The sequence below is a fragment of the Haliotis asinina genome, chromosome 1, assembly GCF_037392515.1.
Source record: "Haliotis asinina isolate JCU_RB_2024 chromosome 1, JCU_Hal_asi_v2, whole genome shotgun sequence".
Taxonomy (NCBI): domain Eukaryota; kingdom Metazoa; phylum Mollusca; class Gastropoda; order Lepetellida; family Haliotidae; genus Haliotis; species Haliotis asinina.
This window is the reverse complement of record NC_090280.1, coordinates 23,416,675-23,488,763: the sequence shown is the minus strand read 5'-3', so window position 1 is coordinate 23,488,763 and position 72,089 is coordinate 23,416,675. Positions and strand designations below refer to the sequence as shown.

Below are 72,089 nucleotides of genomic sequence, written 5' to 3'. Positions count from 1 at the left end.
GATGTTGCGATTGGCATCTTTTTCGTCTATTCCCCAATTTCATGAAGTTAACAAATGTATAACAGACGCTGACTTTCGTTATCATTGATATTTGTAGCAGCACATGGTTGCCACAAGTCGAACCGCTTCTAATTTTAATGGCAGTTTTCTGAAGTACCGTAAACATGCCACGAACGTTTAAAACGTATTCGCTTGGATTTACGAACGTCTGACTATCGCATTTTGGTGTAAAACATTCCATTCGTACAGTATAAACAGTTTCTTTAATATAAAATACGATCTCATTATCTTCCATTCTAGACGAATATACATCATAAAACCAACCATTATCATGTCCTCTAGGACGCTTTAAAGATTTTGTGATCTGATATGTCTTTATCTAGTTACATGTCCTCACAAGACTTCTTTATCATACAGAAATGGCGGTGGGACAGCCTAGTGACTAAAACTTTCACTGGCTCCACCGAACACCCGGGTTCGATTTTCTACATGGGTTCATTGTGTGAAGTTCATTTCCGGTCTCCCTTGCTGTGATATTGAAGGAATATTGCCAATTCTAGTGGCGTAAAACCAAACTCACTCAACACTCATGCTGATATAAAAGTATGGTTCTCAGTTGGGAGCTTGGTGTCCCGGTTTCAGATTTCGACCATGTGTGAATGAATTACTAGAAAATTGTTATGATAGCCATGGTAGAAATGATCTGGCATATGCTTGACACCGATACTTTTGACGGTGTACCGCCACTGGTTATGGGCCGGGAAAGCTACTTTCTTAATTATGAGGAAAGTAGGGGTAGCTTTACCGGTCATAGAGGATGGGGTGCGTCACGGTATGTGATTACGGAGATGTAGCTTTACCGGGAATGAAGGCAATAAAAAACTAAGTTACCGTATTCACCATATTTAATTTGTTTGGTTTTGCTTGCCATATATTACAAACAATGTAAATGAAATAAATGTATATACATGTAAAATGTAAGTTTACACAAAAAATATTCCTGTAAGCAGTTACTGCCATTTCATCATTGTAATCCTCACATCACTCCAGTTTTAACAGTTCAGATACACAGTCAACATATTCCATATCATCTATGTCCTGGTTCGGTAGATCTTGACTCAGGGATCTAAGACGACTGTCTATCTGCCGGTAGCGGCGTTTCCTCTGTGGAGCACTAGGCCAGGCTGTTAGTCGGGCACAGGACACTTCGCTCACTGACTGGTCCCTTTGGAAAAGTCCAACGACTTCAAAAATATTGGGGTGACTCTTTCTGGCTTGCTGATTAAGTTTGTTATGGAACCCTTCTAGGTGGTTATTTGTCCTTGGTCCTTCGTTTCCGAAATGGTTCCACACCAATTGGGAAAACTGGTTACCCTCCACCCACGAAGCAGTCACATAATCCATGAATGATCGCACTTTTGAGGTCATCGGGGCTGTCAGCAATACATTCTAACCAAATATTATCTACTTTGTCAAGGGGGCACTGGGGAAGAGCAGCAGCTCGACGTACTATCCTCCGCACATCATCGTCCTCCTTGTAGTCGTTGACGAGGTTCTCTTTCTGGACTCTCCTCCAAAGGCATTGACAATAATGAAAATAGCATCCCCGAAGGCTGTTGGGGGGGAAGACGATCTTACTGCATTATGGGCTGCCAACTCAAAATCCAGCTGAACAACAGGAGGACTGAAATGCATGTTCAGGGTCTCAGCCAACTGATGAAGGTACTCGAACACAGCAGTGTAAGTTGTCTCCTTCCTGCCTGGTAGTAGTCCATACACTAGGGGAAACGTGTCCTTGAAACACGGCTTGAATTGTATATATGTGGTCGTAGAGACGAGGTGCAGCAAAGAATGTTCTGTCACAATATATTGTATCTGCGTCACACAGGATCTTCATGTTCTTGTCTGTGGTGAAGAGGAGGATGTCGTTCCTGATTCGATGAAGGAATCTCTCGCCAGCTTCTGTCTCAGCCCACTTGTACTCATGATGAATCTCAGGTCTGGAAGCAGGCAGTCTGGGAACAGTCCTGTGTCTCTGTCTATACATGATTGTCTTCACAGAGTTGAAAGATGGAATCTCTGGCAGCAATCCGTCTGGACATCTGTCATAGTTGCGCCGGAGAAGTGAAACCTCATCGTCGTAGATGGGGGTATGTGGGTACACTCTTCCTTGGATCTATCAATGAGTCTCGATTTGAACTGGGCAACCTCCATTTCGAATGGTACAGCAGGATGTGTGTGTTCTTCTTCCACGGCATGAAGTCTGCTGTCTCTGTATGCAAAAGGAATATTCATGAGTTCATATCCAAAAGTACATCCTCGCTTACGCTCGGGAGTACATTTAACATATTAACCTCTCTCCATATATACACTTAGTTCTATCTATCTAACATTGTTAAACATTTTTAGTTTACCCCGTAATTTGCTTAGCAATAACGTATCAATGTAAAACAAAATAGACGCATATTGTAGTCCTGTAACTACATATACAGCACTTTACTGGTGAACATGGAACTGTCGATACATTATTCACTATAACGTTTTTTTATCATTGGTGCTTATATACTGTGATAGATTATTCACTTCAAGCACTACTATACGTTCTGTAGTGTCTTGTGTCTAGTAGGCCATATGGCCGGATGTTATATTTTGTCAGTGAACTGGTGTTTCCAGATAGATTGATATGTTGTTATGACACTGCCACGGCGCATTTAAAAAGGTGGTCACAGTAGGAGTAAACCCTATTGACATACTATTAGATCGCCAAATCACCTCCAGGAGTTTGCTTATATTTCCCGAATGGTAGGTGGTGTCCAGGTATTGCTGCATCAACACTGTGGATGTGGACTTCGTTATGGACTTCATAAATCGGACTGCAAAATGTTGAACCCACTGCCGTCTTTATGTTCCACATTGGGCATGTATTTAAAGTGTACATCATGTTACAGGTGAAGAAAAGATGTTACAGGTGAAGATCAATACATTTGTGTATCAGTTATGTTATGTGTATAATATGACTGAGTTAGTTGGGTTTTACACCACCCTTAGCAATATTCCAGCATCACGACGGGGAGCACCAGAAATGGGCTTCACACCCTGTGAATGTGTGGAAAACGGCGCGACGAGCGAACACATTGTCCACCAGGCTACATCACCTTCACCCGAGGAATATAAATCTAGGTCAGTACTTAACTCCTTCAAGGTCCCTTAACTCACTCATTCACCCATTCATCCCCAACGTTGACCTTTAAACTTTGTAAAACATGCCCGGGTGAGCTACAGCGACATGGAAATGTTTTTAGTGATCGTGCATGTATTCAGACTTGGCTTCTTAAACTAAAAGTTCAGTGTAGTTGAAAGTTTGACAAGATTATTTAGATGTTAGATTTATTCCTGCAAAGTTGCTTTGATTTTTAGGAGAGAAATGTTGTTTTTCAAACAAAATCTGAAACAGTTCTTACAAAACTCTCGCACAGTGGCACATATTACATACAGGAGGTTCCTACATGGCTGCATCAACACCAGTGTAGCGTAAAATGCAGCTCAACTCAACTCAACTACATCGAAACAAGTCTTATGACTTTGTCCAATCTGAAGCCATGCATGGATAAAATTGTTTACGGCGCTACAGTACAGAAATACTCTGCCGTATTATTTTCAAGAGGGATATTTCACACTCCATCCGTATGACAGCTTTACACGAGAAAGAATGGTTCACTGATATCTGCAGGAAACGGGTTGTTAACAGTTGTTCAAATGTCAGCTCGTATTAAGCTACAGATCACAATACGTCACTATTAAGACAAATATTTCCCGAGGAATACATTCCATTCAGGGTGATACCAATACAGAAGTAGGATAGCAGTAATGTCAATTCTGCGCATTCCTGTACAATAATGGACACCCGTGTCACGCCATTTGTATGAAATAAACAGTTTGATCAAGCTTACAGCATGTAAAACTACAGTAAATCCTTTAAAGCTGTCAACGCGTGTCATATATGGTTGGTGCGTCGACTGGGGATCGGCTCATGGATAGGATGACTGGAGACAAATGAATACGTTGATGAAGACGAAGGCATAGTTTAGTTGTTCAAACTTCTTTAGTTGGTTTCACAAGACATCACAAACAAGTATACATGAATGAGGTGAGCGGACTTCCAGCTCAACCCCAGGGCCTTTCATGCGAGCGGCATAATCCTGCTCGCGGTCGTCCCTACAAATACAGTCGGAATGCCGGCCTCCACACTCACATCTCACCTCTCACGTCTCACGTCCAGTATAGATGTGAGCATACATGCATATATAGTTTTTAACAACAATAGACAGGCAAAGATTCAACAAAGGGCAGATAGAGACACTAATAGCACTTCCTTCTACAGTTGATTTGATGACAGACACAGCCAAGGAGGATGACCAATAAAGGCCATAAATGTCATTTACAGTAATTCATGGAAGTGACAAAGAGGAACAAGGTAACTGACAAAACAATGCACTCTGCGGTAGTGATAAAGATCAAGATTGCAGATTGAATAATATTAACTAAATATCGTATAGCCTGGCCACATAGTTTTTGGTCTGTAGAAACATTTGGACATGGTTGTCCTGAAGTAGACACTATAACAAAGCATTTGTGGGAGAGATGTAAAAACAATTCTTTAGCTATGTATTTGAATCGTGTGTGAGTGTGTGTGCGCGTGTGTGCATGCGTGTGTTTATTTTGAAATGGGTGTTCTCTTCATATGGAGTTTTATTTGAGGTGCTGACAATCAGAATATCACAATCGGAAACCGTCCTGTACGTGCTGGGTCATGGAAACAAAACTTGTGGAACCGTAGTCGATATTCCTATCTACCCCGTGTGAAATCTTATGTGTGTAGTGTTTGATATAAGAGAATTTTGTTCAAAAACATTTATACTGATCAGTGTGTGGAGACAACATAACAGTTATATCTTTTTGATAAAACAGGTTAAATCTCTATTGATTTAAAATATGTTTTAAAGGTTAAAGTTTTATTGACTGAAAAAATGTTGCCAAATCAGTCTTGTTGATAGACAATGACAATGACAATGACAATGACAGTTTATTTCAGTATGAAGGCCACATGGCCTAAAGTACATTAAATATTCAAAAGAAACAGTGCACATCGGTGTAGGGAGGGAGAGTGGAGGGTTGTGTGCTGCCAGTATACTCAAATTGGTAAGTTTCGTTTCAGATAGATACTTTTCATAGTGAGTTGATGCCAGTAACTGACAATATTTAGCACGTGATGGATTAGTATTATAATATGATGGAATAATTTTCTTGCGGCTTCCAGAATAATGACAAATAAGCAAAAAATGGTATCCATCCTCGATTTTCTGCATTTGGCACTTAGTGCATAATAACATTCTTTTCTCAACAGTTTTATCAAACCTATACTGTTGAATATTTAACTTATGTGAAAGACAACGAAACTTACATAGGATTCTTCTCAAATCGTGTCTGTCAGCAAGTGTGGATATGTATTTCTCAGGAGTTAATAGTGATTTCAGTTCAGAATATGCCCCCAAAAAGTGAGAATTGCTAATCTTAGAATGCCAATCTTGAAACTGGATATCCTCACAACGTTTTTGAAACTGCTTAATAAATATGTCAGCGTGACCACAATCCTGGGCGACCCATACATATGAGAAACCAGTGTACCAAAGTAATAATCTAACTTGTGACACCCAATTTATTATCCCATTTTTGTCGTATATCTTGAGCATCTCATAACAGGCTTTTCGATATCCTGTATGTTCCATGTATAATAGTCGACATCGGTACTTGATACAGCGAGTATAATATTTAACACAAAGCGGGTGTCTGCCTGTCTCACCAAGAATGGCATTTGTGGAAACAGCTTTACTGATACCTAGATTTATAATTTCAGTTTTAATATTTGCCAAGACATTTCTCATGGGCCACTGTGGTGAAAAACATCATCTGTTGCCAAATCGGTGTTGTTGATATATCATATGTACTGTGAGTAAAGCTCAAAGCTTTTCCTTACAAGCGTCCGCTTGCTGAAAGGACATACTGTTAGGTAACTGCATACATGTGCAAACATCAGCGTTCGCCGGGTATGTAGAGGACACATTACAAGGAACATATCTCATAACTATCGATATCAGTACAGTCCTCTGTAAAAGAGGAAAACATTTTCTGTTCACTCTTATTGGAGTACTCTTATTGTTCAAGCTGAAATTGGAAGAATGTGTAGATGTTGAACTATATAGGCTTCGCCTGATACTTTGATCCTCTGTTGAAGAAGTGAAGGGTGGAGAGACGTGCAGATGTGGAACTGTATCGTCAGTTTAGGTTTCACCTGGTAGTGTGGTCCTCTGTTGAGGAAGATGAAGGGTGGAGAGACGTGCAGATGTGGAACTGTACCGTCAGTTTAGACTTCACATGGTGCTGTGGTCCACTGTTGAGGGCTAGGAAGGGCGGAGACACTTGCAGATGTAGACCTGTACCGTCAGTTTGGGTGTCGCCAAGTACTGTGGTCCTCTGTTGACGAAGACGAAGGGTGGAGAGACGTGTAGATGTGGAACTGTTCCCTTAGGAGTCGCTCGTAATCGTATAGAGATAAGATATCGTTGTTGGAAGCACAAGGTACATCACTGAAGTCATGGGATAATCTCTCTGCCATCACAGTAAGGTAGTCACCACATCTGTAATTACAACATTACACCTATATTTATATAGATGATCCTGATGGTTGCTGTTCGGTTGTTCGTTATTTAACGTCACACTCAGCAGTATTTCAGCTATATGGCAGCTGTCTGTAAATAATCGAGTCTGGACCAGACAATCCAATGATCAACAGCATAAGCATCGGTTTACGCAATTGGGTTGTTTGTTTAAATATGATTTTATGCTTCTGATATAAGCAAATAGTCTTTACATAGACATGAGACAGCAATTTGGCAAGAAAAAAACATTCTACTCCATACTACTCCAGCATTTAAGATACAAAAGTAAATATATGTACCTTCTTCCCTGGTCCTCTGAAAATGAAACAAAAGGAAGACTTACAATGAATTAATCGTCTACATTACCACTTACTGAACACGGGTAAGTGAGTGAGCATTGCTTTTCTCTGCTTATGACAATATTCACAAAATATCACCCATTGGAACGCCAGGGTGAGAGACTGGGTGTAGTTTTATGTCACCATTACCAATACTCCAGCAATATCATGTCGCGAACACCTTCATTCGGCTTCACACATTATGAGGGGTCTTCAGCGTGGCGAATGATCGCTTTAACCATTAGGCTACTGCACTGACCTTTAATGAATCCAAACAACAACGAATAAAAGAGACATTTGCATTTGTGACAAGCATAGGTTGCACAGGATCAATTCTTACCCTGATCTTCGAGGTGTATTGTAAGACAGAATATGGTTTACAGTCATTATCATCTCATCCTACCGGGTACCCCTTCACTGATTGGTAAATTATACTGAAATTGGTAAATTATACTGAAATCGCTGAAAGAAATCAGATAGCGTTATTCGCCTGTTATGACGAGCATACCTGTGGGTTGCTGAAGACCATTTCACTTTGGGGCAAAGGATAAGGGCGTGCTGCTTGAGGTTTGTTGGATTGTGGAGGGGGAGTGAACTGATGACTCAATGCATTTGATTCATTTCATGAAAAATATTCATGCATTCTTTGTACCTTTTACGTCCTTGCAGACAAGAACAATGACTGCCGCCACCACAACTGCCACAACAGTCAGCATAACGGAGTAGACAACTACGGTAGGGACGATGTCGTCTACGTTTGCATCACCTCCTGATATAACACATGTATTTAGTATTGGAAACATATGAGATCCGTCTTTAATATTCTTTATTACTTTCAAATTATGGATACTGATTGCAGTACATTTGGAAGAAATGCTTTTTGTATTTTTTCGAAGATACTGAAATTCATAACAAACTAACAGATCCCTGTCATCATCACAAAACTTCAAATAAAGCGAGAGAAGGACAATGGAAAAAGAATCATTCGTGAGGTATGAAATATTACCTTGTTCCTACTAAACACTGAATATATTTTGGACATGAATAATCGCCAACTAAGAGTTTTTAAAACTAAGCAAAATTGTATTTGTTGTAGGATTAACTTGTCAAAGAAACTACTATTCTTTGCAAGCTATGAGAGTCCTGTCTACATCGCATAACGGGAAAAAGAAGCAAGCAATTACTGAAGAAGGAAGTATTATCCGTGAGGCATGACGGGAAGTATAACTGTTACATCTGTCCAGGCTAATGGATCTGTTATCACTGAACCCTGGTTAGGTTTCGTGGAAATTAAGAAGTGGAAGTGTCATATAAATGTGTCATGACATTAGAACACATAAAAATGCGACTAAGGAATTTCATGTTTTTATCTGACTTAATTTATAACAGGAATTATAAATAATAAAATAATAATTAATAAGACTCATATGGCAACATTTCTTGGCTACGAATTGACACAGTTCACACAGTCCTTGAGCATACTCGTAGTTAACCTTGAGACACCAACCTTCTATTTCCTGGTAGCTGCCGTCATTTTCATCTTCCCTGTGATACAATACCAGACTGATGAAAGTGATTATTGAACACGAGGAAAATGTGAGGAAATGAATATTAAACGTGATGAGGACATTATAAAGATAATTAGGTCCACACAAAGTCACTGACACAAAATATTACATTATGCTGTGGATTTTGTATAGTTTCACTCTGAAGTCGTTCAAGGTCACACTGTTTTGTGGAGAATAAATGAGTGAGTATTGCTTCATGCTGCATTAATTTGGCAGCTATTCGAGGCAATGAACTGTTTATTCATTTCATTTGAAACTCACCGATAATGAGCGTATCCTGTCTCTGAAAGTTACAATATTCTGTGGTTAATGATGAACTCAAAGAGATGGTCTTTTTTTCTGAACCCTTAATGATTTTATTACTGCACGCCGATATGCGACTTTGGTACTCTTTAACGTTTCAGACATTACAAGCATAAAAGAAAGTGCGCTGAAATAAGTAACAGCTATTTGTTGTGAATTTTCAAATGTTCAGAATGTTAAGACAGTTTTCTTAAATGAATAAAGAAAAACAGGAACTGTTACTCATGAGTGATACATTAAGTATTTAATGATTCATGGGTACCCTTTTAACCTTCAAAGAAACGTCTTCTGATGTATTACATATTTCATTTAATATGTTAGAAACGACTTATGACACAAACCTTCTATCTGCTGGTAGCCCCCGTCTTCTCCTGAGTCCCGGGTGTATGTGACAATGCTGAGGACAGAATTTTACAAAGGTTAAAATTTGTCCAAACAGACAGTCAAACACACTGGAACGTAATTGCTTCACACAATCTATTACATACATGTACACGTGTTGGGAATTTCATAATTGTAGTTTCAAACGAAAGTGATATAACTGGAAATGTTTTTACACCGGCAAGACAGACTTTTAGAAAATCCACGATGGCAGGTTATTGGCAAACATGAAATGTCCTGTTGTTGACTCGATGCTAACTTGTACATTCACCAAACCTGTTTTAGTCGACTAGTGAGGAAGCAAGTGACCACTTGGAAAGTAAAGACCAAGAAAGACCAATGGCCTTGATGATCGAGTCCTGATTCGTCTGGAAACATGTAATACCATGACACAGACAGAAGAACTCTGTCAGTAATTAAGACTGGCGAGTCCGACTCTCCACTAGTTTTGTTTGTTTACTTGTTTTTTTAATGTTGCACACAGCAATATTTCATCCATATGGTGGCGGGATGTATATTATCGAATCTGGACCAGACAATGAAGCGATGAACAGTATGAGCATCGATCTTTGCAACTGAGATACAATGGCATGTGTTAACTAAATAAGCGAGTCTGTCCACCCGATCCCGTTAGTCGCCTCCAACAAACATGGGTTGACTCACCCGGATTTCACGGGTTCCTATCCAGAACCATCAGAATGAGATTGTAGCTGCGGTTCTGAGGAACAGTCACCGATCGACGTTATAAACAGGAAGTATACCGTTGTCGTGCCACATTTTGTAAGCCATCATTTGACGATATGAACCAAATCGAAAGTCTTTCGATTATTTGTCATGACAAATTTGAACTGGAGATCCTTCTGCAGGAATTGACGTAGTTCTACTAAATGAATGGCAGAGGATTCGGGGCTTGATTGCAATTATAAGGCGACTGAGGGATGCGAGCCATGAGACAGGCATCTAGGTACTAATGTGGTCTCTAGCACAGGTACTCGTGTCATTGCAAGGATTAAAGATGTTTTTAATATGAAAATTTTGAGATGACCCCCAACTTGAAACTCTTCACAGTACATTGTATCTAGACATAATGTACTGTGAAGCGTTTCAAGTCACCTGTGGTCGCTAGTGGTGATTCGTCTAGTAACCACAACCATGATTTCAGAAATGCGTCATAACCCAGTCGGTGATGCACTGATGGGAACCATACTTACAGTCCATGTTGATGTTCACGTTTGTGTGTGTAGACCGGATTGGTCGTGTTTCGTACTTACCATACAAAAAGTGGTGGTACTGGATTAATACACTTGTGCATACATAAACGTCAATACAGACGAAAGCTCTGTCTGTACTGTCCTCAGAAAGGTATCATATAGTATAAGGGACAAAATAGCTCTTACGAATGGACACAAACTGGTGATGAGTCTCAAGATTTTACCTGACACGGGTACGTATTTATTCCCAGCCACCAGAAGCCTGATCTGTGGTATACTATCAATTAAGACTGTGTCAGAAAATACAAAGCCATTATACTCACCGATTAAGAATGTATCCCCTCCCTGAAAGGCAGTAAACAATTACACGTGCAAAATGTTAGATGAGAAATATACGATCAACGCATTATTGGTTTAACTGCACAAAGGTGAATCATAAATACTTAATTTAAATTTGCAGAACAATACTAGACTGTTTCCACCATTTTTAGGTCAAGAAAAGGAACAAAATGTCAAGTAGATACAACACACGTGGCTGCTGCACTTTTCAGCTGAGTCGATGTCAATCGATAACAATTACAACAATTACACGTGCAAAATGTTAGATGACAAATATGCGATCAACGAATTATTGGTGTAGTTGCACACATGTGAATCATAAATACCAAATTTAATTTTGCAGAACAGTACAAGACTCTTTACACAATTGTTAGGTCAAGAAAGGAAACAAAATGTCAAGTACAACGCATGTGGCTGTTATTTCACATGACTTCTCGGATGAGTTTATGTCACTCAATAATAGTGTCTCTTAAAGGGTATAAACACTGCATTAAAGGCTGGGCACAGGTTCCTTTTTCTCCACAAAGAGGCGACTTTCTTCCTTTCTTGTTACCACCAATGGCGTTTTTACACTCAGTCAAAATCGAAAATAAGAAAATAAACTAATCTGCTGTGACATAAATCCACTGATCTAAGTCAGACAAGAAGATGATAGTATCTCAGTAAGATGTAAAATACTGGTCTTCTACTGGTCTAGTCTGGTCTATGTCGCTATGTCGGAAATCGAACCCGGGTGTTTGGCGTGATGAGCGAACGCTGTAACGACTGGGCTACCCCACCACCCCTACTTGCAATTGGAAGTGCGAAAGAAGTGCGAAAGAACGTGCGCATTCCATGGTTATAAGGTCAAGCTGAATCATGGCATAGCATAAATTTAATAATACCACGTACAGACAAACATGAAGGCAGGATTCAAATAAAAATACCGCGGTGGAACACTTTTTCATTCACTCTCACGTCACACCGTATTACCCCCGAGTCTGTGTTTTCTACAAACAAGCACTATGACGACAACGGCGATGACCACGAATAGGACCAAACAGACAGCAGCCACGGGGACCATGGAAACGACACCAGATTCATTAAGCTCACGTGCTGAAACATTTAACATGTACCATGCAGTTTAATATGTGTCTAATCCTGTTCTAAATGCAAATATGCAATACCTGATCTACTATATCGGCAGTACCGTATCCACTTTCTGTACGTGTGCATGGCACTTTCTTTCTTTGTATGTCTCTCAGTATTCCACAATACGTAATATTACAAAGGGTATACGGTGGCACTTCCAAACGACATCTATAATAATATTTCCTTTTGTCACTTTGCATATCACGTTTTCTTTCATAGTATATTTTGAATTTATAGGGCAAGCAGCAACATTTGAGATGGTAGGACTGACTGACTGACTTCTTTTTGTTTTCGCTTTCAGCAATGTTCTGGCAACATCACAGAGGGGTCCACCGGAAATGGGCTACCCATGTGCAGATTCGAACCAAGGTTTTTGGCGTGACGAGTTAACGCTTAAACCACTAGGCTACCCCACCGTCCCTGTGATTGTAACTGATAACTGAGAACCTTGGTGTAATGTTTCTATTGCATTATGGTCTAAATTGAATTCTTAATGAATACTACGGGTTGAAATGATTACTGATTTTGAATAGTGTCGTTACAGGTTTTACTTTAAATGTTGCATATTATGTTACGAAAGAATGTGTGTATGCCTTACTGATGACCTCCAGTGTCAGGTTCCGTGATGCACTCCTATGGGTGTTGTTGACGTGACACGTGTACTCTCCAGACACAGACATATCTACAGCTGGTATGGACAACACAGCCTCCCTATGTCCTGTAATCATCATCTGTCTGGATGGGTCCCACCAGGTTACAGTACAGGCAGGGTTACAGTCAGCAGAACATCTCATTGTTACGGGTTTCCCTTCTTCTACCTGCAGCTTGTCCCTTGTGCCGTCAAACTGTATCTGGTCAGGTCCATCTGGAGTGCATGTGAGATGGTCAGAAATAATAATTTGAAATTGTCTTCTATCATACCCATGCCACCATATATCTAGTGTGGCCGTCTTCCAAAGGGATTCAAGATTGAAGAATTGTTTTGATTATAGCTAGAATCTCATGTCTACTGATATCACACTTGTTGATCAAGATAAAAGAAATCAGCGACAAACCTTCGTGACTCTATCAACTCGTGTTTATATAATTGATGTCATTAGACACGAGGGTGATAGTCTATATTTATGCGTATACTGAGTAATGGCAACAGAGGACATGGCGTGATGATGAATCGGATCGGAATTCTATGGGCCTATTTCGAGACACCATAGCTCGGATCTTTTCTTTAAAAAAGTCCTTGTCAAGAACTTTTGTAGTTTCTGAGTTATTATCGAATGGACAAGCTTCATGTTCGCTTGACGTTTATGCATCAAACGTTGATAATGAGAACATATAGAAGGAGATTTTCTGCAGATTGTATATGAAGAAACATCTAGTTTCTGTTATTGTTTCAACATTACTCAAACTGAACTCACATAAAACATTGAGTGTGTATCCCTGACTCCAGTCTGACAGTAGTCCTTCTTCTCCAGATTGACAGGAGTACGCTCCCTTGTCCTCCTTGGTGACGTAGTCTATGGTCAGGAATTGTCCGTGCACGTGCACTCTGTTGTCTACCCTGCTGTCTACACTCCTGTTGTTTCTCCTCCAGGTGTAGGACGTGTTCAGAGTATACGGGTACAGAGACTGGTCTGTAGGAAGACTCCGGAAGGTTGTGGAGCAGGTCAGGTTCACAGGATCACCGGATACAGGGTCAGCGACTGTCGTGATGATGTTCGGTTCTGATGGTTTCTCTGTGAAAAGATGAATGGAAATGGTTGTAATCTTGCCCTTATTCTTATTTTTATTAATAACATATATGAATATGTACTATAGATTCAGTGACATTAAGTCACCGTCAAAATGTCGATTGAACAGAAAGTTTATTGAAATGATGTTAGTGAACGTCATTCCCGACATATGTTCTATCCATTCCCAAGGAAGCAATAACAGATGGATAATGAATGTAGTGAGGCAGAATCCCTGACCACGTCCGTGATACTGTCCATAAAACGTCTACACGGAGAAAGGATGGTCAGTTGATATAAAACGTCTGTAGGGAGAGAGAAAGGTCAGGTGTTATACAACGTCTGCTAGGAGAGAGGAAGGTCAGGTGTTATAAAACGTCTGTAGGGAGAGAGAGAAAGGCCAGTTGTTATAAAATGTCTGTAGGGAGAGAGGTAGGTCAAGTGTTATAAAACACAGGCAAAAACCTTCATGGAAGTGCCATGGAAGAAGATGGGTCACTGTCATAGTTTACCCTTCAACAGTAATAATATCTATTTCATCTGGATTCTTTTACAGGATGAAGCTGTATAGCTTCATCGCAAACGTAATTAGTTCTTGCAATGACATCTGTGTAAACGACATTAAACCTTAATGCTATAATGATAAAACTTCCTTTGTAAGTATGGATGATTATTTCGCAGATTATTTGCCTGTGACCGTCATATTTCTATCAATGTGTCTCAAAAACTAGCTTTTGATGCGAAATGTATATTTATATTTGGTACTCAGATTGTAATCACACTTACGCAGTACAATAAGAAGTTGAGTCTCAGGAGACACGTCACTGTTAGGAGCGCTGAAGTTGTAGACTCCGGCGTCCTGTACGTCAACACTGTGGAATGTGAGAATGACTTGCTTCCTCCCCTCCATAGATGTACTGACAGTCAGCTGAATCCTCGTCCCGTTGTCTGTGTGTGTGTTGACAGTAGCAGGCAGAAGCCTATTTCCACTCACAATGAACAGGACAGTGGAACCAGTTCTGTTGGATTTCTGTTGTTTGTATGCGATAGATCTTATCTTAAAATCCGTAACTGACTGACTGACACTCCAGGCCATGTTGACACTTTGTCCGACACGGGCCACAGTGTTGGTATAAGAATCTGAAACATATCAGCATAATTAGTACACGATACAGAAAAGAAAGATAAAGGTCAACTTTGAAAAATAAATACACGCAATTGCATATTTGATCCAATTTGATTGATACAAAGATGACATGGTGATAATCACATAATGGCAATGCTAATTGCCCTGTCGTAAGATGCCCGCTCAGTGAGCTGTCGATCATAACTTCTGTGTACTATGTTATGTGGATTTCTCTGCCATTCTTCCCACCATGCATTGTAAACGTGTTTCAGTCTTATGTTTACCTCGATGCAAACACTAAGATGGTGTATCGGATTAAGATCCTACGATCTCTTTCGTTTGAAAAATATAGTCCCTGCACCAGTTCCCTGAACCGCCACCCTGTAGATCTTCCCAAGCAGGATATGATTCCCCACACTATCACACTTTCGACACCAAACCTGTCGACCTGTCTTAATGTGCTCAATACTTTCATTTGACGTCAGACGACAGGCTACCAACAATTTCAGCATTGAGGGAGAATTCACGAATCATCATTGCTCGAGACTCACCGCCAATTTCTCCACACAGGTGTTGCTCCATGCTGCACGTCGGCGTCGTCGGTGCAGACTTCTCAACAAAGGCGGAATCAAGTGGTCACCCTCGCTGACTTGGTTGACACATGTCATCGGTTCCTAGTCGCGCAGATCGATGCTCTTGGTGTTGGTCACTGGATTGTCTGGTCCAGGCTCCATTATTTACAGAGCGCCACCATATAGCTGGAATATTGCTGAGTGCGGCGTAAAACTCAACTCACTCACTTACTCAGTCCCCACTTAACAAAGGAACAAATACTTTGGTGTCTAATTTCATGTTGTTTGGTCGATCAACAGCACATAGAATACACATGTCCATCTGTATCGGTGGTGGTATATAGCAGTGAGGTTGATAAAAGACATGATTGTTGCGATGTTTTGCAAGTTATATCGCAGCAATATCGTGACGAGAACTATTTCATTTATATCAATATTAAAATCAATATAATTTCAACGTAAAGCTGTCATCACTGGACAGTAAAAATATTAGATTATCACGTCTCTCAATTTGAAACTAGTACGCTATCAGAAAGACTATCACTAGAGACGGAAGAATGGGCTATAGATGGGCTATACAGCGACAGCTGAAGGTTGATCACAATACTACAGACTATCACTAGAGACGGAAGAATGGGCTATAGATGGGCTATACACCGACAGCTGAAGGTTGATCACAATACTACAGACTATCACTAGAGACGGAAGAATGGGCTATAGATGGGCTATACACCGACAGCTGAAGGTTGATCACAATACTACAGACTATCACTAGAGACGGAAGAATGGGCTATAGATGGGCTATACACCGACAGCTGAAGGTTGATCACAATACTAGAGACAAATGAGTGAGTGAGTGAGTGGTTTAGTTTTGCGGCTCTTTTAGTAATATTCCAGCAATAGCTGAGAACATTTGAAATTGGCTTCGCACATTGTACCCATGTTGGGAATCGAACCCACATGGAAGGCTTTACCCACAAGGCTACCCCACAGCCATTGTTGCCTTCAGGTGGTTAATTACACGAGATATAGTGTTTTTGTGTACGTTGACGTGATTTGCAAATCCGGTTTGGTACGTTCCAGCTTCGAGACTTCGTGATGGGGTTTTTGCGATTGGCATCAATTTCGTCTTTTCACCAATTTCATTAAGTCAACAAATGTATAACAGAAGCTGACTTTCGTTATCATTGATATTTGTAGCAGCACATGACTGCCACAAGTCGAACCGCTTCTAATTTTAATGGCAGTTTTCTGAAGTACCGTAAACATGCCACGAACGTTTAAAATGTATTCGTTTGGATTTACGAACGTCTGACTATCGTATTTTGATTAAAATATTCCATTCGGAAAGTATAAACCGTTTCTTTAATATAAAATATGATCTTATTATCTTCCATTTTAGACGAATATACATCACGAAACCAACCGCTACCATGTCCTTTATTACGCTTTAAAGATTTTGTGATCTGACATGTCTTTATCTAGTTGCATGTCCTCACAAAACTTCTTTATCATACAGAAGTCACTTTAGCCTAGTGACTAAAACTTTCATTGGCTCCACCGAACACCCGGGCTCGATTTTCTACATGGGCTCATTGTGTGAAGTTCATTTCCGGTCTCCCTTGCTGTGATATTGCTGTGATATTGCCAATTCTAGTGGCGTAAAACCAAACTCACTCAACACTGATCATGATATAAAAGTATGGTTCCCAGTTGGGAGCTTGGTGTCCCGGGTTCAGGTTTCAACCAAGAACATGTGTGAATGAATTACTAGAAAATAGGTATGATAACAGTTATGTTCGCGAAAGGACCGCATTCTGACCTAGCTGCCGCTCCCGTCATGCTTCCCTGGGCCTTTTTTTTCACCTCGTGTAAAACATAACACATTTTACCTCATATTGTGGCCTTGGAAGGAGGCGAGTAATTGGGTCAAGTGGACAGACAATGCCTTAGAACACACCTTATACCTAACTGGAATGATAAAAAGTAAAGATAAATGCTTACCAGCAAATTCCAGTATGCCTGCAGAGAAGATCACTGTTTTCAGACAAAAAATATGAAAAAACATGTGTGTTTGCTTCCAGTGTGTTGACTACCACAAAACACTTCAGATGATTCATATAACGATTTGTTAGTCAGGACTGTGATGAAGTATTTCCGTGTTATAAAGGGTCATCGTGGCGCTGTTAAAACGTTTTAATATGTGGAGGAAATGGGGAGCGAAAACTGCATATAGACACCGTGTTGTAACCAGTGAGAAACACAGGATGATCTGTTGTATTACTCCTACGTTCTTGTTGTTGCACGCCCGTGTGCGTCCTTGTATATACTGGCAATCAAGGCAACAAACGGGATCGGGTGGGCAGGCTCACTGATTTGGCTGACAAGTCATCGGATCCTAAATGTGTAGATCGATGGTCATGCTGTTGCTCACTGGTATTTCTGGTCCAGACTCGATTATTCACACACCACCGCCATATAGGTGCACTACTGCTAAATGCGGTGTTAAACATCCAGACAACCACGTTTATTATCATCAGGATCAGTGTCATGTGAATGGTGTGTCTTCTTTGTTTTTCAAGCCAGTTTCAGTGTTTACGTTTGTTCATCCGAGCTGCCCGCCCACCACGGAGTATTACAAAGAAGATGCTAGAAACTAAAAGGTACCAATTTCAAGGGTACTCAGATGATATACTCCAGCAGAAAAAATGAAAGATTATTTTTTCACCACGGTGGCCCGTGAGCCATGCCGTCTTGGCAAATAATAAAACTGAAATTATGCTTTTGACATTCCTAGATACAAATCATTAGGCCAAGGCTGAAATATCCCTGTTGTCATTCGTTATCACTTTTGTGTAACATATCGTAGTAGCACAGAACCTTGTATGACCAACCGGTTGATGGATCCCCGCCCATTGTACCACTCACCTAGGTGATGTCTGGTCGACTTCGAACAAATGAACTCTGGGACCGGTGCCCTCAACCAACTGCATAGGCTTCGTTGAAACCAAAGGTACAATCTAGCTTGATTCGTTATTGATTCCTCAGCGTTTAGAATGCCGGTCAAATAAATGGTGTGGTTAAAGTTAGCACCAATGTTGAATCGCCATCGTGTATTTTCTAAAAGTCTACGCCTTGCTATGTCAAGAGACGTTCATTTATTACCGTCGACTAAATCAGTTCAGAAAACAATGAACTTCTTCACCAACCAGAAACCAGTGTTTCCATGGCCTTTTTAATCCACACATTCAAAACGAATCGATCAGTTATGGGATTATCTCGGGCTCAGATGGGAACACTTCTTCTGTCTATGCCCAGGAGATGCCAAGCAACTCTCAAAGTGAACGGACGTCACAACCGGTACTGACGTTAAAACCGGCGTCAAGTGTAGCGTTAACGTTGCGATGACATAAACAGTAAGTTGAGTTCAGGCCTAACTGAACAAGAATTGTTTCTTATGAATACAATAACTGAATAAGTCGGACTCTTTGATATGTCTAACAAAGACAGACAGACAGTAATTCAGGCGAAACGACCCATAGTGGTTATATGTTTTTGTTTCAAAACTAGTACTTTTTTCAGAAAACATGCGACGGAGAGAATACCATCTCCATTCTTAGAATTTAAAAGATTTATCATGCAATGTTGATCTTTATACCCTGTACATAAGTTTGAAAGACATTTATTGTTGCAGGTCTCGGTAGTTCTTGCACACAGATAGCACATGATGTTTATCCTCGACCTCATTGCTATTACATTTTACACATAAAAATTCACTTGGATTTAAATTTTCACATTTACGATCAGAGTGTTCACTGAAATCATGCAAGGAGATTCTGAATTGAGAAAAACATACAACAATATAATATCTTAATGAATTGGTAAGTATTTGGATTCTCTTGGTTCATATACATGGCATACACATGTACATGAACTTCTTTTGAAGTGAGTGAGTGAGTTTAGTTTTTCGCCACTTTTAGCAATATTCCAGCAATATCACGGCGTGGGACACGGCGGGGGAATCGATTCTTTTGAATTTGTGGAGACCATTGCTTGTGAGGGATGCACATCCCTTAGTGCCGGACTGAAACTAAACGTCTTTAATGAAAAATACGATTTTTTTCTTAATTCCGTGTATTTATTGTATGTGAAGAAATAATGCACAACAATTTTAACTGGATGACCACGCGGGCACGAGGGGCTGTCGATGATGTGTCTCTCAAACCTGTCATCATTTAAATCACTACAACGGAACCTGAGACTTCTTAGTATATAGGCTAGGTCAAACATAAAAGTTTTGTTACATGTATTTGGTTTTAATATCGAGGTTTTTTTTAATCTGGATAAAGTATGAATGCTAGTAATTGAATTTCAGAACTTAGAGGATTCCAGTTTTATTGCATCAAGTAGAAATGATCTGGCAGATGCCTGATGCCGATACTTTTGACGGTGTATCCCCACTATGCCCAATATCTTAAAACATCAAAATGCAGTCACCCGTAGAACAAAAGGGGTATTAGTTATATAGTTTGTTTCAAGGTATGTCTGGTGACACCGTGACCACAAGTCTCACTAAATTAGTGAGCACATTTCAGAACAAATGTCCGTTATATTCGGACTTACGATATGACTTATGGGAAAATGTAGAAAGTAGTAATCCTTTTTCCCTCTCCTGTCACCTACCGACCACGCTGCATTCATACTTAGTAATGCTAAGGTAATTAAACCTCTAGCTGGAATGGTTACTAAATGTTTAATAAACGTAAACGCATATTGTAGTCCTGTAACTACACATATAACACTTTATTGGTGAATATGGAACTGTCGATACATTATTCACTATAACTATTTTTTTCATCGTTGGTGCTTATATACTGTGATAGATTATTCACTTCAAGCACTACTATACGTTCTGTAGTGTCTTGTGTCTCGTAGGCCATATGGCCGGATGTTATATTTTATCAGTCTTTCAAATTATGTATGCATAGTATGTGACACATAAATACAAATTTTCTCTCTTTTCTATCTGTCAACACTAACACATGTCATAGCCATGAATGTGAATGATAAAACGATCCCCCACTTCATCATTCATCATCATGGCTAATGCTCAAGTAGGCGTCCAGTACGTTATATATTCTCAAGGTGGACAGACGTGTTGCAAACCATTTCCTTTTGGTGTTAGCCTGATAGATTACAAAACTTCATTTTTAGATGGTATTGAAGGCTTGTCCAGCCTTTTTAGCAATTCATGTGTAAGCCCACGCCATTTTTGCTATGGGCAGATAATTATTTATTAGAGTCTCACCTCATTTGGTACATTTCAAAAACATACAACATATCAGTGAGCGTATATATTTTTGTAGCTAAGCCCGTTGTGGACAAAATGTGATATACGGCAGCTATAAGTTTAGGATTAAGAACCGAAAGAATAATAGACTACTGGAGTCCTTGTCAAAGACTGCTGAGCGACACTGAATATAAATGAAGGACCTATCAAATAGAACGGCAACCATCCTTCAACTGCAGAACTACAGCAAGCTGTGTCCATCAAGGAAGAAGTATTGAGACGTAACCCTTAAGGAAGAAAATCTGTTCTGCAATACCTTGATTGTATCTCTCATTAACTGTTGTTTCCAGATATGTTGATACACTGTCACTGCGCATTTAAAAAAGGAGGTAACAGTAGGAGTAAACTCTACTGACATACTATTAGATCGCCAAATCACCACCACAAGTATTTCCCGAATGGTAGGTGGTGTCCAGGTATTGCTACATCAACGCTGCGGATGTCTGCGTGCTGCCAGGATTCTGTAAGACATTTAAAGTCAAAAGGTCGAAATTCTGTGTAAGGGAAATACATTTTGTCTTTCAAGCTGCGTACGTCCAATGTGTATTATTTCAGAGGATCTGAAATAATTCTGCCCAGGATTAGGATGAATATCGCCGCAGCACAGAGGGATGGGAGAGGCTATTTCAGATACATGACAGTAGAGATACAAGAACCTAAAACTGAGTTTGGATCTCATTAATCGGACTGCAAAATGTTGAACCCACTGCCGTCTTTATGTTCCACATTGGGCATGTATTTAAAGCGGACATCATGTTACAGGTGAAGAAAATATGTTACAGGTGAAGATCAAATGGGACAGGCTGGAATCCCATATTTGTGTAATGGTTATGTCATGTCCGAAGCACCCGTCTACTAAACGCGATGGTAAAAGTAAACGTTGTGATGACAGAAGTGACGGTTATCTCAGGTCAGAAGTACCTGTAGTCAGAATGTGCTGGAAGTCAGAAGAAAGTGTAACGATGATAGAGTGAGTTTAAAGCCACTTTGGCAATATTTCAACCATCTCGTGACTAAAACAGTTAATGCTAAATTTATTTCATTAAAACCTGTCACCAAACGGCAAGAACACAACTAGTATATCATAGTAAGGCATTAAAAACTATCATGTAGCTTAAAATTGTATACCAAGTAGGACATTAGAACATAGGAAAGGGCTATAGATCTCCAGCAACTGGAGGTAGATGACTGGTCACAATATGAGCAATTATTCTACAGTGGTCTTGGATCTCCCAAGACAGCGAAAATTCACCTTTCAAAGTCGTTTATTAATACAAGCCACGTTGACAGCACCTGTGTAAGGTTAGAATCGATCGACAGCAGCATTCCACGGGTCTAAAAAAACCTTTTGCAACATCATATATATCATTTCCAAAATCGTACCAACTTGTCGGCCATAGATGGCCTTGACTGAAATTAATTAACGCATTTACGTTTTCGCTGTCTTTGGTGACCCATGATTTGGGCGTGAAATTGTGCAAGTAGCTGTTTTTGATAAGTCGTGGTGTATAAGGTTTGATATAATGATCCGAATGTGAATACCGAGGTGTATGTACAGACTGTTTTGTGATGTATATGTGTGAATACCGCGGTGTATTTACAGATCATATCTGTGACATATATGTGAGTATATGAAGATGTATGTACAGATTGTTTTGTGATGTATATGTGTGAATACCGCGGTGTATTTACAGATCATATCTGTGACATATATGTGAGTATATGAAGATGTATGTACAGATTGTTTTGTGATGTATATGTGTGAATACCGAGGTGTATTTACAGATCATATCTGTGACGTATATGTATGAGTACCGAGATATATACGTGCTGTTTGTTTCTGTGACGTATATGCACGAATACCCAGATGTACAAAATGGTAATTCTGCTCACTGGTAATCTCCAAAATATCCAGTCTGTCTGAGGAATGTGAGTGAGTTAGTTTGGTTTTACGCCACCCTTAGCAATATTCCAGCAATATCACGACGGGGAGCACCAGAAATGGGCTTCACACGTTGTGAATGTTGGGAAAACGGAATCCTGATTTTTGGCGCGACGAACGAACAAATTGTCCACCAGGGTACAGCACCGTCACCCGAGGAATATAAATCAAGGTCAGTAGTTAACTCCTTCAAGGTCCCTTAACTCACTCACTCACCCATTCATCCCCAGCGTTGACCTTTAAACTTTGTAAAACATGTCCGAGTGAGCTACAGCGACACGGAAATGTTTTTAGTGATCATGCATGTATTCAGACTTGGCTTCTTAAACTAAAAGTTCCATGTAGTTGAAAGTTTGACAAGATTATTTCGATGTTAGATTTATTCCAGCAAAATTGCTTTGATTTTTTGGAGAGAAATGTTGTTTTTCAAACAAAACCTCTCGCACAGTTGCACATATTACATACAGGAGGTTCCTATATGGCTGCATCAACACCAGTGTAGCATAAAATGCAGCTCAACTCAACTCAACTCAACTATATCGAAACAAGTCTCATGACTTTGTCCGATCTGAAGACATGCATAGTTAAGATTGTTTGCGGCGCTACAGTACAGAAATACTCTACTGTATTATTTTCAAGAGGAATATTTCACATTCCATCCGTATGACACCTTCAGCATTTCTTTACACGAGAAAGTATGGTTCAGTGATGTCTGCAGGAAACGGGTTGTTTACAGTTGTTCAAATGTCAGCTGGTGTTCAGCTACAGATCACGATACGTCAGTTCTAAGACAAATACTACCTGAGGAATACATTCTAGGCAGGGTGATGCCAATACAGAAGTAGGATAGCAGTAATGTCAATTCTGAGCATTCCTGTACAATAAGAGACATGTGTGTCATGCCTTCTGTATGAAATAAACTGTTTCATCAAGTTTACAGTATGTAAAACTAAAGTAAAGCTATTAAAGCATTTGTGGGAGATATGTAAAACAATTCTTTAACTATGTATTTGAATCGTGTTTGAGCATGTGTGTGTACATGTGTGTTAGCGCCCATGTGTTTATTTTGAAATGGGTGTTCTATTCATCTGGAGTTTTATTTGAGGTGCTGACAATCAGAATATCACAATCGGAAACCGACCCGTACCTGCTGGGTCATGGAAACAAAACTTGTGGAACATTAGTCCATAATCCTATCTACCCCATGAGCAATCTTATGTGTATAGCGTTTGATATAAGTGAAATTTGTTACAAAAACATTTATACTGATGAGTGTGTGGAGACAACATAACAGTTAAATGTTTTTGATAAAACAGGAAAGCTATATTGATTTAAAACATGTTTTAAAGGTTAAAGCTTTATTGACTGAAATAAATATTGTTGATATACTATATATACGGTGAGTAAAGGGTTGTTGATATACCATATATACTTTGGGTAAAGCTCAAAGCTTTTCCTTTCATGCGTCCGCTTCCTGAAAGAACATACCGTTCGGTAACTGCATACATCATGGCGTTGTACAAACATCAACGTTCACCGGGTATGTAGAGGACAAGCAGGAACATATCTCATAACTGTCGATATATCACTACAGTTCTCTGTAAAATAGGGCATCGTGGAAAACACTTTCTGTTCACTTTCACTGGAGTACTCTTATTTTTCCAGCTGAAATTAGAAGAATTTGTAGATGTTGAACTATATAGGCTTTGATCCTCTGTTGAAGAAGTGAAGGGTAGAGAGACGTGTACATGTGGAACTCTTCCCTCAGTTTAGGCTTCATTTGGTACTGTGGTCCTCTGTTGAGGAAGATGAGGGGTGGAGAGACGTGTAGATGTGGAACTCTACCGTCAGTTTAGCCTTCATTTGGTACTGTGGTCCTCTGTTGAGGAAGATGAGGGGTGGAGAGACGTGTAGATGTGGAACTTTCCCCCCAGGACTCTCTCGTAATCGTGTAGAGTTAAGACATCGTTGTTGGAAGCACGAGGTACATCACTGAAGTCATGGGATAATCTCTCTGCCATCACAGTAAGGTAGTCACCACATCTGTAATTACAACATTACACTTATATTTCTATAGATGATCCTGATGGTTGCTGTTCGGTTGTTCGTTATTTAACACCACATTCAGCAATATTTCAGCTATATGGCAGCTGTCTGTAATTAATCGAGTGTGGACCAGACAATCCAATGATCAGCAGCATAAGCATCGGTCTACGCAATTGATTTGTTTGTTTGAATCTGACCTTAGGCTTCTGATATAAGTCGAATAAATAGTCTTTACATAGACATGAGACAGCAACTGGGCAAATATATAAAGATTCTACTCCATACTACTCCAGCATTAAAGATACAAAAGTAAATATATGTACCTTCTGCCCTGGTCCTCTGAAAACGAAGGGAAGACTGAAAATGAATTAATCGTCTACATTACCACTTACTGAACACGAGTGAGTGAGTGAGTATTGTTTTTCTCTGTTTATGACAATATTCATAAAATATCACGGATTGGAACGCCAGGGTGAGAGGCTGAAATGGGCTTCACGAACGATTGTTAAACCATTAGGCTACTGTACTGACCTTTACTGAATCCAAACAACAACGAATAAAAGAGACATTTGCATTTGTGACAAGCATAGGTTGCACAGGATCAATTCTGACCCGAATCTCCAAGGTGTATTGTAAGACAGTATATGGTTTACAGTCATTATTATCTCATCCCACCGGGTACCGGGTACCCCTTCACTGATTGGTAAATTATACTGAAATCGCTGAAGAAATCAGCTAGCGTTACTGACCTGTTATGACGAGAATACCAGTGGGTTGTTGAAGACCAATTCACTTTGGGGTAAGGGCGTGCTGCTTGAGGTGTGTTGGTTTGTGGAGGGGAGTGAACTGATGACTCAATGCATTTGATTCATTTGATGGAAAGGATTCATACATTCACTGTACCTTTCACGTCCTTGCAGACAAGAACAGTGACTGCTGCCACCACAACTGCCACAGCAGTCAGCATAACGGAGTAGACAGCTACGATGGGGACGATGTCGTCTACGTTGACATCACCTCCTGATATAACACATGTACTTAGTATTGGACACATATGAGATCCGTCGTTAATATTCATTATTACTTTAAAATCATAGATACTGATTGCAGTACATTTGGAAGAAATGCTTTTTGTAACTATTTGTTCAAAGATACTACAATTCATAACAAACTAACAGATCCCTGTCTTAATCACAACACATCTATTGAAGCGAGAGATGCACAATGGAAACAGAATCATCCGTGAGGTGTGAAATATTACCTTGTTCGTACTAAACACTGAATATATTTCGGACATCAATAATGGCCAGCTAACAGTTTTTATAACTAAGAAAATGGCATTTGTTCTATGACCAACTTGTCAAAGAAACCACGATTCTTTATAAGCTAAGAGAGTCCTGTCTACATCTCATAACAGGAAAAGGAAGCAAGCAATTAATGAAGTAGGAAGAATTATCCGTGAGGCATGACCGGAAACATGACCGTTACATCTGTCCAGGCTAGTGGATCTGTCATCAATGAACCCTGGTTATGTTTCGTGGAAATTAAGAAGTGTCATTAAAAAGTGTCATGACATTAGAACACATAAGAATATGACCGAGGGATTTCATGTTTTTATCTGACTTAATTTATAACAGGAATCATGAATAATAAAATTGTTATAAATAATAAGAGTCATATGGCAACATTTCTTGGCTCCGAATTGACACAGTTCACACAGTCCTTAAGCATGCTCGTAGTTAACCTTGAGACACCAACCTTCTATTTCCTGGTAGCTGCCGTCATTTTCATCTTCCCTGTGATACGATACCAGACTGATGAACGTGATTATTGAACACGAGGAAAATGTGAGGAAATGAATATTAAACGTGATGATAATTAGGTCCACACAAAGTCACTGACACAAAATATTACATTATGATGTGGATTTTGTGTAGTTTCACTCTGAAGTCGTTCAAGGTCACATTGTTTTGTGGAGAATAAATGAGTGAGTATTGCTCCATGCGGCATTAATTTGGCAGCTATTCGAGGCGATGAACTGTTTATTCATTTCATTTGAAACTCACCGATAATCAGCGTATCCTGTCTCTGAAAGTTACAATATTCTGTGGTTAATGATGAACTCAAAGAGATGGTTCTTTGTCCACCCTTAATGATTTTATTACTGCACGTCGATATGCGACTTTGGTACTCTTTAAACACGTTTCAGAAATTAAAAGTGTACAAGAAACTGCGCTGAAATAAGTAACCACCATTTGTCGTGAATGTTCAGATGTTCAGAATGAATAAAGAAAAACAGGAACTGTTACTCATAAGTGATACATTAAGTATTTAATGATTCATGGGTACCCTTTTAACCTTTGAAGAAAGGTCTTCTGATGTATTACATATTTCATTTAATATGTTAGAAATGACTTATGACACCAACCCTCTATCTCCTGGTAGTCCCCGTCTGCTCCTGAGTCCCGGGTGTATGTGACAATGCTGAGGACAGAATTTTACAAAGGCTAAAATTTGTCCAAACAGACAGTCAAACACACTGGAATGTAATTGCTTCACAAAATCTATTACATACATGTAAACGTGCTGGGAATTTCATAATTGTAGTTTCCTAACGAAAGTGATATAACTGGAAATGTTTTTACACCGGCAAGACAGACTTTTAGAAAATCCACGATGACAAATTATTTACAAGGATGAAATGACCTGCTGTTGACTCGGTGCTAACTTGTACATTCACCAAAATTGTTTTAGTCGCCTAGTGAGGAAGTAAGTGACCACTGGGGAAGTAAAAACCAGGAAAGACCAATGGCCTTGATGATCGAGTCCTGATTCGTCTGGAAACATGTAATACCATGACACAGACAGAAGAACTTTGTCAGCAATGAAGATTGGCGAGTCCGACTCTCCACTAGTTTTGTTTGCTTACTTATTTTTCTTACTGTTGCACTCAGCAATATTTCATCCATATGGTGGCGGGATGTATATTATCGAGTCTGGACCAGAGAATGAAGTGGTGAACAGTATGAGCATCGATCTATGCAACTGAGATACAATGGCATGTATCGATAAATAAGCAAGCCTGTCCACCCGATCCCGTTAGTCGTCTCTAACAAACATTGGTTGACTCACCCGGATTTCACTGGTTCCTATCCAGAACCATTAGAATGAGACTGTACCTGTGGTTTTGAGGAACAGTCACCGATCGACGTTATCAACAGAAAGTATACCGTTGTCGTGCCACATTTTGGAAGCCATCATTTGACGATATGAACCAAATCGAAAGTCTTTCGATTATTTGTTATTTCAAATTTGAACTGGAGATCCTTCTGGAGGAATTGACGTAGTTCTACTAAATGAATGGCAGAGGATTCGAGGCTTGATTCCCATTATAAGGCGACTGAGGGATGTTAGCCATGAGACAGGCATCTAGATACTAATGTGGTCTCTAGCACAGGCACTCGTGTCATTGCGAGGATTAAAGATTGTTTTAAATATGAAAATTTTGAGATGACCCCCAACTTGAAACTCTTCACAGTACATTATATCTAGACATAATGTAGTGTGAAGCGTTTGAAGTCACCTGTGGTCGCTAGTTGTGGTTCGTCTAGTAACCACAACAATTATTTGAGAAATGCGTCACAACCCAGTCGGTGACGCACTGATGGGAACCATACTTCCAGTCCATGTTGATGTTCACGTTTGTGTGTGTAGACAAGATTGGTGGTACTGGATTAATAGACTTGTGCATCCACAAACGTCAATAGAGATGAAAACTCAGTCTGTACTGTCCCCACAAAGGTATCATATAGTATAAGGGACAAATAGCTCTCACAAATGGACACACATTGGTGATAAGTCTCAAGATTTTACCTGACAAGTTTACGTATTTATTCCCAGCCACCAGCAGCCTGATCTGTGGTATACTATCAATGAAGGCTGTGTCAGAAAGTTCAAAGCCATTATACTCACCGATTAAGAATGTATCCCCTCCCTGAAACGGAGTAGACAATTACACTTGCAAAATGTTAGATGACAAATATACGATCAACGAATTATTGGTGTAGTTGCACACAGGTGAATCACAAATACCAAATTTAATTTTTCAGAACAGTACAAGGCTCTTTAATTGTTAGGTCAAGAAAGGGAACAAAATGTCAAGTACAACACAGGTGGCTGTTATTTCACATGACTTCTCGGATGAGTTTATGTCACTCAATAATAGTGTCTCTTAAAGGATATAAACACTGCGTTAAAGGCTGGACACAGGTTCCTTTTCTCCACAAAGAGGCGACTTTCTTCCTTTCTTGTTAACACCAACGGCGTGTTTAAACTCAATCAAAATCGAACATAAAAAAATAGACTAATCTGCTGTGACATAAATCCATTGATTTAAATCAAAGAAGAAGATGATAGTATGTGAGTATGATGTGAAGCTTGTAAATGTAGACATTTATGTAGTGCTGAGTTTATTATGCTATAGTCAAAGTAAAAAAATAAACTTTCGTATGGGTGAATATATCAGTTATGAGGATAAAACTATATTCACCACCTGACCAAAAGCGGTATAAATTATGTACTATATAAAAGAACACTACTTTTCAGTTGTACTTTCTTCTTCCTTCATTTTTGTAGCTATTCCGGTTGGATTTGTTACTAAAATGTTTTATCCAACTATTTCCCGGTTATGCCTGAACACCGTGCTTTTGAGATTCCAGGAAACAACATATGCAGGAAATAATCGCAACACACCTTAAAGTATTTGCAGCTGAGTGAGTGAGTTTAGTTTTAGCAAGATTTCAGCAATAGGACATTACAACAGTAATGGGCTTCACATATTTTTCCTATGTCGTTATGTCGGAAATCGAACCCAGGTGTTTGGCGTGATGGGCAAATGCTGTAACCACTAGGCTACCCCTACGCCCCTACTTGCACTTGGAAGTGCGAAAGAAGTGCTTTTGAACGTATACATTCCATGGTTATAAGGTCAAGCTGGATCATGGCATAGCATAAATTTAATAATACCACGTACAGACAAACATGAACGCAGGATTCTAAAATACCGCCGTGGAATACTTTTTCATTCACTCTCACATCACACCGTATTACCCCCGCGTCTGTGTTTTCTACAAACAACTATGACGACAACGGCGATGACCACGATCAGGACCAAACAGACAGCAGCCACGGGGACCATGGAAACGACACCAAATTCATTAAGCTCACGTGCTGAAACATTTAACATGTACCATGCAGTTTAGTATGTGTCTAATCCTGTTTTGAATGCAAATATGCAATACCTTATCTACTATATCGGCAATACCGTATCCACTTTCTGTACGTGTGTATGGCACGTTCTTTCTTTGGATGTCTCTCAGTATTCCACAATACGTAATATTACAAAGGGTATACGGTGGCACTTCCAAACGACATCTATAATAATATTTCCTTTTGTCACTTTGCATATCATGTTGTCCTTCATGGCATATTTTCAGTTTATAGGGCAAGCAGAAACATTTGAGATTGTTGGACTGACTGTCTGACTTCTTTTTGTTTTACACCGCTTTAAACAATATTCTGGCAACATCACAGAGGGATCCACCAGAAATGGGCTTCCTATATTGTACCCACGTGGAGATTCGAACCAAGGTTTTCGGCGTGACGAGTCAACGCTTTAACCACTAGGCTACCCCACCACCCCTATGATTGTAGCTGATAACTGAACCTTGGCTTATTATTTCTATTGCATTATGGTCAAAATTGAATTCTTAATGAATACTACGGGTTGAAATGATTACTGATTTTGAATAGTGCCTTTACAGGTTTTGTCCAAATACAACTTTAAATGTGACATATTCTGTTACTAAAGAATGTGTGCAAGTCTTACTGAGGACCTCCAGTGTAAGGCTCCGTGATGCACTCCCATGGCTGTTGTTGACGTGACACGTGTACTCTCCAGACACAGACGCATCTACAGCTGGTATGGACAACACAGCCTCCCTATGTCATGTAATCACCATCATTCTTGGTGTGTTCCACCAGGTTACAGTGCAGACAGGGTTACAGTCAGCAGAACATCTCATTGTTACAGGTTTCCCTTCTTCTACCTGCAGCTTGTCCCTTGTGCCGTCAAACTGTATCTGGTCAGGTCCATCTGGAGTGCATGTGAGATGGTCAGAAATAATAATTTGAAATTGTCTTCTATCATACCCATGCCACCATATATCTAGTGTGGCCGTCTTCCAAAGGGATTCAAGATTGAAGAATGATATTTGATTATAACTAGAATCCCAGCCTCGTTTCTACTGATATCACACACGTTGCTAAAAAGATATCCTCGGAAAGCCTTTGTAATTCTATCAACTCGTGCTTATATAATTGATATCAGTAGAGGCGAGGGTGATAATCTCTATTTATGCGTATATGTGCAGAATGGCTGAGCAATTGCAACATAGGATAAGGTGTGATGATGAATCGGATCGGAATTCTGTGGCGATATCTCGAGACATCATAGCTCGGGTCTTACCATAAGTCATCCGTTTCAGGAAGTTTGTAGTTTCTTAATTATTGTTGAATGGGCAAGCTGCAGGTTCACTTGAAGTTAGGCATTAAACGTTGATAGTGACAACGCATGGAGCAGAATCAGATTTTCTGAGGATTGTATATGAAGAAACATCTGGCTTCTATTATTGTTTCAATATTAATCAACCTGAACCTACATAAAACATTGAGAGTGTATCCCCGACTCCAGTCTGACAGTAGTCTTTCTTCTCCAGATTGACAAGAGTACACTCCCTTGTCCTCCTTGGTGACGTAGTCTATGGTCAGGCATTGTCCGTCCACCTGCACTCTGTTGTCTACCCTGCTGTCTACACTCCTGTTGTTTCTCCTCCAGGTGTAGGAAGTAGTCAGAGTATACTGGTACCGACACTGGTTTGGAGGAAGACTCCGGGAGGTTGTGGAGCAGGTCAGGTTGACAGGATCACCGGATACAGGGTCAGCGACAGCCGTGGTGATGTTCGGTTTTGATGGTTTCCCTGTGAAAAGTTGAATGGAAATGGTTGTAATCTTGTCCTTATTCTTTTTAATTATTAATAACATATATGAATATGTACTATAGATTCAGTGACATTAAGTCACCGTCATACGCCAAAATGTCGTTTGAACAGAAAGTTTATTTGAATTGATCTTAGTGAACGTCAAATGTTCTATCCATTCCCAAGGAAGCAATAACAGATGGATAGTGAATGCAGTGAGGCAGAATCCCTGACCACGTCCGTGATACTGTTCATAAAACGTCTGTAGGGAGAGAGGAAGGTCAGGTGTTATAAAACGTCTGTAGGGAGAAAGGAAGGTCAGGTGTTACAAAACGTCTGTAGGGAGAGAGGAAGGTCAGGTGTTATGAAACGTCTTTTGGGAAAAAGGAGGGTCAGGTGTTATAAAACGTCTGTAGGGGGAAAGGAAGGTCAGATGTTTTGAAACGTCTGTAGGGGGAAAGGAAGGTCAGATGTTATAAAACGTCTGTAGGGAGAGAGGAAAGTCAGGTGTTATATAAGGTCTGTAGGGAGAGAGGAAGGTCAGGTGTAGTAAAACGCATGTAGGGAGAAAGGAAAGTGAGGTGTTATAAAACGTCTTTTGGGAGAAAGGAGGGTCAGATGTTATAAAACGTCTGTTGGGAGAAAGAAAGGTCAGGTGTTATAAAACGTCTGTAGTGAGAGAGGAAGGTCAGGTGTTATAAAACGTCTGTAGTGAGAGAGGAAAGTCAGGTGTTACAAAACATCTGTAAGGAGAGAGGAAGGTCAGGTGTTATAAAACATTATGAAAGTGCCATCGAAGATGATTGGTCAGTGTCATAGTTTACCCTTCAACGATAACAAAATATAAGAATATAATATATACAATATATTTCATCTGGATTCTGTTACAGGATGAAGCTTTATGGTGATGTTCATCGCTATCGTAATTAGTTCTTGCAATGACATTTGTGTAAACGACATTAAACTATAATGCTATAATGATAAAACTATGATAAGTATGGATAACTATTTCGCAGATTATCTGCCTGTGACCGCCATATTTCTATCAATGTGTCTCAAAAACTAGCTTTTGATGCTGATTTTATATTTATATTTATATTTACACTGTATATTTATCTTTGGTACTCAGAGTGTCTTCACACTTACGTAATACAATAAGAAGTTGAGACATGCCACTGTTATGGGTGGTTAAGTTGTAGACTCCGGCGTCCTGTACGTCAACACTGTGGAATGTGAGATTGACTAGCTTCCTCCCCTCCAGAGATGTATTGAAAGTCAGCTGAATCCTCGTCCCGTTGTCTGTGTGTGTGTTGACACTTGCAGGCAGAGGCTTATTGTCATCCATAATGAACAGGACAGTGGAATTAGTTCTGTTGGGTTTCTGTTGTTTGTATGTGATAGATCTTATCTTAAAATCCGTAACTGACTGACTGACACTCCAGGTCATGTTGACACTTTGCCCGACACGGGCCACAGTGTTGGTATAAGAAGCTGAAACATATCAGCATAATTAGTACACGATACAGAAAAGAAACATAAAGACCAACTTTGAAAAATAAATACACGTAATTGCATATTTGATCCAATTTAACTGATACAAAGATGATATCGTGGTGACATTGTCATAAGACGCCCGTTCAGTGAGCTGTCGATCATCACTTCTCTGTACTATGTTATGTGGATTTCTCTGCCATTCTTCCTACAATGCATTGTAAACGTGCCGTATTTTGACTACGATGCAAACATTAAGATGTTGTATCTGATTCAGATCCTAAGATCTGGAGGGTCAGGGCAAGGCACTGACGTTTGAAGCGAGACAACAATGACACGGGCTGTGTATGCGGCACCGCCATGTCATGTTGAACTTTCTCTTTCAGTTGAAGAAGCTGACGTTGAAGAATTTGGTCCCTGCACCAGTTCCCTGAACCGCCATCACGTACATCTTCCCAAGTAGGATATGATTCCCCACACTATCACACGTTCGACACCAAACCTGTCGACCTGTCGGAAAGTGCTGAATACCTTCACTTGACGTCAGACGACAGCCTACCATCAGTTTCAGCATTGAGGGAGAATTCACGAATCATCATTGCTCCAGACTCACCGCCATTTTCTCCATACCTGCACGGTGTTGCTCCATGCTACACGTCGTCATCCTCGTCGGTGCAGACTTCTCAACATAGGAACAAATACTTTGGTGTCTGATTTCATGCTGTTTGGTCGGTCAACAGCACATACTATGCACATGTCGAGCAGTATCGGCGGTGGTAGATGGCGGTGAGGAAGATGAAAGACACAAATGTTGCGATATTTTGTAAGACTGTCTACTCTTCTCTACCACTTCTCGGGTCATCGGGTGCGTGAGTGCGTGAGTGCGTGAGTGCGTGAGTGCGTGAGTGCTTGGTTTGAAACTAAGCGTCACGTCGCGATCGGCAATATTCCATCAATATCGTGACGAGAACAATTTAATTTATATCTATATTAAAATCAATACATTTAGAACGTAAGCGCTGCCATCAAAGTACAGTACAAATATCACAACTCGTAAGTTACTGGTACGCTATCATGGAAATAATCACTAGGTATCACCAGCATCTGAACGTTGATCACCATGCTAGGGACGAGTGAGTGAGTGAGTGAGTGAGTGAGTGAATGAGTGAGTGAGTGAGTGAGTGAGTCAGTGAGTCAGTGAGTCAGTCAGTCAGTCAGTCAGTCCGTCAGTCAGTGTTTTAGTTTTGCGCCGAGTTTCGCAATATCCCAGCAATAGCAGGGAACACCTGAAATGGGCTTCACACATTGTACCCATGTTGGGAATTGATTCCGCATGGAAGGCTTTACCCACAAGGCTACCCCACAGCCATGGTTGCTTTCAGGTGGTTAATATAACGCGATATGGTGTACGTCGACGTGATTTGCAAATGCAGTCTGGTACGTTCCAGTTTGGAGGCGTCGTTAGGGCGATGTTGCGACTGGCGTCTTTTACGTCTTTTCCCCAATTTCATTAAGTCAACAAATGTATAACAAAAGCTGACTTTCGTTATCATTGATGTTTGTAGCAGCACATGACTGCCACAAGCCGCCCCGCTTGTTTCATTTTAATGACAGTTTTCTGAAGTACATGCCACGAACGTTTAGGAAGTATTCGTTTGGATTTACGAACTTCTGACTACCGTAGGTTGATAGAAATTATTCTATTCGTACAGCATAAACCGTTTCTTCAACTCACTCAACACTCATCATGATATACAAGTATGGTTCTCAGTTGGGCGCGCGGTGTCCCGGTTTCAGATTTCGACCAAGAGCACGTGTGAATGAATTACCAGAAAATAGTTCGCGAAATAGTGTTTGCGAAAGGACCGCATTCTGACCTAGCTGCCGCTCCCGTCATGCCTCCCTGGGCCTTTTTTCTGTGCTTGTGTATGACATAACAAATTTTACCTCATATTGTGGTCTTGGAGGGAGGCGAGTAAAATGGGTCAAGTGGCTTGTTGACAATGGCTTGTTGCCCAGCAACACCGGACCTTGCACATCATATTAATCACTGGTTGATGATTACTTCAGTTGAAGTTCTGTCGAATGTTTCGAAAAACAAAACACCAAACATGTTCAAACGTTTCTGCCAAAATATGACAAACTTAGAACACACCTTATACCTAACTGGAATGATAAAAAGTAAAGATAAACGCTTACCAGCAAATTCCAGTATGCCTCCAAAGAAGATCACAGTTTTCAGACAAAACAAATGAAAAAACATAATAGGTGTGTTTGCCTTCAGTGTGTTGACTACTACACAATACTTCAGATGATTCAGATAGCTATTTGTTAGTCAGGACTGTGATGAAGTATTTCCGTGTTATAAAGGGTCATCGTGGCACTGTAAAAACGTTTAAATTTGTGGAGGAAATGGGGAGCGAAAACAAACTGCATTCAGACACCGTGTTGTAACCAGTGAGAAACACAGGAGGACCTGTTGCATTACTCATACGTTGTTGACCGCCCTTGTGTGTCCTTGGATATACTGGCAATCAAGGCGACTAATAGGATCGGGTGGGCAGGCTCACTGATTTGGCTGACACGTCATCGAATCCTAATTGCGTAGATCGATGGTCATGCTGTTGCTCACTGGTTTATCTGGTCCAGACTCGATTATTTATACACCACCGCCATACAGCTGCACTATTGCTAAGTGTGGCGTTAAACATCCAGGCAACCATGTTGATTATCATCAGGATCATTGTCATGTGAATGGTGTGTCTTCTTTAGGGTTTAGTTTTTCAAGCCAGTGTCAGTGTTTACGTTTCATCATCCGAGCTGCCCGCCCACCACAGAGTATTACAAAGAAGATGCTAGAAACTAAAAGGTACCAATTGCAAGGGTACTCAGATGATATACTCCAGCAGAAAAACTAAAAGATTATTTTTCACCACGATGGTCCATGAGCCATGCCGTCTTGGCAAATAATAAAACTGAAATTATGCCCTCAACCTCCTGCGTAGACTTCGTTCGTTATTGATTCCTCAGCGTTTAGAATGCCGGTCAAATAATTGGTGTGGTTAAAGTGAGCACCAATACTGAATTGCCATCGTGTATTTTCTAAAAGTCTACGCCTTACTATGTCAAGAGAAGTTCATTTATTACCGTCGTCTAAACCAGTTCAGAAAACAATGAAGTTCTTCACCAACCAGAAACCAGTGCTTCCATGGCCTTTTTAATCCACACATTCAAAACGAATCGATCAGTTATGAGATTATCTCGGGCTCGGATCCGAACACTTCTTCTGTCTATGTCCAGGAGATGCCAAGCAATGCTCAAAGTGAACGGACGTCACAACCGGTACTGACGTTAAAACCGGAGTCGAGTGTAGCGTTAACGTTGCGAGGACATAAACAGTAAGTTGAGTTTAGGCTTAACTGAATAGTAGCTGTTTGTTATGAATACAATAACTGAATAGGTCGGGCTCTTTGATATGTCTAACAAAGACAGACAGACAGTAATTCAGGCCAAACGACCCATAGTACAGTTATATGTTTTTGTTTCAAAACTAGTACTTTTTTCAGAAAACATGCGATGGAGATAATACCATCTCCATTCTTAGAATTTAAAAGATTTATCATGGAATGTTGATCTTTATACCCTGTACATAAGTTTGAAAGACATTTATTGTTGCAGGTCTCGGTAGTTCTTGCACACAAATAACACATGATATTTATCCTCGACCTCATTGCTATTACATTTTACACACAAAAATTCACTTGGATTTAAATTTTCACATTTAGATCAGAGTGTTCACTAAAATCACACAAGGAGATTCTGAATTGAGAAAACATACAACAATATAACATCTTAATGAACTGCAAGTATTTGGATTCTCTTGGTTCATATACATGGCATACACATGTACATGAACTTCTTTTGAAGTGAGTGAGTTAGTTTTTCGCCACTTTTAGCAATATTCCAGCAATATCACGGCGGGGGAATCGATTCTTTTGAATTTGTGGAGGCCATTGCTTGTGAGGGATGCACATCCCTTAGTGCCGGACTGAAACTAAACGTCTTTAATGAAAAATACGATTTTTGTCTTAATTCCGTGTATTTATTGTATGTGAAGAAATAATGCACAACAATTTTAACTGGATGACCACGCGAGCACGAGGGGTTGTCGATGATGTGTCTCTCAAACCTGTCATCATTTAAATCACTACAACGGAACCTGAGACTTCTTAGTATATAGGCTAGGTCAAACATAAAAGTTTTGTTACATGTATTTGGTTTTAATATCGAGTTATTTTAATCTGGATAAAGTATGAATGCTAGTAATTGAATTTCAGAACTTACAGGATTCCACAGTTTTATTGCATCAGGTAGAAATGATCTGGCAGATGCCTGATGCCGATACTTTGACGGTGTATCCCCACTATGCCCAATATCTTAAAACATCAAAATGCAGTCACCCGTAGAACAAAAGGGGTATTAGTTATATAGTTTGTTTCAAGGTATGTCTGGTGACACCGTGACCACAAGTCTCACTAAATTGGTGAGTACATTTCAGAACAAATGTCCGTTATATTCGGACTTACGACATGACTTATGGGAAAATGTACTAAGTACTTATCCTTTTCCCCTCTCCTTTCACCTACCGACCACGCTGCATTCATACTTAGTAATGCTAAGGTAATTAAACCTCTAGCTGGAACGGTTACTAAAATGTTTAATAAACGTAAACGCATATTGTAGTCCTGTAACTACACATATAACACTTTATTGGTGAATATGGAACTGTCGATACATTATTCACTATAACTATTTTTTTCATCGTTGGTGCTTATATACTGTGATAGATTATTCACTTCAAGCACTACTATACGTTCTGTAGTGTCTTGTGTCTCGTAGGCCATATGGCCGGATGTTATATTTTATCAGTGTTTCAAATTATGTATGCATAGTATGTGACACATAAATACAAATTTTCTCCCTTTTCTATCTGTGAACACTAACACATGTCACAGCCATGAACGTGAATGATAAAACGATCCGCCCACTTCATCATTCATCATCATGGCTAATGCTCAAGTAGGCGTCCAGTACGTTATATATTCTCAAGGTGGACAGACGTGTTGCAAGCCATTTCCTTTTGGTGTTAGCCCGATAGGTTACAAAACTTCATTTTTAGATAGTATTGAAGGCTTGTCCAGCCTTTTTAGCAATTCATCTGTAAGCCCACGCCATTTTTGCTATGGACAGATAATTATTTATTAGAGTCTCACCTCATTTGGTACATTTCAAAAACATACAGCATATCAGTGAGCGTATATATTTTTGTAGCTAAGCCCGTTGTGGACAAAATGTGATATACGGCAGCTATAAGTTTAGGATTAAGAACCGAAAGAATAATAGACTACTGGAGTCCTTGTCAAAGACTGCTGAGCGACACTGAATATAAATGAAGGACCTATCAAATAGAACGGCAACCATCCTTCAACTGCAGAACTACAGCAAGCTGTGTCCATCAAGGAAGAAGTATTGAGACGTAACCCTTAAGGAAGAAAATCTGTTCTGCAATACCTTGATTGTATCTCTCATTAACTGTTGTTTCCAGATATGTTGATACACTGTCACTGCGCATTTAAAAAAGGAGGTAACAGTAGGAGTAAACTCTACTGACATACTATTAGATCGCCAAATCACCAAGTATTTCCCGAATGGTAGGTGGTGTCCAGGTATTGCTACATCAACGCTGCGGATGTCTGCGTGCTGCCAGGATTTTGTAAGACATTTAAAGTCAAAAGGTCGAAATTCTGTGTAAGGGAAATAAATTTTGTCTTTCAAGCTGCGTACGTCCAATGTGTATTATTTCAGAGGATCTGAAATAATTCTACCCGGGATTAGGATGAATATCGCCGCAGCACAGAGGGATGGGAGAGGCTATTTCAGATACATGACAGTAGAGATACAAGAACCTAAAACTGAGTTTGGATCTCATTAATCGGACTGCAAAATGTTGAACCCACTGCCGTCTTTATGTTCCACATTGGGCATGTATTTAAAGCGGACATCATGTTACAGGTGAAGAAAATATGTTACAAGTGAAGATCAAATGGGACAGGCTGGAATCCCATATTTGTGTAATGGTTATGTCATGTCCGAAGCACCCGTCTACTAAACGCGGTGGTAAAAGTAAACGTTGTGATGACAGAAGTGACGGTTATCTCAGGTCAGAAGTACCTGTAGTCAGAATGTGCTGGAAGTCAGAAGAAAGTGTAACGATGATAGAGTGAGTTTAAAGCCACTCTGGTAATATTTCAACCATCTCGTGACTAAAACAGTTAATGTTATGTAAATTTATTTCATTAAAACCTGTCACCAAACGGCAATAACACAACTAGTATATCATAGTAAGGCATTAAAAACTATCATGTAGCTGAAAATTGTATACCAAGTAGGACATTAGAACATAGGAAAGAGCTATAGATCTCCAGCAACTGGAGGTAGATGACTGGTCACAATATGAACAATTATTCTACAGTGGTCTTGGATCTCCCAAGACAGCGAAAATTCACCTTTCAAAGTCGTTTATTAATACAAGCCACGTTGACAGCACCTGTGTAGGGTTAGAATCGATCGACAGCAGCATTCCACGGGTCTAAAAAAACCTTTTGCAACATCATATATATCATTTCCAAAATCGTATCGACTTGTCGGCCATAGATGGCCTTGACTGAAAGTAATTAACGCATTTACGTTTTCGCTGTCTTTGGTGACCCATGATTTTGGCGTGAAATTGTGCAAGTAGCTGTTTTTGATAAGTCGTGGCGTATAAGGTTTGATATAATGATCCGAATGTGAATACCGAGGTGTATGTACAGATTGTTTTGTGATGTATATGTGTGAATATCGCGGTGTATTTACAGATTGTTTTGTGACATATATGTGAGTATATGAAGATGTATGTACAGATTGTTTTGTGATGTATATGTGTGAATACCGAGGTGTATTTACAGATCATATCTGTGACATATATGTGAGTATATGAAGATGTATGTACAGATTGTTTTGTGATGTATATGTGTGAATACCGAGGTGTATGTACAGATTGTTTAGAGATGTATATGTGTGAATACCGCGGTGTATGTACAGATCATATCTGTGACATATATGTGAGTATATGAAGATGTATGTACAGATTGTTTTGTGATGTATATGTGTGAATACCGAGGTGTATGTACAGATTGTTTAGGGATGTATATGTGTTAATACCGCGGTGTATGTACAGATCACATCAGTGACGTATATGTATGAGTACCGAGATATATATGTGCTGTTTGTTTCTGTGACGTACATGCGCGAATACCCAGATGTACAAAATGGTAATTCTGCTCACTGGTAATCTCCAAAATATCCAGTCTGTCTGAGGAATATGAGTGAGTTAGTTTGGTTTTACGTCACCCTTAGCAATATTCCAGCAATATCACCACGGGGAGCACCAGAAATGGGCTTCACACGTTGTGAATGTGGGGAAAACGGAATCCTGATTTTGGCGCGACGAACGAACAAATTGTCCACCAGGGTACACCACCTTCACCCGAGGAATATAAACCAAGGTCACTACTGAACTCCTTCAAGGTCCCTTAACTCACTCACTCACCCATTCATCCCCAGCGTTGACCTTTAAACTTTGTAAAACATGTCCGAGTGAGCTACAGCGACACGGAAATGTTTTTAGTGATCATGCATGTATTCAGACTTGGCTTCTTAAACTAAAAGTTCTGTGTAGTTGAAACTTTGACAAGATTATTTCGATGTTAGATTTATTCCAGCAAAATTGCTTTGATTTTTTGGAGAGAAATGTTGTTTTTCAAACAAAACCTCTCGCACAGTTGCACATAATACATACAGGAGGTTCCTATATGGCTGCATCAACACCAGTGTAGCATAAAATGCAGCTCAACTCAACTCAACTGTATCGAAACAAGTCTCGTGACTTTGTCCGATCTGAAGCCATGCATGGATAAAATTGTTTGCGGCGCTGCAGTACAGAAATACTCTACTGTATTATTTTCAAGAGGGATATTTCACATTCCATCCTTATGACAGCTTCAGCATTTCTTTACACGAGAAAGAATGGTTCAGTGATATGTGCAGGAAACGGGTTGTTAACAGTTGTTCAAATGTCAGCTGGTGTTAAGCTACAGATCACGATACGTCACTCTTAAGACAAATATTTCCCGAGGAATACATTCCAGGCAGGATGATACCAATACAGAAGTAGGATAGCAGTAATGTGAATTCTGAGCATTCCTGTACAATAATGGACACCCGTGTCACGCCATTTGTATGAAATAAACAGTTTGATCAAGCTTACAGCATGTAAAACTACAGTAAAGCTTTTAAAGCGTTTGTGGGAGAGATGTAAAAACAATTCTTTAGCTATGTATTTGAATCGTGTGTGAGTGTGTGTGCGCGTGTGTGTATGCGTGTGTTTATTTTGAAATGGGTGTTCTATTCATATGGAGTCCTATTTGGAACCTTAGTCGATATTCCTATCTACCCCGTGTGAAAACTATCAAGGGCAATCTTATGTGTGTAGTGTTTGATATAAGAGAGTTTTGTTCAAAAACATTTATACTGATCAGTGTGTGGAGACAACATAACAGTTATATCTTTTTGATAAAACAGGTTAAATCTATATTGATTTAAAATATGTTTTAAAGGTTAAAGTTTTATTGACTGAAAAAAATGTTGCCATATAAGTGTTGTTGATATACAATGACAATGACAATGACAATGACAATGACAATGACAGTGACAATGACAATGACAATGACAATGACAATGACAGTGACAATGACAATGACAATGACAATGACAATGACAGTGACAATGACAATGACAATGACAATGACAATGACAGTGACAATGACAATGACAATGACAATGACAATGACAATGACAATTTATTTCAGTATGAAGGCCACATGGCCTAAAGTACATTAAATATTCAAAAGAAATAGTGCACAGCAGTGTAGGGAGGGAGAGCGGAGGGTTGGGTACTGCCAGTATACTCAAATTGGTAAGTTTCGTTTCAAATAGATACTTAAAGCCAGTATGTTTTCATAATGAGTTAATGCCAGTAACTGATAATATTTAGCACGTGATGGATTAGCATGATAATATGATGGAATAGTTTTCTTGCGGCTTCCAGAATAATAAGGACAAATAAGGAAAAAATGGTACTCATCCTCGATTTGCTGCAATTGGTACTTAGTGCATAATAACATTCTTTTCTCAACAGTTTTATCAAACCTATACTGTTGAGTATTTAACTTATTTAAAAGACAACGAAACTTACATAGGATTCTTCTCAAATCGTGTCTGTCAGCAGGTGCGGCTATGTATTTCTCAGGACCCAAAAAGTGAGAATTACTAATCTTAGAATGTCAATCTTGAAACTGGATATCTTCACAACGTTGTTGAAACTGCTTAATAAATATGCCAGCGTGACCACAATCCTGGGCGACCCATACATATGAGAAACCAGTGTACCAAAGTAATAATCTAACTTGTGACACCCAATTTATTATCCCATTTTTGTCGTATATCTTGAGCATCTCATAACAGGCTTTTCGATATCCTGTATGTTCCATGTATAATAGTCGACACCGGTGCTTGATACAGCGAGTATAATATTTAACACAAAGCGGGTGTCTGCCTGTCTGACCAAGAATGGCATTTGTGGAAACAGCTTTACTGATACCTAGATTTATAATTTCAGTTTTAATATTTGCCAAGACATTTCTCATGGGCCATTGTGGTGAAAAACATAATCTGTTGCCAAATCAGTGTTGTTGATATACTATATGTACTGTGAGTAAAGCTCAAAGCTTTTCGTTACCAGCGTCCGCTCGCTGAAAGGACATACTGTTCGGTGACTGCATTCGCCGGGTATGTAGAGGGCAAGCAGGAACATATCTCATAACTGTCGATATCAGTACAGTCCTCTGTAAAAGAGGACATTGTGGAAAATATTTCCTGTTCACACCTATTGCAGTACTCTTATTTTTCCAGCTGAAATTGTAAGAATTTGCAGATGTTGAACTATATAGGCTTCGCCTGATACTTTGATCCTCTGTTGAAGAAGTGAAGGGTGGAGAGACGTGTAGATGTGGAACTGTACCGTCGGTTTAGGTTTCACTTGGTACTGTGGTCCTCTGTTGTGGAAGATGAAGAGTGGAGAGATGTCCAGATATGGAACTGTACCGTCAGTTTAGACTTCACCTGTTACTGTGGTCCACTGTTTAGGGCTAGGAAGGGCGAAGACACTTGTAGAAGTGGACCTGTACCGTCAGTTTGGGTTTCGCCAGGTACTGTGGTCCTCTGTTGAGGAAGATGAAGGGTGGAGAGACGTGTAGATGTGGAATTGTTCCCTCAGGAGTCGCTCGTAATCGTGTAGAGGTAAGATATCGTTGTTGGAAGCACGAGATACATCACTGAAGTCATGGGATAATCTCTCTGCCATCACAGTAAGGTAGTCACCACATCTGTAATTACAACAGTACACTTATATTTCTATAGATGATCCTGATGGTTGTTGTTCGTTGTTTAACGCCACACTCAGTAATACTTCAGCTATATGGCAGCTGTCTGTAAATAATGGAGTCTGGACCAGACAATCCAATTATCAACAGCATAAGCATCGGTCTACCAAATTTCGTTGTTTCTTTAAATATGATGTTAGTCTTCTGATATAAGTCGATCAAATAGTCTTTACATAGACATGAGACAGCAGCTGGGCAAGAAAAAAAGATTCTACTCCATACTACTCCAACATTAAAGATACAAAAGTAAATATATGTACCTTCTTCCCTGGTAATCTGAAAACGAAACAAAGGGAACACTTAAAATGAATTAATCGTCTACATTGCCACTTACTGAACACGAGTAGGTGAGTGAGTATTGTTTTTTCTCTGCTTATGACAATATTCATAAAATATCACCGATTGGACAGACAGACTGCGTGTAGTTTCATGTCACCTTTACCTATACTGCTTCACACATTATTAGGTGTCTTCAGCGTGGCGAATGATCGCTTTAACTTTAGGCTACTGCACTGACCTTTACTGAATCCAAACAACAACGAATAAAAGAGACATTTGCATTTGTAACAAGCATAGGTTGCACAGGATCAGTTCTAACCCGGATCTCCAAGGTGTATTGTAAGACAGTGTATGGTTTACAGTCATTATCATCTCATCCTACCGGGTACCCCTTCACTGATTGGTAAATTATACTGAAATCGTTGAAGAAATCAGCTAGCGTTACTAGCCTGTTATGACGAGCATACCAGTGGGTTGTTGAAGACCAATTCACTTTGGGGCAAAGGATAAGGGCGTGCTGCTTGAGGTTTGTTGGTTTATGGGGGAGAGTGAACTGATGACTTAATGCATTTGATTCATTTGATGAAAAATATGCATGCATTCTTTGTACCTTTCACGTCCTTGCAGACAAGAACAGCGACTGCTGCCACCACAACTGCCACAGCAGTCAGCATAACGGAGTAGACAGCTACGATGGGGACGATGTCGTCTACGTTGACATCACCTCCTGATATAACACATGTATTTAGTATTGGACACATATGAGATCCGTCGTTAATATTCCTTATTACTTTCAAATCACAGATACTGATTGTAGTACATTTGGAAGAAATACTTTTTGTATATTTTTCGAAGATACTGCAATTCATAACAAAGTAACAGATCCCTGTCTTCATCACAAAACATCTACTGAAGCGAGAGATGGACAATGGAAAAAGAATCATTCGTGAGGTATGAAATATTACCTCATTCCTACTAAACACTGAATATATTCCTGACATCAATAATCGCCAACTAAGAGTTTTTAAAACTAAGCAAAATTGTATTTGTTCTATGACCAACTTGTCAAAGAAACTACGATTCTTTATAAACCATGTGTCTGCATCACATAAAAGGAAAAGGAAGCAAGCAATTACTGAAGGAGGAAGAATTATCCGTGAGGCATGACCGGAAACATGACCGTTACATCTATCCAGGCTAGTGGATCTTTTATCACTGTACCCTGGTTACGTTTCGTGGAAATTAAGAAGTGTCATATAGACGCGTCATGACACCAGAACACATAAGAATGTGACTAAGGGATTTCATGTTTTTATCGGATTTAATTTATAACAGGAATTATGAATAATAAAATCGTAATAATTAATAAGACTCATATGGCAACATTTCTTGGCTCCGAATTGACACAGTTCACAGTCCTTTCACAGCATGATCGTAGTTAACCTTGAGACACCAACCTTCTATTTCCTGGTAGCTGCTGTCATTTTCACCTTCCCTGTGATACGATACCAGACTGATGAAAGTGATTATTGAACACGAGGAAAATGTGAGGAAATGAATATTAAACGTGATGATAATTAGGTCCACACAAAGTCACTGACACAAAATATTACATTATGATGTGGATTTTGTGTCGTTTCACTCTGAAGTCATTCAAGGTCACACCGTTTTGTGGAGAATAAATGAGTGAGTATTGCTACATGTCGCAATAATTTGGCAGCTATTCGAGGCGAGGAACTGTTTATTCATTTCATTTGAAACTCACCGATAATCAGCGTATCCTGTCTCTGAAAGTTACAATATTCTGTGGTTAATGATGAACTCAAAGAGATGGTTCATTGTCCACCCTTAATGATTTTATTACTGCACGCCGATATGCGACTTTGGTACTCTTTAAACACGTTTCAGAAATTACAAGTGTACAAGAAATTGCGCTGAAATAAGTAACCACCATTTGTCGTGAATGTTCAGATGTTCAGAATGTTCAGACAGTTTTCTTAAATGAATAAAGAAAACCAGGAACTGTTACTCATAAGTGATACATTAAGTATTTAATGATTCATGGGTACCCTTTTAACCTTTGAAGAAACGTCTTCTGATGTATTACATATTTCATTTAATATGTTAGAAATGACTTATGACACCAACCTTCTATCTCCTGGTAGCCCCCGTCTTCTCCTGAGTCCCGGGTGTATGTGACAATGCTGAGGACAGAATTTTACAAAGGTTAAAGTTTGTCCAAACAGACAGTCAAACACACTGGAATGTAATTGCTTCACAAAATCTATTACATACATGTACACGTGCTGGGAATTTCATAACTGTAGTTTCCTAACGACAGTGATATAACGGGAAATGTTTTTACACCGGCAAGACAGACTTTCAGAAAACATGAAAAACATGTTGATTCGGTGCTAACATGTACATTCATCAAAATTGTTTTAGTCCACTAGTGAGGACGTAAGTGACCACTGGGGAAGTAAAGACCAAGAAAGACCAATGACCTTGATGATCGAGTCCTGATTCGTCTGGAAACATGTAATACCATGACACAGACAGAAGAACTCTGTCAGTAATAAAGACTGGCGAGTCCGACTCTCCACTAGTTTTGTTTGCTTACTTGTTTTTCTTAATGTTGCACACGACACTATTTCATCTATATTATGGACCAGACAATCAAGTGATGAACAGCATGAGTATCGATCTTTGCAACTGAGATACAATGGCATGTGTTAACCAAATAAACGAGCCTGTCCACCCTATCCCGTTAGTCGCCTCTAACAGACATAGGTTGACTCACCCGGATTTCACGGGTTTCTATCCAGTACCATTAGAATGAGACTGTAGCTGCGGTTCTGAAGAACAGTCACCGATCGACGTTATCAACAGGAAGTATACCGCTGTCGTGCCACATTTTGTAAGCCATAATTTGACGATATCAATCAAATCGAAAGTCTTTCGATTAGTTCTATAAAATGAATGGTAGATGATTCGAGACTTGATTCCCATTTATTAGGAGACTGAGGGATGTTAGCCATGAGACAGGCATCTAGGTACTAATGTGGTCTCTAGCACAGGCACTTGTGTCATTGCGAGGATTAAAGATTGTTTTAAATATGAACATTTTGAGATGACCCACGACTTGAAACTCTTCACAGTACATTATATCTAGACATAATGTACTGTGAAGCGTTTCAAGTCACCTGTGGTCGCTAGTGGTGATTCGTCTACTGCTAAACACATATAAGATGATACACGACCTGACAAATGACCCCAATTTGCATACTTGGGAACGCCCCACAGAACGATCCACTTGAAACAAGAGGGAGACAGGTTGTCTGGTAAATATCGAGAAGTTCATTTTCCCCGTGCGTTTCACGCATGAATTGTTATAGCACACTCGATTTGGGAACAGGTACAATCCCAACGAATTGAATCAACAAAATATACTGAGCAAATATGTTTAGGACCACCGATCCATTAACGAAGCAAATGACATTTTCCTGGGTTTTTTTTTAAACAAAATTGTTGAATATCTAAAATGCTTGTCAATGCCCCAATCATCTATATGTCTTCGTCTTAAGTAAAGGTTAGCGTGGAATATCAGTATCTTATGCCTGAAATTGCAGTCTTATCATTCGAAGGAATATGCGGTGTTGTTTTAATGGGTAAAGTTGACTTTTCGTCTGCTAAATATTAAATAGATAATAACTACATATAGTTAACTGTGTTTCATTTAACTTTTTGATATGTTTATATCTGTTTAACAGTATTGAGACAGGTGTAAAACAGTAGCGAGACAGGTGTTAATCAGCAGCGGTGTTGATTTCATGTCACGGTTAGCATGTATTGCACGTGCATAATCGTCAAGCTACCTGCAGCAGCCAAGTGTACTCGCCCAATTCGTTGTACCACCTCTCTTGTCACAAATGCGTTTAGTGTGCAGGATCATCTAATATGTGTCTAGCAGTAGTAACCACAACCATGATTTGAGAAATGCGTCACAACCCAGTCGGTGACGCACTGATAGGAACCATACTTCCAGTCGATGTTGACGTTCACGTTTGTGTGTGTAGACAAGACTGGTCGTGCTTCGTACTTATCAAGTAAAAAAGTGGTTGTACTGGATTAATATACTTGTGCATACATAAACGTCAATAGAGATGAAAACTCAGTACGTATTTATTCCCAGCCACCAGCAGCCTGATCTGTGGTATACTATCAATTAAGACTGTGTCAGAAAATGTCAAAGCCATTATACTCACCGATTAAGAATGTATCCCCTCCCTGAAAGGGAGTAGACAATTACACGTGCAAAATGTTACACGACAAATATACGATCAACGAATTATTGGTGTAGTTGCACACAGAGGAATCATAAATACCAAATTTAATTTTGCAGAACAATTCTAGACTCTTTACACAATTGTTAGGTCAGGAAACGGAGCAAAATATCAAGTAGATACAACACAGGTGGCGGTTATTTCACATGACTTCTCGGATGAGTTTATGTCACTCAATAATCGTGTCTCTTAAAGGGTATAAACACTGCATTAAAGGCTTTACTCAGGTTCCTTTTCGCCACAAAGAGGCGACTTTCTTCCTTTCTTGTTAACATCAGTGCCTGAATACCGTGCTATTAAGATTGCAGAGAATAACACATGCAGGGAATAATCGCAACACACCTTAAAGTACTAAATTTTGCAACTGAGTGAGTGAGTTTAGTTTTAGCAACATTTCGGCAATAGGACAGGACAACAGTAATGGGTTTCAAATATTTTTCCTATGTCGTTATGTCGGAAATCGAACCCGGGTGTTTGGCGTGATGGGCAAATGCTGTAACCACTAGGCTACCCCACCGCCCCTACTTGCACTTGGAAGTGCGAAAGAAGTGCTTCTGAACGTATACATTCCATGGTTATAAGATCAAGCTGGATCATGGCATAGCATAAATTTAATAATACCACGTACAGACAAACATGAACGCAGGATTCTAAAATACCGTGGTGGAACACTTTTTCATTCACTCTCACATCACACCGTATTACCCCCGAGTCTGTGTTTTCTACAAACAACAACTATGACGACAACGGCGATGACCACGATCAGGACCAAACAGACAGCAGCCACGGGGACCATGGAAACGACACCAAATTCATTAAGCTCACGTGCTGAAACATTTAATATGTACCATGCACTTTAGTATGTGTTTAATCCTGTTTTGAATGCAAATATGCAATGCCTTATCTACTATATCGGCAATACCGTATCCACTTTCTGTACGTGTGCATGGCACTTTCTTTCTTTGGATGTCTCTCAGTATTCCACAATACGTAATATTACAAAGGGTATACGGTGGCACTTCCAAACGACATCTATAATAATATTTCTTTTTGTCACGTTGCACATCATGGTTTCTTTCATAGTATATTTTCAGTTTATAGGACAAACAGAAAAAACATTTGAGATTGTAGGACTGACTGTCTGACTTCTTTTGGTTTTACGCCGCTTTCAGCAATATTCCGGCAACATCACAGCGGGGTCCACCAGACATGGGCCTCATATATTGTACCCATGTGGAGATTCGAACCTAGGTTATCGGCGTGACGAGTCAACGCTCCTGGGATTGTAGCTGATAACTGAGAACCTTGGCGTAATGTTTCTATTGCATAATGGTCAAAATTGAATTCTTAATGAGTACTACGGGTTGAAATGATCACTAATTGTGAATAGTGTCAGGTTTTGTCCAAATACAGCTTTAAATGTTGCATATTCTGTTACTAAAGAATGTGTGCAGCTCTTACTGATGACCTCCAGTGTAAGGTTGCGTGATGTACTCCCATGGGTGTTGTTGACATGACACGTGTACTGTCCAGACACAAACACATCTACAGCTGCTATAGACAACACAGCCTCCCTGTGTCCTGTAATCACCACCTGTCTGGATATCTCCATCCAGGTTACAGAACAGGCAGGGTAACAGTCAGCAGAACATCTCACTGTTACAGGTTTCCCTTCCTCTATCTGCAGCTTGTCCCTTGTGCCGTCAAACTGTATCTGGTCAGGTCCATCTGGAATGCATGTGAGATGGTCAGAAATAATAATTTGAAATTTTCTTGTGTCATAACCATGCCACCATATATCTAGTGTGGCTGTCTTCCAAAGGGATTCAAGATTGAAGAATGATATTTGATTATAACTAGAATCCCAACCTCGAGTCTACTGATATCACACACGTTGATAAAACTAAAGATATCCTGGGAACGCCTTTGTAACTCTATCAATATATAGACTCTGTTTATATAATTGATATCAGTAGAGGCGAAGGTGATAATCTCTATTTATGCGTATATGTGCAGAATGGCTGAGCAATTGCAATATGATAAGGTGTGATGATGAATCGGATCGGAATTTCTCTGGCGATATCTCGAGACACAATAGCTCGGGTCTTTCCATAAATAATCCGTTTCAGGAAGTTTGTAGTTTCTGTGTATAATCGAATGGGCAAGCTTCATGTTCACTTGAAGTTAGGCATCAAACGTTGATAGTGACAGCACATGAAGTAGAATAAGATTTTTTGAGGATTATATATGAAGAAACATCTAGCTTCTAGTTATTGTTTCAACATTACTCAAACTGAACTCACATAAAACACTGAGTGTGTATCCCCGACTCCAGTCTGACAGTAGTCCTTCTTCTCCAGATTGACAAGAGTACTCTCCCTTGTCCTCCTTGGTGACGTAGTCTATGGTCAGGAATTGTCCGTCCACGTGCACTCTGTTGTCTACCCTGCTGTCTACACTCCTGTTGTTTCTCCTCCAGGTGTAGGACGTGTTCAGAGTATACGGGTACAGAGACTGGTCTGTAGGAAGACTCCGGAAGGTTGTGGAGCAGGTCAGGTTGACAGGATCACCGGATACAGGGTCAGCGACAGTCGTGATGATGTTTGGTTTTGATGGTTTCTCTGTGAAAAGATGAATGGAAATGGTTGTAATCTTGTCCTTATTCTTATCAATTATGAATGATATATGAATTTGTACGATAGATTCAGTGACATTAAGTCATCATATGCCAGAATGTCGTTTGAGCGGAGAGTATATATGAATTGATCTTAGTGAACGTCATTCCCGACATAACTTCTATCCATTCCCAAGGAAGCAATAACAGACGGATAATGAATGTAGTGAGGCAGAATCGCTGACCACATCCGTGGTACTGTCCATAAAACGTCTGTAGGGAGAGAGGAAGGTCAGGTGTTATAAAGCGTCTGCACGGAGAGAAGGTCAGGTGTTATAAAGCGTCTGTAGTGAGAGGGGAAAGTCAGGTGTTACAAAACATCTGTAAGGAGAAAGGAAGGTCAGGTGTCATAAAACACAAGCAACACCTTCATGAAAGTGCCATGGAAGAAGATTGGCCAGTGTGCTAGTTTACCCTTCAACAATAATAAGATATATTTATTTCATCTGGATTCTTTTACAGGATGAAGCTTTATAGCTTCATCGCTAACGTAATTAGTTCTTGCAATGACGTCTGTGTAAACGACATTAAACTATAATGCTATAATGATAAAACTTCCTGTGTAAGTATGGATTATTATTTCGCAGATTATCTGCCTGTGACCGTCAAATTTCTATCAATCTGTCTCAAAAACACACGCTTTTGATGCGGAATTTATGTTTATATTTGGTACTCAGATTGTCTTCACACTTACGCAGTACAATAAGAAGTCGAGTCCTAAGAGACATGCGACTGTTAGGGGTGGTTAAGTTGTAGACTCCGGCGTCCTGTACGTCAACACTGTGGAATGTGAGACTGACTAGCTTCCTCCCCTCCATAGATGTACTGACATTCAGCTGAATCCTCGTCCCGTTCTCTGTGTGTGTGTTGACAATTGTAGACAGAAGCTTATTTTCATCCACAATGAACAGGACAGTGGAATCATTTCTGTTGAGTTTCTGTTGTTTGTATGTGATAGATGTTATCTTAAAATTCTCAGCTGACTGACTGACACTCCAGGTCACGTTGACATTTTGTCCGACACGGGCCACAGTTTTGGTATAAGAAGCTGAAACATGTCAGCATAATTAGTACACGATACAGAACAGAAACATAAAGGCCAACTTTGAAAAATAAATACGCGTAATTGCATATTTGATTCCATTTTGATTGATACAAAGATGACATTATGGTGATAATCACATAATGCTAATTGCCCTGTCGTAAGATGCCCGCTCAGTGAGCTGTCGATCATCACTTCTCTGTACTATGTTATGTGGATTTCTCTGCCATTCTTCCCACAATGCATTGTAAACGTGTTTCAGTCTTATGTTGACCTCAATGCAAACACTAAGATGCTGTATCGGATTAAGATCCTACGATGTCTGCCGTTTGAAAAATATGGTCCCTGCACCAGTTCCCTGAACCGCCACCCTGTAGATCTTCCCAAGGATATGATTCCCCACGCTATCACACTTTCGACACCAAACCTGTCGACCTGTCGTAAAGTGCTCAATACCTTCATTTGACGTCAGACGACAGGCTACCAACAATTTCAGCATTGAGGGAGAATTCACGAATCATCATTGCTCCTGACATAAGGCCATTTTCTCCACACATGCAAGGTGTTGCTCCATGCTGCACGTCGGCGTCGTCGGTGCAGACTTCTCAACAAAGGCGGGATCGGGTGGTCAGGCTCGCTGACTTGGTTGACACATGTCATCGGTTCCCAGTTGCATAGACCGATGCTCATGGTGTTGGTCACTGGATTGTCTGGTCCAGACTCGATTATTTACAGACCGCCACCATAGAGCTGGAATATTGTAAAGTGCGGCGTAAAACTTAACTCACTCACCTTACTCACTCCCTACTCAACAAAGGAACAAATACTTTGGTGTCTAATTTCATGTTGTTTGGTCGATCAACAGCACATAGAATACACTTGTCCAGCAGTATCGTTAGTGGTATATGGCGGTGAGGTTGATAAAAGACACGATTGTTGCGATGTTTTGCAAGTTATATCGCAGCAATATCGTGACGAGAACTATTTCATTTATATCAATATTAAAATCAATATAATTTTAACGTAAAGCTGTCATCACTGGACAGTAAAAATATTAGATTATCACGTCTCTTAATTTGAAACTAGTACGCTATCATACAGACTATCACTAGAGACAGAAGAATGGGCTATAGATGGGCTATACACCGACAGCTGAAGGTTGATCACAATACTACAGACTATCACTAGAGACGGAAGAATGGGCTATAGATGGGCTATACACCGACAGCTGAAGGTTGATCACAATACTAGAGACGAGTGAGTGAGTGAGTGAGTGAGTGAGTAAGTAGTTTAGTTTTGCGCCTCTTTTCGCAATATTCCAGCAATAGCTGAGAACATTTGAAATTGGCTTCACACATTGTACCCATGTTGGGAATCGAACCCACATGGAAGGCCTTACCCACAAGGCTACCCCACATTCATGATTGCTTTGAGGTGGTTAATTTAACGAGATATGGTGTTCTTGTGTACGTTGATGTGATTTGCAAATCCGGTCTGGTACGTTCCAGCTTCGAGACTTCGTGATGGGATGTTGCGATTGGCATCTATTTCGTCTTTTCACCAATTTCATGAAGTCAACAAATGTACAACAGACGTTGACTTTCGTTATCACTGATATTTGTAGCAGCACATGATTGCCACAAGCCGCTTCTAATTTTAATGGCAGTTTTCTGAAGTACCGTAAACATGCCACGAACGTTTAAAACATTCGTTTGGATTTACGAACGTCTGACTATCGTATTTTGATGAAAATATTCCATTCGTACAGTATAAACCGCGTCTTAAAAAAAAATACGATCTCATTATCTTCCATTCTAGACGAATGTACATCATAAAACCAACCGCTATCATGTCCTTTAGGACGTTTTGAAGATTTTGTGATCTGATATGTCTTTATCTAGTTACATGTCCTCACAAGACTTCTTTATCATACAGAAATGGCGGCGGGGCAGCCTAGTGGCTAAAACTTTCACTGGCCCCACCGAACACTCGGGTTCGATTTTCTACATGGGTTCATTGTGTGAAGTTCATTTTCCGTCTCCCTTGCTGTGATATTGCTGGAATATTGCCAATTAGAGGGGCGTAAAACCAAACTCAATCAACACTGACCATGATATAAAAGTATGGTTCTCAGTTGGGAGCTTGGTGTCCCGGTTTCAGATTTCGGCCAAGAGCATGTGTGAATGAATTACTAAAAAAATAGTTATGATAACAGTTATGTTCACAAAAGGATCGCATTCTGACCAAGCTTCCTGGGCCTTCTTTCTGACCTCGTGTAAGATATAACACATTTTACCTCATATTGTGGAAGGAGGCGAGTAATATGGAGTGGACAGACAATGGCTTGTTGCCCAGCAACACCGACCTTGCACATCGTATTAATCGTTGATGATTACTTCAGTTAGAGTTCTGTCGAATGTTTCGAAAAACAAAACACCAAATAAGTTCAAACGTTTCTGCCAAAATATGACAAACTTAGAACACACCTTATACCTAACTGGAATGATAAAAAGTAAAGATAAACGCTTACCAGCAAATTCCAGTGTGCATCCAAAGAAGATCACAGTTTTCAGACAAAAAAAATGAAAAAAACATAATAGGTGTGTTTTCTTCCAGTGCGTTGACTACCACAGAACACTTCAGATGATTCATATAACTATTTGTTAGCCAGGACTGTGATGAAGTATTTCCGTGTTATTAAGGGTCATCGTTGCGCTATTAAAACGTTTTAATATGTGGAGGAAATGGGGAGCGAAAACTGCATACAGACACCGTGTTGTAACCAGTGAGAAACACAGGAGGATCTGTTGCATTACTCATACGTTCTCGTTGTTGCACGCCCTTGTGTGTCCTTGTATATACTGGCAATCAAGGCTACTAATGGAATCGGGTGGGCAGGCTCGCTGATTTGGCTGACACGTCATCGAATCCTAATTGTGTAGATCGATGGTCATGCTGTTGCTCACTGGTTTATCTGGTCCAGACTCGATTATTTATACACCACCGCCATATAGCTGCACTATTGCTGAGTGTGACGTTGAACATCCAGGCAACCATGTTTATTATCATCAGGATCATTGTCATGTGAATGGTGTGTCTTCTTTAGGTTTTAGTTTTAAAGCCAGTTTCAGTGTATACGTTTCATCATCCGAGCTGCCCGCCTACCACAGAGTATCACAAAGAAGATGCTAGAAACTGAAAGGTACCAATTGGAAAGGTACTCAGATGATATACTCCAGCAGAAAAACTGAAAGATTATTTTTTTATCACGATTGCCCATGAGCCATGCTGTCTTGGCAAATATTAAAACTGACATTATGCTTTTGACATTCCTAGATACAAATCATTTGGTCAATGCTGAAAAATGCCTGTTGTCATTCGTTATCACTTTTGTGTAACATATCGTAATAGCACAGAACCTTGTATGACCAGCCGGTTGATAGACCCGGGCCCATTGTACCACTCACCTAGGTGATGTCTGGGTCGACTTCTGACAAAGGAACTCTGGGACCACCTGCATAGGCTTCGTTCAAACCAAGGGTACAATCTAACTTGGTTCGTTATTGATTCCTCAGCGTTTCGAATGCCGGTCAAATAATTGGTGTGGTTAAAGTTAGCACCAATGTTGAATCGCCATCATGTATGTTCTAACCGACTACGCCTTGCTATGTCAAGAGAAATTCATTTATTACTGTCGACTAAATCAGTTCAGAAAACAATGAACTTCTTCGCCAACCAGAAACCAGTGCTTCCATGGCCTTTTAAGGCCACACATTAAAACTCAATCGATCACCTTTGGGATTATCTCGATCGACGGCTCCGACAACGTCTTCCACGAGCCGAGACGCTTCAACAACTACGACAAGCATTGCATAATGAATGACCTAGAATACCCAGGGCTGGGATCTTAACAGTTATTCTATGTCCAGGAGATGCCAAACAGTGCTCCAAGCGAGCGAAGGTCGCAACCGGTACAGACGTTAAAGACAGCGTCTAGTGTAGCGTTAGCGTCGTGATGACATAAACAGTAAGCTGAGTTTAGGCCTAAGTTAACAGGAGTTGTTTCTTATGAATACAGTAACTGAATAGGTCGGGCTCTTTGATATGTCTAACAAAGATCAAACAATTAAGGTAATTAAAAATTAAATATTTTAGTTTCAAGTCAAGTTTTTTTATCGTCTATAGGCCACAGGCCCGTATAACATACATATACAAAATGTACATACATTTACACATGTATACAAAGCATTGTATACAGATGGTTGAGTTTACAACGCATGGTTATAACGATACAGTACATGAAGAAACCATACAACAGTGTAATATCTTAATGAGTTGGCAAGTATTTTGATTCTCTTGGTTCATACACATGGCATACACATGTACATTGGTGCTTGTGAGGGATGCACATCTCCATAGTGCCAAGTCTTTAATTAAACGTCTTTAATTAATAATACGATTTTCGTCTTATCTCCGTGTATTTATTGCATGTGAAGAAATAATGCACAACATTTTGACTGGATGACAACATGAGCACGAGGTACTGTCGACGATGTGTCTATCAAACCAATCAGCATTCAAATCACTACAATGGAAGCTTCTTACTCCCCAGTTTAGGTCAAACATGGGGAGTTATTTGGTTTTAATATCGAGCATTTTAATCGGGATAAAGTATAAATGCTAGTAATTGAATTTCAGAACTTAGGGAATTCCACAGTTGTATTGCATCAGGTAGATATGATCTGGCATATGCCTGACACCGATACTTTTGACGGTGTATCCCCACTATGCCCAATTTTCTTAAAACAACAAAATGCAGTCACCCGTAGAACAACAGGGGGATTAGTTACATAGTCTGTTTCAAGGTATGTCTGGAGACACCGTGACCACAAGTCTCACTAAATTGGTGAGCACATTTCAGAACAAATGTCCGTTATATTCGGACTTACGATATGACTTATAGGAATATGTACTAAACACTAATCCTTTTTCCCTCTCCTGTCACCTACCGACCACGCCGCATTCATACTTAGTAATGCTAAGATAATTAAACCTCTAGCTGCAATGGTTACGGAAATGTTTAATAGACGTAAACGCATATTGTAGTCCTGTACCTACACATATAACACTTTAATGGTGAACATGGGACTGGCGATACATTATTCACTATAACGTTTTCTTTCATTAATGGTGCTTATATACTGTGATAGATTATTCACTTCAAGCACTATACGTTCTGTAGTGTCTTGTGTCTCGTAGGCCATATGGCCGGATGTTATATTTTGTCAGTGTTTTAAATTATGTATGTATATTTTATGTATTCAAAACACGTGACACATAAATACAAATTTTCTCTCTTTTCTCTCTGTGAACACTAACAAATGTCACAGCCATGAATATGAATGATAAAACGATCCCCCAGTTCATCATTCACCATCATGGCTAATGCCCAACTAGGCGTCCAGTACGTCATAAATCCACAAGGTGGACAGACGTGTTGTAAGCCATTTCTTTTTGGTGTTAGCCCGATAGGTTACAAAACTTCATTTTTAGATAGTATTGAAGGCTTGTACAGCCTTTTTAGTAACAATCAATTGTAAGCCCGGGGATTTTTATTCTGGACAGACAATTATTTGTTAGAGTCTCACCTCTTTTGGCACATTTAAAAAATACAGCATATCAGTGAGCTTCTATATTATTGTAGCTACGCACGTGGTGGACACAATCTGATATATGACAGCTGTAAGTTTAGGATTAAGAACAGAAAGAATAGTAGACTACTGGAGATGCTGTGTCAAAGACTGCCGAGCGACTATGGATGAATGACTTAAATAAGAACCATCCTTCATCTGCAGAACTACGGCAAGCTGTGTCCATCAAGGAAGAGGTATTGAGACGTAAACAGTAAATTTCCTAACTCTGAAGGATTTTCTCCACCATGGAAGAAATTCTGTTCCGCAATACCTTGATTGCGTCTCTCATGAACTGGTGTTTCCAGATATGTTGATATGTTGTTATAACACTGCCACAGCGTATATAAAAAAGGTGGTCACAGAAGGAGTAAACCCTGCTGACATACTATTAGATCGCCAAATCACCACCGCGAGTTTGCTTATATTTCCCGAATGGTAGGTGGTGTCCAGGTATTGCTACATCAACACTGCGGATGTCTGCGTGCAGCCTTGCTTCTGTAAGACATTTAAAGTCAGAAGTCAAAATTCTGTGACAGGGAAATAAAGTTTGTCTTCCAATATGTATTATTTCAAAGGTTCTGAATAATTCTGCCCAGGATTAGGATGAATGTTGCCACAGCACAGAAGGACGGGAGACACTATTACAGACACATGGACTGTAGACATACAAGAACCTAAAACTGAGTGTGGACTTCATTAATCGGTTTGCAAAATGTTGAACCCACTGCCGTCTTTATGGTCCACATTGGGCATGTTTTTAAAATGTACATCATGCTGCAGGTGAAGATCAATACATTTGTGTATCAGTTATGTTATGTCCGAAGCACCCGTCTACTAAACGCGTTGGTAAAAGTAAACGTTGTGATGACAGAAGTGACTGTTATCTCAGGTCAAAAGTACCTGTAGTCAGAATGTGCTGGAAGTCAGAAGAAAGTGATAGAGTGATTATAGTGATAGAGTGAGTTAAAGTTTTAAAGCCACTTTGGCAATATTTCAACCATCTCGTGACTAAAACAGTTAATGCTATATAAATTTATTTCATTAAAAACTGTCACCAAACGGCAAGAACACAACTAGTATATCATGGTAAGGCATTAAAAACTATCATGTAGCTGAAAATTGTATACCAAGTAGGACATTAGAACATAGGAATGGGTTATAGATCTCCAGCAACTGGAGGTAGATGACTGGTCACAATATGAGCAATTATTGTATAGTGGTCTTGGATCTCCCAAGACAGCCAAAATTCACCTTTCAAAGTCGTTTATTAATACAAGCCACGTTGACAGCACCTGTGTAGGGTTAGAATCGATCGCCAGCAGCATTCCACGGGTCTAAAAACCTTTTGCAACATCATATATATCATTTCCAAAATCGTACCGACTTGTCGGCCATAGATGGCCTTGACTGAAATTAATTAACGAATTTACGTTTCGCTGTCTCGGGTGATCCATGATTTTGGCGTGAAATTGTGCAAGTAGCTGTTTTTGATAAGTCGTGGCGTCTAACGTTTGATATAAAGATCCCGTGAATACTGACTGTGAATACCGAGGTGTATGTACAGATTGTTTAGAGATGTATATGTGTGAATACCGAGGTGTATGTACAGATCATATCAGTGACGTATATGTATGAGTATCGAGATATATATGTGCTGTTTGTGTCTGTGACGTATACACGCGAATACCCAGATGTACAAAATGGTAATTCTGCTTAATGGTAATCTCCAAAATACCCAGTCTGGGGAATATGAGTGAGTTAGCTGGGTTTTACGCCACGATGTGAGGTTGTTCCCGGTAACTGGACAGCATCGCCCAAACGCAACAATGATCAACAGTAACGGGCGCCTACACGTGGACTCATAAACTGTGATGCGAGATCGTTTTTCGATTGTTGTCCGTCTTGTCTTTGTCTTCTTCCAGTAAACATCTTATGTTATATCTGTGTTGTGTTATGTGGGCCTGAAGACCTTACAATGGTGGCAACGGTGGCCGAGAAGAACTTACGAATTGCAACTTTATGGAGAATTACAAGGAATGTGCTCTTCGTCGAACTGTAACGTGAGTTTGTTCCATTTTGCCATTTTGACCTTGTGGTTGAACTGTTTCTTCTGTGTGATTGACATTGAACATTTAAGCAAGAATATGTTTCATTTCATCATGGCTGAAGGTGGTACAAGTCAAGAACATTCTGGCGATATCAAGCATTTCAAAATACCTATGTTTGACCCCCAAACGGTCAACTTTTGCGAACTTTATTGAAAATGTGTATGAAGTGAAAGCGTGGGGCCTAAACTGGAACTCTGATAAGAAGTTACGAGGGTTAGCTTTAGTACTTCCTGCAGGGTTTTGCTCACGAGTATTCAACGCTATTTCTGATGACTGACTATGCAACTCTGAAAGCCGCTTTGATTAAAGAACTTGATAGAACCCAAGAGCGTACTCAAATTGCTGCTAGGGACTTCAGAGACATGTGTCAAAAACCCTATGAATCGATCGATAATTTCGCACACCGTCTTCAGGTCAAGGTTGATGAAACATATCCCTCATTCGCAAAAGCTAACAAAAATGAACTTTGTGCTAAAAAATGTTTTGATGGTTTGTCAAGTAAGAAATTAAGAGAACAACTGAACATTGCCATTTGTCAACAATCTAAATCTCCAAAATGTGATGCTCTTGTAGAGATGGCAAGACGTTTTGTTGGTTCTGTGTGAGGACAGTGATAAGTCTGTGTTTCTTATCAAGTGTAATTATTGCAAGGTCATAAAGAGACAGTGTTACAAGAAGAAACGAGATATAGGTTCATCAAATATTCGTGGCAAGTTTTGTTCTTCAAAGTCAGCTGCTGATGGTCGTGATGCAGAGTCAAGTGATATGTCAAAGTTCAGGAACTGTCGGAAATATCGGCATATTGCATCCAAATGTCCAGATAAATCCCATGTGCGTTGTGTTTCGTCAGACACCAACAGTAACTTTCCTCCAATTTCTCAAAACTCACCAACCACACAAATCCGTCTTGGTAGCGAGTCTTTCACTGCAGTCATAGTGGAGCTAGCGTCTCGTGTATAAGTGTGTCTTTGCTTAAGAGAGCTTTTCCAAATGGTGTTTGTCTTGAAGAGACAAAATCTAAATTAACTGATCTGTCGGGTTCTTTGTGTGTTATCGGTGTGTTCGATACAACTACAAACATCAGTGGTGAAGTCCGTGATTGTAGATTCCATGTGTTGGATGTTCGTGATGACCATTTGTTGCTAGGATGGGACTTTATGTGTAGGTTCGAGGAAGTAGTCATAAAGCCAAAGGAAAAGTCGGCGGAATTTAGAAATTTAGTTACTGATGGCAGTGTACACACAGTTCATATTGCTGAAAGTACTACTATTCCAACAAGAAGTCAAATAATCTTGAGAGTAGCTATTGGTCAGTCTCATAGTGTGGCCGAAAATGTGATGCTAGAAAAACATTCTGAGTTTGAATCTAGGACTAGGTTGATAGTTGGTAGATCTGTTTCGGGAACTAATGGTGCTTATGTGACTGTCATGAATCCCGATGTTGTCAGCAAACGGGTTTATAGGTGTCCGACAGTAGGACAGGCGTCTAACATTGTCGGAAATCAATCTGTGAATGAATCTGTGTGTCTTTGGAATCTGGTTCCACAAATTGGAATATAGGTCCCATTGACAGTGAACACAAGTGACAATTATACAGTTTGTTGAAGCAATATGAGAAAAGCATCTTTCGTGGATTAGGTTTTGTGAAAGACTTTACCTATGAACTGAATCTTAAGGATGATGCTGATCTCAGTCAAGTGCGACATGGTCGACGTCATTTCAGTCCTCATATCGATGACATTGTCGACAAACAGACACACCCTATGATTGAACAGGACATCGTTGAACCAAGTACCTCTGCTGTGTTATCACCAATAGTTCTGGTACGCAAATCTGATTCATCACTGAGATTTTGTCTTGATCTACGTGCTATAAACAAGCAGACAAAAGATGAACATTTTCCATTAATGTCTCCAAATGAAGCCCTTGTGAGACTTCAGAATTCCAAATACTTTAGCTCACTTGACATGAATGCTGCTTACAATCAGATAAATCTTGCTGAGCAATCTCGTCCTTTCACTGCATTTCAGACAAGCTCGGGTGTTTACCAGTTCACACGAATGTGTTTCGGGTTAAAGGCTGCGCCATTAGCCTTTTCAACGTATGATGCATGTAGTACTAGGTGGTTTAACTCGTGATCACGTTTTGGTGCATTTGGATGATGTGTTAGTTCATTCCTGTACAATCCGTGAAGGTCCCGGGGTAGAATAGGCCCTCAGCAACCAGCTTGTCGTAAGAGGCGACTAACGGGATCGGGTGGTCAGGCTCGCTGACTTGGTTGACACATGTCATCGGTTCCCAATTGCGCAGACCGATGCTCATTTTGTTGATCACTGGATTGTCTGGTCCAGACTCGATTATTTACAGACCACCGCCATATAGCTGGAATATTGCTGAGAGCGGCGTAAAACTAAACTCACTCACTCACTCACTCATTCCTGTACAGAAAATTTCGACCTTATGTATTTGGGAAGACTTTTCGTTTGAGAACAGATCACAAACCTCTGACATACATTTTGACATCAAAATCAGAGAAATTAGTCAGATGGAATTTAGAACTTTCTGAGTACTCATTTGACACTGATCACATTCCAGGGAATGAAAACATTCCAAGTGATGTTTTCAGTCGTATGTCTGTTGAAGACATCAATCAATTGCCAGTATTAGCTGTGACTAGAGGTCAGGGAAGACGACGGGATATTATTTTGAAGGCTCATAAACTGGGTCACTTTGGTGTAAAAAGAACATGGCAATTAGCACAAAAAGTTGATTTTTCAATTACTCAACCTGAGGTAGCTGAAATTGTGGAGAAATGTACTGTGTGTATAGAGGGTCCACATGGTATACCAAGGTCTCCGTTAGGTGTTACTGTTACTGCTTTGCGTCCTTGGGAGGTTCTTCATTGTGATTTTGTTGGTCCACTTCCACGTTCGTCTTGTGGTTATTTGTGTATGTTTACATATTTAGATGATTTGAGTAGGATGTTTTTCGCCTTTTCGGTTCGTATGGCGACGACATCTAGTGCAACAACAGTGCTTGAACGTCTGTTTTCCATATTTGGTCCGCCCTGTGTTTTACATATGGATAATGGTTCTGTTTTTACATCAGAAGAGTTTTCTGTATTTACTTATAGGTGGGGAATCAGGTGCAGTTACACTCCAGTTACTAGACCACAAGCTAATCCAGTAGAAAGAGCTCACAGAACATTAAAAACGTCTTTAGTAAAAAGATCAGAGTGTGACAAAACGTGGGACAGAGTTTTACCTGATATTGTGTTAGCACATAATTCGGTGTTAAATCGCCCAACGGGTTTTGCTCTCTATTTTGTTATGTTTGGTCGTAATAGTTTGATTCATCAGTTGGTGTCATACGATGTTTCCTCTGTGGGGGAGGAGATGGACAGCCGTGTAGATGTGTGGAATATGTGTGTCGAATCCCATACGTCAGCTAAATTACATCGTCGAGAGCAGACAACGAAAACAGTGTCAAGGAAGTTCGTTGTTGGTGATCGTGTTGCAGTCAAAATCTTAGGAGGACACAAGTTCAAGAAACAAGTCAGGATTTGTTATATCCAAGTCAAGTCATCTAATCGTTCATCGAGAAAAACAGTCGTCGTAAGTGTTGATCAGGTTGTGCCAGACCTTTCTTGAGAGGGGAGGGATGTGAGGTTGTTCCCGGTAATTGGACAGCATCGCCCAAACGCAACATTGATCAACAGCAGCGTGCACCTGCACGTGGACTCATAAACTGTGATGCGAGATCGTTTTTCGATTGTTGTCAGTCTTGTCTTTGTCTTCGTCCAGTAAACGTCTTGTGTCAATAAGTTTTCAGCCTTGCATAGAAAAACACAAAATATTGGTATGAACCACATTTATTTTTCAGCATAGTCCCCTTGTGAGCCAAGACACTTGTTCCATCTTTTCTGCCAGGCGCTGATGCCATCTCTGTAGAAGGCGCCATTTTGGTCCTCAAACCAAGCCTCAGTAGCAGCAATAAGCTCATTATCATCCTGAAATCTATGACCACGCAAGTGTTTCTTGAGATCTGGGAACAGATGGTAATCACTTGGTGCCAGGTCTGGAGAGTAGCGGGGATGCAGCAAGATTTCGTACCCGCATTCCTGGACAGCAGCAGTTGCAACGCGAGAGGTGTGTACTGGCGCATTGTCTTGATGTAGAAGAATACCACGTCTGATCTTGCCCCGGCGCTTCTCCTTGATTGACTGTTGCACTTGCCTCAACAAGTTAGCGTAATATTCCCCATTCATTGTTCTTCCTTTTGGTAAGTAATCTATGTGGGTGACGCCTTTGCTATCCCAGAAGACTGTCGCCATTACCTTCTGCACTGATCTTTGAACTGTTTGCTCCTGGGATAAGTGACATGTTTCCATTCCATGGATTCTTGTTTGCTCTCAGGATCATAGTGGTGGATCCAGGTTTCATCACAGGTTACTAGCCTAAAGTGAAAATCTTCTGGATTCTTGTTGTATCTGGTTAGCATGGAGTTGCTCATGGTGACCCTTGTTTGCTTCATTTCATCTATAAGCATTCTTGGCACCCATCTTGCGCACACCTTAGACATGACGAGATGTTCATGAAGAATTGTCTCGATGGATCCGTGTGAAATGCCTGTGGTCTCCTCTAACTCGTGGAGTGTGATTCGACGATTTTCCAGCACAAGTCTATGCACTCTGACAATGTTTTCCTGACTACTGCTTGTTGTTGGGCGATCTGGACGGGAGTCATCTTCAAGACTCTCTATACCATGCTTAAATTCATTGACCCATCGTTTGATGGTAGCAGATGAAGGAGAAGACTTCCCATAAACTGCTGAAAGCCTTTTTTCACTGTTCTTCGCCGAGTTTCCTTCAAGAACTAAAATCATAATTACTGCTCTATACTCAATTTTAATCATTTTCACTGCCGTGAGGGGGGTCTCTTTCTGTCAATGAGAGCTGTTCAATAACTTCTGAGAGTAGGATACCAAAACTTATATATCACATCAGCTACACCCCAAGGTTCAATGTCGTACCATAGGTTGTGACACCTAGGTATGAAAAATGCTCAAGGCTCAAAACTTATTGACAGCCCCTCGTATCTGTGTTGTGTTATGTGGGCCTGAAGACCTTACAACACTTAGCAATATTCCATCAGAATCACGACGGGGAGCACCAGAAATGGCCTTCACACGATGAGGCCGTGTGGAAAACGGAACCCAGATCTTTGGCGCCAAGAGCGAACGCTTTATCCACCAGGGTACACCACCTTCACCCGAGGAATATAAATCTAGGGAAGTACTTGTTATTATGACGTCATATACCGTCATCATTAGTGTGAGTGAATGATCCTTCGTATTTATTGCTAAGAAATATTATATGGGCAACTGATATGGAACACCGCTAAAAGCTCCCGTAACTCGCTCACTCACCCCCTTTAAAATTTGTAAAACATGTCCACGTGAGCTACAGCGACATGGAACTGTTTTTAGTGACTAGTGATCATGCATGCATTCAGACTTGGCTTCTAAAACTAAAAGTTCTATGTAGTTGAAACTTTGACAAGACTATTAAGATTATAGATTTATTCCAGCAAAAAGGCTTTGATTTTTAGGAGAGAAATGTTGTTTTTCAAACAAAACCAGAAACAGTTCTTACAAAACTGTCGCACAGTTGCACATATTACATCCAGGAGGTTCCTATATGGCTGCAATAACGCCGATGTAGCGTAAAGTGCAGCTCAACTCAACTATATCGAAAGAAGGTAGGTTCTTACTCACAGAGGACATCCAGTACATGTCCGTGACTCCAGTCAGACTCCAGCCCCTCCTCCACAGCCTGGCACCTGTAGATGTCTCCTTGGTTCTCTCTGCTGACGTGGGTTATTGTCAGGTCATCTCCACCTGTAGGAGACTCATCACCAGATTCTAGCATGGTCCTGTCCCTCCTCCAGATGTAGGTCATGGTCAGTGGGTGATGGTCCTGGGGTAGACTCCGAGAGGAGGAGGAGCATGTGAGGGTGACATTCTCATCTGATACAGGCGAGGCAGGTCCGGTGGTGGTAGGTGTGGTTGGCTTCTCTGTGTAAAATGTGAAATTCACCGAGACCTTAACACGAGTGTCAAGATTTTAATAAATCCTTTATACTTTTGTAAATGTATATACTATTTATCACTATTATCCATCAAATGTTAAACGGTTAAAGCGTTGAACCCCTTAAAATATTATTCTGTTAATTCCACGTTACTACATACGCGCTACGACGAGGAGCTGTGTACATCCTGCAGCACTGTGTCCGTCGGTTCCTTGACAGTAGTAGGTACCAGCGTCTTGCACAGTAACATTGCTGATGGTAAACCTCAGCCGTGACAGTGAGTCCGTCACTCCGTACCTGATCCTGTAGCCGGAGTGACTACTAATGAGTACTAATAAACGATGCATTCTGGGCACGACTTGTAACAGTCTCACAGCAACCGAACCATTCACCCATGCGTAATATGGGAAGCTGACATTCGTTGGGCTCATGGTTACGCCGACATCGTCGCCTACGCGCGCAACAGTGTGTTCGTATCCAGCTGTCATGTAGACAAAACCTGTATGCAAAGCAATATGCTCATCATCAAAACGTCATGTGCGGTTTACAATTGATAGAATGTTACGAATTGAAAGGACATAACGTAAAATGCCAACTACAAGATACTTACCACCCACATATAGCCCTCCGGTAACAACGTATAACAGAAACATGGTCACAGGCTTGATGGACTGATGCTGACTGCTTTGCGATTCCTGCGTCGCTCTATCCTTTCAGTTGACAATATTCCCAGTCAAATGAGTCATATCCTTGTTGTCCGAAATAATGCATTTACTCTTATTTGTATCTTCCTGTTGCTATTTTGAGACCATTGGAACTGCAACGAAACTATGCCATGGCCACGCGGATTTTTGCAGTTGTTAATCGTTTGAGGCATAATTCCAAAGGCACCTTATAGGAGGCATAATTTCTAGTTTTAGAACTGTTGAAGAGAGAGAAGTGTCAGTCCTGTTCATCCGAACATTTTAATCATGCCATGTGTCCCGCCATGAAGGATTCTTTACTCACGGTTTGTGAATCCCATAATAGTCGAATCCAAGACGAAACAACAAATTCGGCCTTTACATCCAATAGTTTTTTTGCCATTATTACCTGCTTGTAAAAGCATTCTAAAACATTCCTTTGGTTATCTTACATTAGACATACATAATAATCTAATTCAATATTTCATGGCACATTTAAACGTAAAAATATATAATGGATTTCTGCCACATTTACCCAATACTATGCAGGTTGGTGTCGACGTCTCCAAGAAAGCATATACATACAAAGATGTGAATGGTTTGTATATTTGTTACGCTATCTAACACAGCAAACCTCAGACCCATGCATTGAATATGAATAATTTTAGTGGTCAAGTATCTTGAAGAATTGGCATAAATCTGTGTAATATCCTTAATATTAAAACACGAGAGTTAGGGAATCTGCTCGCAAGAGGACTGACTATACCAACCCACACACAACACTACATAAACGACCAGTTTATAATACACAGCAGCTGAATGATATGATACACAATCAGGCAATAATTGAATGGTTTACGATTATTACAATATCTTCACAAAGCAATAAGCTAGCAAAGAACATAAACATCACATGTAGATTTGTCATACACCACATCGGTTACCATAACATTCAAAAGTATACAGGTAATGCAGTTGTTCAGTTAATACTCTACACATCACCACATGGGCGTTTCCACAATCTACATTCTCACGAAACAGCGACGTGTTAATCAATTTTAGATAAACAGTAATGCAGACCATAATTTACACAGCTCAATCATCCCTGGATGAAACTGGATAGTAGGTTTACATGTGGATTCAATTCATGTGCTAATTCAATGATAAAGGTACGGAATAGATATGGGCTAAGGACACAACCCTGTCGTCCACTCACGGTTTAACACATGAATGTTCTCCAGCTTGTACTCCATTAAACATTTTTGGAGAAGCCCCTCTCCTTTTCAAAACCGTCCTTTTAACGTTGTAAAAAATTCTACAAATACCATAAAAAAACTTGCACTATTTTCTCTGAAAAATAGCGTTATATCACGGAAATAAATTTATTTTGTGGAGCATCTCTCACGGTCATCCGGCCTGTAATTCCACGGGTTTATCGTAGGTGTTAGTCCAAAACGTAAGACGTCTTTTCAAAATAGATACATATATTTTACTAAAGATGCTTGAAATTATAAGATCGGAAAGACCAAGATTCACAACATTGACTGAAGATCCACCCTCAGAAAAGATTCATGATAGTGATATCGACGGGGACGAGAACATTAGGACACGCCATGAGCGAACAGTCTTTCGACGACTTGGTATGGTTGGTAAATTACCTTAGCGCTCCTTTTATGGCTGTCTGCAACTGTACGTCGGTGGTAGGGACGTGATTGGGTGCTCTTTATAGATGAATGTTTGGATCAGTCTGTTCAGAGACGACGGCAGTATTTCGACGTAGCGGAGGTTCATCCGTTTAAGGGAAGAGGCGTCATGGTATGGGGTGCATTTGTGACCACAGAACTAAAACTGTACTTTCATCATCTGACCTCTAGATTCACCTCTAGATCCAGGAAGGTTTGGGAAAATAAAATACAGGCTGTAGAGAAAACGCAGAGTATAGTGCTACGATGGAGTGGATTTCTGAGCTATCTGGATTTGACAAGGATAATATCATTTGCTAGCCTACCGCCTGTGAGTTTCGATGAACAGTTACTCGTCTCAAGCGGGAAGGCCTACGTTAGTACGCCCAATGCCTCGACTGAGACGGGATCGGGCTGTAGCCATAAGTTGCTGACGCAACAGAGGTTCTTATACTGACGCTTCAACTTTCTTCAACAAGAAGAAATGGAATGCGTGAAATTACCAAAGTCCCTAACGGCATTACTTGTAGTAAAAAACAACCAACGAGAAAGACCCCGAGTCAGTGGAATATTATTATATTAATTCTTCCCGATATAAAACATATGACAAGCTGGACCCTGGCAACTACCGCGGAATCTCTCTGTTTAACATTGTGGGTAAAATCTTCATTCCTCTTTTGGATATACATGTGAGAAAAAGGCTTGATATGAATGAAAGTCAAGCAGGCCACATACTCACGCTACAGGCCTTATGTTCCAAGTACCCGTGAAAGACAAAGGGTCGATTTTACTGTGGATTCACAGATTGCAAACAATTGTTCAAATTGTTGCCAGGAACAAATTGCTTTACATAGTGATTAAATATGGATACCATGGCAAGTTAATCATTACAAAACACATGTACGCATCTATAAAGGCAAGTGTTAAAGTAAACAATTAACGCAAAAAGACTTCCGACATTTCCCTGTAAGTGAGACAAGGATGCATCCTCAGTCCTATGCTCTTCATTAATGAGCATGCATATGAGCTTAATAAATTGTGTAATACTGGAATGTTCGTTACAAAAGACATCCAAGATCTACTATTGCTAATGTATGCAGACGATATTGTTCTATTCTGTAGCTGCGTCAAGAGAGTAGAACTTTCTGGAATCGCTTTGCTTCAAATCGGATCTGGAACCGAATCTCAACAAATCAAATATTGTTGTGTTCCATAGCGGCGTCATCATTGTGAGAGACGGGTTTTCTTCATTCAACTGCTAACGGAAAAGACATACTAAAAACACCATAGTGTAGTATTTTCATCGAGACTGGTTTGCACAAAGGCGTTTTGAGCCTGCTTGGTTGTATTTAGACTTTTCAACAAGAACAAGGCATTCTCTTCTACAATCGCCTGGATCATATTCGAAAAACAAATAACACCTATATTACATTATGGAGCCGGAATTTGGAGACTTATTCAAAAGAAATAGATATTATCTATAAGAAGTTTTTTAAAAGATTTCTAAAAATTGGGAGATATGAATCAAGCAAAGCCTCCCTCGGTGAACTATGTATCCCATCAAGTCTTTGAATGTCATTTAGAAGTGAAAATACATAAGAATGAAGATTTTTATGGATATCAACTTCTTTATGAGAGAACACAACGTTTCGGAGTTAATGCTTACTCCTTCATCAGGTGATTGAGAAAGGGATACAGAGGTGTATTTATATGTACAGGTAAAACAATAACAAAGTAACAAGTGGAATGAGTTAACGAAAGCTACTATAAACAAGCACTGATAGGAAGCCGATAGTTAAGATAACAATGATGGAAGCCAATGGTGATTGGATATGTTTACATAACACAGATACGGGGTAAGTACGATGTACATGATTGGGGATAAGGATGGAAGCCAATGGTGATACATTACGCATGATAGGATGATGTACATAACACACGATAGGGGGTGAGCATGTTTACATGAGGGTTGATGATGTACAAACACAAGTAGGTAAGGATGTACTCGGGTAGATTGACTATACATGAATTACATAGATAGAATGTACACAGATAGATGAGATTAATTTATCAATAAGTCCCAGGCACTTGGTAGGTACACTCCTTGGTCGATATTGGTTGATATCCATAAAAATCTACATTCTTATGTATCCCATGTATGTACGTACCCAAATCAAAGTGATTAGGTTCTGTTTCAAGTTGTTGTTAATGAATGAACATTATTACGTTCAGGCATCATTTGATCCAGGCACTTTGTAAATATCTGGTATCCTAGAACCATTTCAAAGTCAACATATACAGGAATAACGATGATACACCAATAACAGAATTGCACCATCCACACTGTGATGGTCGACAAACTGATTTTGAAAACTCTATTTTGCACATTTGTCAGAAAATAACATAAAACAGCATTATTCCTTCACAATATTTTCAAACTGAGATCAGTTTTCGTATATTGATATTTTGACCAGTGTTAGATGATTTGTAAACTGTGTTACTATCTGTCTGAATAACGGGAGTAGGTGACTCGCTGATTTAGTTGATAAATATATGGTATCCCGATTGAGCAGACTGATGCTCACGATATTGATCACTGGATTGTCTGGTCCAGACTCTATTACATACAGACCTCTGCCATATAACTGTAATATTATCCACTAAAACCAGATTTGTGAGTCATCAGTCATCAACGTTTTGTCTGTCGATGTGAATGTAAACTACTAATTAGTAACTATTAAAGGTTAAACGCACGTAAACATATGTCAAAATTCAACGGGAAGTTACTCACTTTTTCTAGGGAAATATTATCCAGCGAAACTAAATATTTCAACGCTTGAAAGCAATTGTGAAAGTGCGTGATGTGTCAGTATGAATTTACCACGCTAGTAGCCATGTCTGTGGCTCACATTCTGTTTTTGGGCTTACATGTGTGTGGTATGTACCTGTCAGCTGAAAAAAAAACATTAACTGAGCTTTACATGACTTTTTATAAATAACCAGTGTTGTCTAAGAAAATAGTTTTGAGAGAAACTAGATATTTTGACGCGTTAATTTCTGGTTTACATTTCATTTTCGTGCCTGTATATGTGGCATGTATCTGTGAACTTGTGTTATATTGAGCGAGCTTAAATACTGTGTTTGAATGCATATGTCAACTGTTAGCCTTGTTTTAATGAGTAATATTTGTTTTGAGTGCAGCGTCCATGACAACGGAATACCCATACACTGTTACACGTGTTGGCGAGGAAGTTAATATAACCTTGAACCCAGCGAATGTCAGCTTTATATATTTTGTATGGGTGAATGGTTCGGTTGCTGAGAAACTGTTACTGGTCAAGCAAATGTCACCCCATGTAGTGGTACTCAACAGTAGTCACACCGGCTACAAGAACAGGATCACATACACCGGAGAGGACTCACCATCACAGACCGGACAGATGAGGTTTACCATCTACAATGTTACTGTACAGGACGCTGGTACTTACTGCTGTCAGGGAAGCAATGGACAGGAAGTCACTGGGTGTAGACAGGTCCTCGTTGTAGCACGTGAGTAGTATATGAAGAATAAAGGTTGACTGTTGTAATGCATCGCCAACATGAATGAATAGCTGGACA

The 72,089-nt window shown here is 39.9% G+C and overlaps 1 protein-coding gene and 4 pseudogenes across 1 annotated transcript; 1 reads left to right on the top strand and 4 right to left on the bottom strand.

The window, feature by feature from the left end:
- Positions 1-2,047, bottom strand: part of LOC137263477 (leucine-rich repeats and immunoglobulin-like domains protein 1) — a 12,598-nt pseudogene extending 10,551 nt beyond the window's left edge.
- An 8-nt stretch (positions 2,048-2,055) lies between these two features.
- On the bottom strand, positions 2,056-15,422 carry LOC137263311 (uncharacterized). Its single transcript, XM_067800137.1, has 12 exons — positions 15,392-15,422; positions 14,501-14,854; positions 13,403-13,720; positions 12,586-12,852; positions 11,829-11,951; positions 10,841-10,862; positions 9,267-9,322; positions 8,884-8,905; positions 8,562-8,599; positions 7,714-7,823; positions 6,350-6,531; positions 2,056-2,272 (listed from the first exon to the last, which is right to left on the bottom strand). Exons 1-12 carry the CDS (start codon positions 15,420-15,422, stop codon positions 2,056-2,058), a joined length of 1,740 nt encoding a protein of 579 aa, XP_067656238.1.
- Positions 15,423-24,507: 9,085 nt separating this feature from the next.
- LOC137263145 (uncharacterized) lies at positions 24,508-35,541 on the bottom strand (annotated as a pseudogene).
- Positions 35,542-43,626: 8,085 nt separating this feature from the next.
- On the bottom strand, positions 43,627-66,453 carry LOC137262979 (neural cell adhesion molecule 2-like; annotated as a pseudogene).
- A 5,224-nt stretch (positions 66,454-71,677) lies between these two features.
- Positions 71,678-72,089, top strand: part of LOC137262813 (carcinoembryonic antigen-related cell adhesion molecule 6-like) — a 12,577-nt pseudogene continuing 12,165 nt past the window's right edge.

Coding starts and splice junctions, on each gene's coding strand:
- LOC137263311 (XM_067800137.1), bottom strand. CDS start 15,422: ATGGAGCAACACCTGTGTGGAGAAATTGGCG. Junction 8,906..9,266: donor GGGCTACCAGCAGATAGAAG/GTTTGTGTCATA, acceptor TGTAACTTTCAG/AGACAGGATACGCTCATTAT. Junction 8,600..8,883: donor ACAGGATACGCTCATTATCG/GTGAGTTTCAAA, acceptor ATTGTATCACAG/GGAAGATGAAAATGACGGCA.